This window comes from Sorex araneus, chromosome 3, assembly GCF_027595985.1.
Source record: "Sorex araneus isolate mSorAra2 chromosome 3, mSorAra2.pri, whole genome shotgun sequence".
In the NCBI taxonomy this organism is placed as follows: Eukaryota; Metazoa; Chordata; class Mammalia; order Eulipotyphla; family Soricidae; genus Sorex; species Sorex araneus.
The window spans coordinates 24,515,572-24,576,519 of record NC_073304.1 but is presented as its reverse complement, the minus strand read 5'-3'; the positions used below and the strand labels follow the sequence as shown (position 1 = coordinate 24,576,519).

General features: G+C 54.7%; 1 protein-coding gene and 1 non-coding gene across 2 annotated transcripts; one reads left to right on the top strand and one right to left on the bottom strand.

Moving 5' to 3' along the window:
* Nucleotides 1-5,810: 5,810 nt before the first annotated feature.
* Nucleotides 5,811-38,310, top strand: LRRC74A (leucine rich repeat containing 74A). The gene is made up of 14 exons (XM_055130464.1): nt 5,811-5,817; nt 7,833-7,964; nt 12,121-12,293; nt 15,693-15,800; nt 17,397-17,493; nt 23,188-23,237; nt 23,570-23,651; nt 26,693-26,778; nt 27,431-27,625; nt 30,292-30,387; nt 33,909-34,055; nt 35,031-35,138; nt 35,891-35,973; nt 38,193-38,310. The coding sequence occupies exons 1-14, from the start codon at nt 5,811-5,813 to the stop codon at nt 38,308-38,310; spliced, it is 1,482 nt and encodes a 493-aa protein (XP_054986439.1).
* Nucleotides 18,132-18,235, bottom strand: LOC129403908 (U6 spliceosomal RNA). Its single transcript, XR_008629550.1, has one exon. It is a non-coding gene; the product is annotated as a U6 spliceosomal RNA (small nuclear RNA).
* Nucleotides 38,311-60,948: the final 22,638 nt, after the last annotated feature.

The following is a 60,948-nucleotide window of genomic DNA, read 5'->3' as shown; positions in this document are numbered from 1 at the left end:
TTTTTGAACTGATGACTCCCTTTCCACTGGAGAAATGTCTTCAAAAGATAGTCCTGCACCCTCTTCCCAGAGTTCTGACTTAAGAGTCTGAGATGGGGCTCTTGGATATTCACCAGGCCTTTCTGGGGTCCAGCTCAGAACTCTGCTGAAGGTCAGCCTCAGTTTGGGCTGTTTGGGTCACAAAGGTTGGGCAAAATATGGCAGCCACTAATGTCTTGTCCTTTCAGATACCTGAGACAAGTTCACCAAGATTGCCTGGTCACCCTCTTTTCTGTTTCCTCATCAACCAGGTTGGGAAGTAATGAGCAACACTGAGGGTGAGCTGAGTTCCTGGCTCTGCAATCTCCTTACCACTGGATCTATCAAGATAACCTGGTCTTGGTTTCCTCAGAGTGCCTGACCCAAGCTTCACCGTTTACTCTTATTTTTTTTTAGAACCAAGACTACTCTGGGAGGGGCTAGAGTTATAGCACAGTGGGTAGGGCATTTGTCTTGCACGCGGCCAACCCAGGTTCGATTCCCAGCATCCTATATGGTCCCCTGAGTACCGCTAGGGGTAATTCCTGAGTGCAGAGCCAGGAGTAAGCCCTGTGCATCGCCGGGTGTGACCTGAAAAGCAAAAAAAAAAAAAAAACCTACTCTGGGATGTTCCTAATGGATGGTCTTCCTCCACCATCCCTGGCTGAAAGGGTCTTCTCCAAGCTTACTACTGTGTGCTAAAGAAGTCGTAGCTACAGAATCCAAGGGGTTGGGGGGAGAGTTGGCCAGAAGTAGTACACCTCAGACTTCCCCAAAGGAAAATTACAAGTATCATCTGCAACCTCCTCACGCCAGAACTCTTCCAAGAAGAGACTGTATAGGTGTCTCAATTTATCCCAGCTGTTGATAACAAACACAGGCAATGGGAAACATGTGGGTCTACTATCCGGGAGAACAGGCAGAAGGTTTTTCAATACTTTGAGAAGCTCAAAATGCTCTCTCGATCTCTTTTTATATATACATAAATTTATTTATTGAATCACCGTGACAGCAGTTACAAAACTTTTGGGTTTAAGTCTCGGTCATACAATGTTGAAACACCCATCCCTTCACCAGTGCACATTTTCCACCACCAAAAACCCCAGTATACCCCCCCCATCCCACACCTTCCCCCTACCTGTGTGGCAAATGATGTCCACATTACTCTCTCTCTACTTTGATTACATTCAATATTTCGACACCAGACCCACCATTATTATTTGAGATTCCAAATGCTCTCTTAAGGAAAATTTCCTGTGTGTAGAAAATGTGATCCCTTGAAGATTCAGATTTGATTTATACCAACAGATATGTATGGAAGTTTGACAGTGTGTCTTCGTCCTGTTGGCTGAACACATCAGTTTCCAGGCTATTGGCATGCCTCCTGCAGGACTGAAGAGGCAACTGACCAAGGCTAGAACAGCGCTGCCCAAGGGAAATAAATTGTGAACTACTTAAGTCATTTCCTTGTTTTCTAGTAGCCACACACCAAAAAGTATTTAAAAGGAGGTTAAATTTAATAATGCTTTGGCCCCACAGAAACAAGAATTTTTATATGTTAACATGTCACTAATGTTTAGAAGGTCATCTGTGTGTCTATCTCTGAAATCCTGTGTGTGTGTTACACAGAAAATACATCTCAATTCAAAGCTTCAGGGACTCAAGAGCTACGAGGGGTTGGTGGCTCTTGTACTGAATGCGTATGTCTGGAAAACACAGTCTCTCCGATGGGATACGCTGAGAGAGTTTCTGTCTTCAACCTTCATGATCACCTGAGCTGCCTGCACATCTTATAACTTGGTTCTTTTAAGTTTAATCTTTCCTATGGGATGTTCAGGGTTCCTGATTGAATAGTGTCAATACATGTCCACTGGTCTGAGTTGATTCTTTTCATTTGTTCACTGATTCACACTTTGTTTTCTTTTTTTTCTTTTTTTTTCTTTTTGGGTCACACCCAACGATGCTCAGGGGTCACTCCTGGCTCTGCACTCAGGAATTACCCCTGGCCGTGCTCAGGGGACCATATGGGATGCTGGGAATCGCCAGGTCGGCCATGTGCAAGGCAAACGCCCTACCCGCTGTGCTATCACTCCAGCCCAATTCACACTTTCATGTGTGAGGTTTATCATGCTTTCATCAGTGTTTACCTGTCCTCACCCTTTTTTTTTTTTGGCCCCCTGTGATTGTGGAAGACTGTGGCCCTGGACTTACAGACTTCCCCTCTTCAAGTTCCCTCTGCTCTTACTATGTGCCAAAGCCCACCACACCCTCATTGTCACCACCTATTGATTCCATTTCACCATACTTCACACACACACACATTTACACACTTTCATTAGAGTCATTACTAGGTACCTCCCTGGCATCTCATATAGTCTTCTGTACATGGTCAAGAGTAACTCCTGAGTTCAGAGTCAGGAGTAACCCCTGAGCATCACCAGGTATAATCCGAAAAGTCAAAAATAAATAGATAAATAAATAAATAATAAAAACTATAGCCTCTGTCTTCTTTCTTTGGTTGTTCTTCCTAAATCTCTCTTCATGATGTGGTTTCTGCCAACTTTCCTTGATTCTTTTTCTCACTGTTCTTTTCTATGGAGACCTTAGACCTTCGGTAGCCATTTAATGGCTAATAAATACAACGACAAACTGACAAACTTTTTCTTCAAGGAGGGAATACTTTTTACTTTATCATGAGTCTAGCAATGGCTCAAATTTATCATTGTAGGGGCTAGAGCAATAGCACAGCGGGTAGGGCATTTGCCTTAACGAGGCCAACCCGGGTTCGATTCCCAACATCCCATATGTTCCCCTGAACACCACCAGAAGTAATTCCTGAGTGTGTGAGCCAGGAGTAATCCCTGTGCATCACCTGGTGTGACCCAAATTTTTTTTTAAATATTTTTAAAAATATGGGGCTGGAGTGATAGCATAGCAGGTGGGGCGTTTGCCTTGCACGCGGCCAACCCGGGTTCAAATCCCAGCATCCCATATGGTCCCCTGAGCACCGCCAGTAATAATTCCTGAGTGCAGAGCCAGGAGTAACCCCTGTGCATTGCTGAGTGTGGCCCAAAAACCAAAAAAAAAAAAAAAAAAGAAAGAAAGGTGCCTCCAAAACCTGGCCTCCCAGGACAGAGTATCAGACGACCCCCAAATCAGGGACAATTTCCAAAATACCTGACCAGCACTTTTTATGAAGATGGAAGACAAAGATGGACTTAGGAAATGACACCAGTTAGGAGAAAGCAAGAGGCAGAAAAGCAAGGCCATGTGGGTGCTGCGGGGACCTAAGAGCAAACCCCGTTCAACACAAGCATACAGCAGCCCCAGCGCAGTTCACAGCTTCCTGCTGCTGATCACATCTTAGCTCTGAGCAGTTTTCTAAGACAGTGCAAGGCGTCAGCATAGGAGGGGAAGCAGAGCAATGAGCATACAGGAAATGTTACTGTTTGGGCAACTCTTCTGTCTGCATAAACTTATTTCAATATTAAAATGTTAGGGACAGGGATGAAACTCAGCAGTAAGGTACACACATCGCATGTCTGAGACCTAGGGTTTGATAGACAGCACACAAAGAAAAAAATTTACTTAAAAAAAATAGGGCCGGAGTGATAGTACAGTGGATAGGGTGTTTGCTATGCATGTGGCCGACCTGAGTTCATTCCCTGGCATCCCATATGGTCCCCCCAAGCACCACCAGAAGTAATTCCTGAGTGGAAAACCAGGAGTAACCCATGAACATCGCTGGGTGTGACCCAAAAAGAAAAAAATTAAAAGATAGGTACTGGCCAGATTAATAACACAGGGGCAAGTGTTCACCTTGCACATGGCTGACCCCAATTCTATCCCTGGTACCCCAAGGGGCTCCCAGAACAGTGCCAGGAGTAATCCCTGAGCACAGAACCAGGGGGTAAGTCCTGAATACTGATGGGTGTGGCCCCCAAACAGCACTGTCTGTCTGTCGCACTGTTGTCCCACGTTGCTCATCGATTTGCTCGAGCAGGCACCAGTAACGTCTCCATTGTGAGACTTGTTGTTACTGTTTTTGGCATATCGAATACACCACAGGTAAATTGCCAGGCTCTGCCGTGCGGGCGGGATACTCTCGGTAGCTTGCCAGGCTCTCTGAGAGGGGAGGAGGAATCGAACCTGGGTCAGCCACGTGCAAGGCAAGCGCCCTACCCGCTGTGCTATCACTCCAGTCCAAACAGAGTGGACTGTTTGGTGGCCCCCAAACAGAGCTAAACAAAATAGATAACCTTAAGTGATAGAGTTTTCAAATAAAAATATAGAGGGCATGGGGTCATAGAGATAGTACAATGGGTTAGGAGCTTGCCTTGCACATGGTCACTGGGTTTGATCCTGGCACTGCATGTGGTCCCGAGCCCTGCCAGTAGTGTTTCCTGAGCACAGAGCCAGACAGGAATAATCTCTGAGCACTGCCTGGTGGAGCTAAAATAATGATTTAGAGGGACTCAATTGTTTATATGCTTAGGAGTTCTGCCAAAAGTATTTTCCCAGGATCTCCCTAAACCTAAGGACGGCCTGGTTTATGAACCAGACTTATATTAACCAGCTAATATTGCACATTCCTTGAAAGGGATATCTGACTCCTGTTTTACTCCTGGCTACATTCCCAACCCATCTTAGTGTCTTATGAGTTGTAGAGGCTGTGTTTGTCAACACGAGTGCTGAAAGGGACGAGCAGCATTTCTGACTTACATTATTTCCTTTGAATCAAGATTCTAACTATGTTCTCCCTATATACATTCCTAGATCCCCATCCTTCTTCTGTGGGCCACAGAATGTTCATGTCCCAAAGCCCTTCAGACACTGACCTGACAGTTGATGTGCCGAAAGCTTATCAAGAAGGAATAAACACGCCTCCAGATTCCCTTGACAGTAAATTGCAAGTGAACTTCAACTTCGAGACATGTGAAAATAGCCCAGCGGGGGAACGGTGGTTGAGTGGTTCCAAGTTAGGCCGCGCGGTAGTTTGAAACGAACAATGCTTTGGCCGCAACAAGTTGTAGAGATAGAGCATATGTTTGTCGTGCTTTGCTTTTGATCTTCTGCTCCAAGGTTGAGGATATTCTCCCAAAAGGACAAGAAAAAAGAAAGAAGAACTGGGTAGGGGGAAAATGAGTTCACCCATCACTGACATACTTTGTACCCGAAGCACAAACACCTTGAGAGAAGAACATGGTGATGGTTCTTCACAATCACCTGATTAGAGGGCTTGGGTGTGGTCCGGCCTCCGAGGGAAATACAACAAGCACTGAGAGGCCCCCCCACAACACCTGAGCACTCACAGCCAAGCCTGGGCTTGGCCTCAGTGAACATAGGAGAAAAGATGACTGCCAGAGCCACCAAGAGGGTGTTGCCAAGTCCGCTCAGGTGGATCACAATGACTGCATGAGGTCATGGAATGTTGAAGATGAAATGAAAGTGACTCCTAAGTCACAAAGTCGCGGGCTGGTGGGCATCCTTTTGACAGGGCTCCCAAGAATACACCTCTGTGTCACGGCCCTCCATGAGCCCGGGAAGTAGCGACCTCTCCCAGGCACAGTTGGGGTCAAATCCACGCTCGCCCAGTTCCCACCAAAGCCTACTCTCTCCAGGGCTTGCTGGAATGTAAGGCTAGCTACAGCCTGCCCACCCCGGGATTTGTCTGTGTGAGGGCAGGGTGCGCCAAACATAAGACGGGTGAATAGGCAAGTGTACTTCTTAAGGAAACAGCAAAAAAAAGGTGGCAAGAAGCTGGCATCAACCCCTGAGAAGGCCCTGGCACCATGGACAGTAACGAATCTCTTGAGTCTGTTACAAAAGGTGAAAAGGCATCTCATTTCTCACCACTCAGGCCCTCTGCCTCAGTCTGACACCCAGCAGTCACATCACTCCCAAAGCCCCCTGGCCTCCTTACCTCGGACCCTCTAGAAGTAGGAGGCTGTGTTACACTGACCCAACCTCAGAGCTGGCCTGCACAACCAAAGTGGAGATGGTTCAGTGCAAAACTGGTGCAGAACTGGCCTATGCTAGCTCTAGATGTCTTTAATTTCTATTTTGTGAGCTGGTTGATACCATGTTAGTGGTTTGAAACCAGCTGGGTTGAGAATATTTACAACCCAGAAATTGGCTAGCATTACAATTCAGGTTTGGCTAGGTTTCTGGAGAGCCTATTCCATGTTTCCCAGCATCCCACCGCTTGGGTGGAATTGTAAAATATTTTGGTGAAATGTAAACTCAACGTCTTCATGCTTTGATCAGGCTCAGCTGCTGGAAGTCCTCTGAGTGCCTGTCTACTGCTACTTTCACCCCTGCTCATATGGACCTTGTCTTCCAGACTGGGAAATAAATGTGGGGAGGAGGATCTAGGACGAGACTAAGAAAGAAGCAGACTCATGTGGACACAGTGGGAATTCTACTATCTTAGGAGCTGGGAGGTAAAAACTCGGGACCTGTAGCCAAAGGCTCAGCCCACCCAAAGAGCAAGTTGGCTGTGTTCTAACCGGGCGCCAGGTGGTGGGGTGAGTCTACCCCAAACCAGGATGTCCTGCTGATATGGGCAGACTAGCTCTGGACCTTTGGATGAGGTTCTGGGGAGCACGGGACTGAACTCAGATCAACCCAGCACTGGACCCAGAGGCAGAAAAATTATGTCTAGCATGTGCAGGGACTGGTTCGGGAAGGAAGCTAAGAACATGGATATTTATTCATAGCCATTCGTTCTGATCCAAGGGAAATTTTTGTGGGGCTGAAGAGACGTTCAATGGGTAGGGGTCTTGCTTTGCATGCAGCTGACTGGGGTTTGACCACCGGCACTCAGTATGTTCCCCCCAGTCCTACCAGGAGTGATTCCTGAGCACAGAGCCACGAGTAAGCCCTCAGTACTGCCATGTGCAGCTTAAAAACAACACCCAATGCCCCCCCTCAAAAAAAATAAGGTAAATGTTCACAAGTCCTTCCTTTTCATGCTTATTGACAAATATTGGATTGGGAAGAAGAGGAGCTAGAGCCAATTCTCAGCAGCAGGGCTCTCCCTCCAGTACCAGAGTCTGCTCTGACTGGCCATCTGCCCATGTCATCCGCCTTGCTCCTGGACACACCTTCCCCACCCCAACATCCTCTGTGCCAGCCAATAAGGAAATCGGAGTATCTGCACACATCCTGTCTCCAGAAGAACAGTAGAACCTGAATTCCTTTAAGCCAGTAGAAAGGAAAAGGGTAGTAAGCAGGGGCAGGGTGGGGGAGGGGGCTGGAGAGATAGGACATCAGGTAAGCCGCCTCATCCGGGCTTCCATCCCCAGCATCCCATATAGACCTCTGAGCACTGCCAGGAGTAATTCCTGAATGCAAGGCCAGGAGTAACTCCTGAACATCTCTGGTGTGGTCCAAAAAGCAAAAAGCAAAAAGCAAAAAGGAAGGGTGGAGTAAGCAAGACTCTCTCTCTCTCTCTCTCTCTCTCTCTCTCTCTCTCTCTCTCTCTCTCTCTCTCTCTCTCAGACAGGCTCCAAATACAGTACAGGGAGTATTGGGTGGGGGAAAAGGGGAACGAAGGGTCCAGCACTAGATCCCAGTGCCTATTCACCAGGGAGAGGGCCTTGGAGAACAGAGTACACACACACACACACACACACACACACACACACAGAGTCTGGACACAGCAGCAGATCTCTCCTTGAGAGATGGAGGCTGCAGCCAGGATTCGGGGTGCAGAAGAAAAGAGCAGGGACAGAAAGCATGGGGGGAGGGAGCGGCCTCCCTGGGAGGGGCCAGCGGGGTCAGCCGTCAGAAAGATGACTCCTTGCTTGCAGAGGACACCGAATCCTTGCCGAGGCCACCGAGCAGCGATGAGACCCTGTACTGCGAGGCCGACGCCTCCACGGTGGTCGTGGAGAAGGACAAGACGGCTCAGGAGAATCCAGAAACAGACCTGGAGGTGGAAGGTGGGCAGGGCAGCCGGGGCGTGGGCACCCTCTGCAGAGAAGGGAGCAGAAGCCCCGTGTGCCGCGGGGGCCCCCTCGGGCCCGGCCTGCTGGCCAGCCCAGCTGTGCTCCCCGAGCCTGCCCGCTTCCTCATGGGCCGAGGAAAAACTATAGGGAGGATATTATGGCAGGTGAGGCGCCTGCCTTGCCTGGGATCGACCTGGGTTCCGTCCCTGCCACCCCTTCTGTCCCACCGGGGGAGCGCCAGTGGGTGTGGCCCGAAAGGGAAAGAAGAGGGAATTGTAGGGGGAAACAGGGGTGTTTGCTTCTCTGAGTGCGGCCCCAGGCGGCTTCTCGGGTGGACTTTGTGTAGGCCCTGGGGCGTCTGCTTTATTACACCATGTCTTCCAGAGGAGAAAGGCAGGCTTTGGGGTGGGGGCTGTTGAGCTGCCACAGCCGACAGGGAACTAGCGGGCATGCTGATCCCCCGCCCGACCCCCTGCCCTCTGCCCCGCCTTCTGTATTCTATATTCCAGGGGCCCATCTCGAACCCTGAGTACTTTCCCTGCTCAGGCAACTGTTCTTGCAACCCCATTTTTCAGGTTTTCCAGGTGTTCCCAGGACTGGAGGAAGCGGCTGAGGGGGACGGGGAGGTGGGGGGGGGGCGAGTATCTGGTTATTGTAAGCAGCAGGTGCCCCTCCCTCCCACATCCCCCCAGGAGGGAAGGACCCAGAAGAACAAAGGAAGGGCCCAGGGGCTGGCTCAGTGGCTATAGCATGTCTTGCGAGCGTGAGACCCTGAGTTTGGTCTTCGGTGGCCCCCCATGTGCAAAGACTGTGGTCCAGGGGCGGCCATGGAGCGTGTAGGTCCCGGCACACAGCAGACGTGTGCAAGCACCACCAGTAGAGAAGCGTGCAGGCCGTGGTGAGCGTTGGCACGAGAGACAGCCGCACGCTAGCTGAGAGGAAGGTCCGGGTGAGCTCCACGGCGACGCCAGGAGAGCACTGCAGCGGGATGTGAGAGCACTGCACGAAGCCCGTAACCGCAACGAAAGGGAAGGCGGGAGGAGGAGGGGGCTGATCCCACCTGACGGCCAGGCCTGCTGCCCAAGTGGACACCAGCCCAGTGGCGATTTCACGTGGTGCCTGCGGCTGGGAGGCAGAGAGGCAGGAAGCTGTACTGTCCACTGGGCTCCTCTGCGCCCTCGGTGCATAAACGCTCCCAGCAAGGTCAGCACCCAACTTCCCTCTCCACACGGAGACATGACTCTCTCTGTCTCTGTCTCTGTGTGTGTGTGTGTGTGTCTCTCTCTCTCTCTCTCTCTCTCTCTCTCTCTCTCTCTCTCTCTCTCTCACACACACACACACACACACACACACACACCAGCTCCATCAAGTCAGCAGCCAACTTCCCTTTCCACACAGAGACATGACTCTCTCTCTCTCTCTGTCTCTCTGTCTCTGTCCCTCTGTCTCTCTCTCTCTGTCTCTGTCTCTCTCACATGAACACACTAGCTCCAATCAAGGTCAGCATCCAACTTCCCTCTCCACATGGACACATGACTCTCTCTCTGTCTCTGTCTCTGTCTCTCTGTGTGTGTCTCTCTCTTTCTTTCTCGCTCTCTCTCTCTTTCATACACACACACACACACACACACATACCCCAGCTCCCATCAACATCCAATGCTACTCTCCACATGAATGCCCTGCCTCTATATCTGTCTGTCTGTCTGTCTGTCTCTCTGTTTCTATTTCTCTGTTCCGCCCACCTTCCCCGAAACCACACACACACACACACATACACACACACACACACACACCACGCACGCATGCACGCACGCACGCACGTACTCACAGATTCGAGCTCTCTTTCTAACTTCACCCCCAGGTCACCGCTCACGTTGATTTCACCGGTGAATTTTTTCCCCCCAAGAGGGCCTGGAGACAGAGAACAGTCTCCCCCGTTGCTCCCTGCCCCCCGCCTCCCAGTGCTGATGCGGCTTTGGCAAGCTGTGTTGCGATGAAAAACTCAGTGTATAGGGCCAGAAAACGTCCTCAGCAGAGCTGGAGCCGGAGTCCAAGCATGGCAGAGCCTGGGCGACCGTGAGCCCCGCCTGACTGGCTCTGGCTCTGGCCGGCCGGTGCTGGGGCAGGATCGCAGGTCTGGGTTCCTGCTCCTGGCACTGGGACTGAGAGGCCGGAAGGGGGCTGGCGGGGCTCCGGGAGGGACTAGGAAACCAGCCCCATGGGAACTGCCAGCTGCTGGGGAGAGGAGGGAGGTCATCGTGTGCCAGCCGGTGCCTCAGTTTCTGCCCACACAGGCTGCGGTCTAGGCGTACGAGCTGTGGACCTGGGGAAACCGGTTCACCCCCTCCACTACCCGCAGTGCCCTCCCCCACGGAGCTGCCACGGTCTGCCCCCCGGCGCGGGCTGGCTCCAGGGCCTGGCAGCGGAAGAGAGACAAACGCAGGCACAGAGCTCAGGCAGCCTCAGGAATCCCTGCCATGCCGTGCCCAGAGTGGATAGAGAGACAGCCCAGCCAGACAGCACCGGGCCCTCTACCCACGGCCAGCCAGCCAGGACAGTCGAGAGTCTGGGCATTAAGGCCCCAAGGCAGGGCTGGAGGGATAGTATAGTGGTTAGGGTGTTTGCCTTGCACACAGACACCCTGGGTTTGATCCCCATATGGTCTCCTGAGCACTGCAGGGAGTGGCCCCTGAGAGCAGAGCGCAGAGTAAGCCCTGAGCGCCACCAAGTGTGGCTCCCAAAGCCAAAACTAAGCAAATAAAAGGCCGCAAAAGGTGGGCCTGGGGAGACGAATGCCCCCACCCTAGCTGGCGCCCCTGAGAGCCGCTGTGTGGGGCAGGGCGGCTTTGTGGTTGACAGAGTAGGGGCCAGTCTTTGCTGCCAGTGGTGTGCAGATTGCGGGAGGGAGGCCCAGCAAATGCGGGTCTCTGCTGCTCGCCGAGACTCGGGGGCCAGCCCTGGGAGCAGCCAGCTTCCTTCCCCTTAGTGCTCCTCTCACTCCTTCAAGTAAGGATCTCGGGCCCAACACTTGGGGGTGGGGGCCGCCCTTGGGGAACACTGGAGCCCCGTAAACCACTGCCATGATGCTCAGTCTGGTGGTTCGGGGCACCGGGGACGCTCCTGGTAGTGTTGGCGGGGAGTGGGGGGGTGGGAGGAGACTGTGCAGCGCTAAGGATCGAGCTTGGGGCCTTGCACACACCAGGCAGAGCCCTGTTCCCAGTCCTGCCAACGTTTCGGGAACAGGATCTGCAACAAAGACGCGCACCCCCATGAGTGGGCCTGTCCGTTGTGTGGCCGACCTCTCCGAGCCGCACTGGGCGGGCTTTTCAGGTTTTGTTTGCTTGTTTGTGGGGTCACACCCAGCTATGCTCAGGACTTAACTCCTGGCCCTGCACTCAGGGATGACTCCTGGGGGTACTCGGGGGAACCGTATGGAATGCGAGAATTGAACCCAGGTTGGCTGCATGCATGCAAGGCAAGCACCCTCCCTACGGTACTATTGACCCAGTCCCGTGGGCCTTTCATTCCTGATGGCCAGGGGCGGGATGCAGCCAAGCGGGGGCCTTCTTGCTGCTTCTCCCTGGAAAAGTCCCAACCTAAAATCATCTCAAGAGAGAGTTAGGGGGGCTGGAGCGATAGCACAGTGGGTAGGGCATTTGCCTTGCACGCGGCCGACCCGGGTTCGAATCCCAGCATCCCATATGGTCCCCTGAGCACCGCCAGGAGTAATTCCTGAGTGTAGAACCGGAGTAACCCCTGTGCATCGCCAGGTGTGACCCAAAAAGCAAAAAAAAAGAGAGTTAGGGGGGCTGGAGCGATAGCACACCAGGTAGGGCATTTGCCTTGCACGTTTGATTCCCAGCATCCCATATGGTCCCCTGAGCACCACCACCAGGATCAATTACTGAGTACAGAACCAAAAGTGACCTCTGAGCATCACTGGCTGTGACCAAAAGAAAAAGAAACAAAAAAAGAGATAGTGTTAGGGTCCCCCTTCCCACCACTGGCTGACTTCCTGCCCTCTCTACAGCACACACTCCCAAAAGACAGATTCTGAGGTGGGGGGGAGGGAGGCTCACCAGTCAGAGGGCGGAGGGGAGGAGGGCCAGGGTAGGACCCCCACATCTTCCCATCGCGTCTTTCCCCACAGACACGGAGAAATTCTTCACCACTGGGCAGAAGGAGCTGTACCTGGAGGCCTGCAAGCTGGTGGGCGTCGTGCCCGTCTCCCGCTTCCTTCGCACCATGGACGAGACCGTGGTGAACCTCAACCACCATGGGCTGGGGCCCAAGGGGATCAAGGCCATCGCCATCACCCTGGTGGTGAGCATGGGGCTGGGGTGGAGGGTAGGAGAGCTCTCCGCACTCCAGAGAATCTTGAGCTGCAACTGGATGCTCACCCCACTCACCCTGTCCTCGGTTCTGGTTGGCCGCTCCATGGGGTTCCCCAGCAGCCAGGGGACCCCAACCAGCTCCTGGGAAGGAGGTTGCTGGGGCCCAGGCCTCGGGCGTCTGAGCACTTTTCCCGTGGGCAGGTCTGGGCACTCATGTGAGGACCAGGTCAGCATGGCAACTGGGTTCCACTGCCAAGCTGACCTCTGCCTTGAATGGGGGAGGGGGGTCCTGCTGGACTGTTCTGCTCAGGGTCTGCTTTTGCAGGGTGGGCCGTGTTTTCTTACAGAAGAATGCACTGTCATTCTGTCTCCCTGTCTATTTCTCCTCTCTCTTTCTTCCTTTCGGTTCTGGGGACCAGATGCGGTAGTGCTCGGGATCACTTTTGGCAGAGCTTGAGGGGACCATATATGGTGCCAGGGATTGAACTAGGGTCTGCCACGTGCAAGGCGAGCCTTATACTATCTCTGTCTGTCTGTCTGTCTGTCTGTCTGTCTCTCTCTCTCTCTCTCTCTCTCTCTCTCTCTCTCTCTCTCTCTCTCTCTCACACACACACACCACACACACACACACCACACATGCACACACAGCTTGGCATAAGTGAACCCTGGACTTCACCTTTGAGTTCATCACCACTTCACATAACTACAATCAATTAATTGCATATGAAACAAACTTCCTTCATAGGAAAAAAAAAAAAGCCCACACTATTCCAAACCCAACCAGGCCTGCCCCACACCACAGCCCATTCACTTGGGGACTGTCACAAACCAGTTCAGCATCAAAGGGGAAAAACACTCACTGATTCATGGATGCAGGACAACCTTTGCATTGAGCCCGGGCCCATTCCAAAGTCACCTGCTGGCCAGGTGAGGCTTTGCTGCCTTCGGGGGTGTAGGGGAAGGAGGGACCAAGCCGTCTCGACGAGTGTGGACAGCAGGAAGGCTGATTCATGAGGTGTTAGGACTGGAGCGATAGCACAGCGGGGGTAGGGCATTTGACCCGGGTTCGATTCTTCCATCCCTCTCGGAGAGCCCAGTAAGCTACCGGAGAGTATCCTGCCCGCATGGCAGAGCCTGGCAAGCTACCTGTGGCGTATTCAATATGCCAAAAACAGTAACAACAAACCTCACAATGGAGACGTTACTGGTGCCCCGCTCCAGCAAATCAATGAACAATAGGACCGGAAGACAGTGCTACAGTGCTACGGGACAGTGCTACAGTGTTACGGGAGTGCACGTTACCTCAGGAGTGTGGTGGGGAAAAGGTGGATCATGATGAGGCTCTCTCAGGGCTGGCCCCCTCGATCCTTAGCAGCAGCGGTGGCTGGGCTGGGGGGCTCTGTCCCGGGTTTCTCCGGAGCTCCCTCTCCCTGCACGCTGAGCTGACGTGCCTCTAGGCTGGGCATGCGCGTCTCCGCTCTGCTCTTTCGCTTTGCACGTGTGGCGGTTCCCTGGCGGCTCAGGTGCTCCCTGACAGGAGGGATCATATTTCATGCCTGGGGAGTCTCTCCACACCGCCTAGCCCACGCCCTGTTCTGGCAGGGCGCAGCCCCCTGGGAGCTGGGCTGTTCTCTGCTCACCCCGTTTTGCCAACGGTCCACACAGAAGGGGACACAGACCCTTGCCCCTGAGAGTGAGCGTGGGTGGAATTGGTCATGGGGCTCTTAAGGAGTCCCCAGGAAGGCGGGGGGGGGGGGGGGGGGCGGGGTATGTCACTCCCTGTTGCCGGCTCTGCTGATGTAACAGCAGGGAGACCAACTGGGCCACGTCACCAGCCTCTGAGCATGACTGAAAGGTGCCCACTTTTGGGTCATGTCATGAACAGCGGGGTGGGGAGGTGGCTAGGGGGGGACCACACAGCACTGGCTTGAGCCAATGCTCATTCTCCCTCGTTCCTGTCCTACCAACGGCTTCCCTGTCTGTCTGACATGCATTGAAAGTGCTCAGAGTGGGGTGGAGAGATATTACAGCAGGTAGGGTGCTTGCCTTGCACGCGGCCGACCCAGGTTCGATCCCAGGCATCCCATAAGTTCCTCCCAAGCCTTCCAGGAGTGATTCCTGAGTGCAGAGCAATAATAAACCCTGAACACTGGTGGGTGTGGCCCAAAACATGAAAGAAAGAAAGAAAGAAAGAAAGAAAGAAAGAAAGAAAGAAAGAAAGAAAGAAGAAAGAAAGAAAGAGAGAAAGAGAGAAAGAAAGAGAAAGAAAGAAAGAGAGAGAGAGAAAGAAAGAAAGAAAGAAAGAAAGAAAGAAAGAAAGAAAGAAAGAAAGAAAGAAAGAAAGAAAGAGAGAAAGAGAGAAAGGAGAAAGAAAGAAAGAAGAAAGAAAAAGAAAGAAAGAAAGAAAGAAAGAAAGAAAGAAAGAAAGAAAGAAAGAAAAGAAAGAAAGAAAGAAAGAAAGAAGAGGAGGGAGGGAGGGAGGGAGGGAGGAAGGAAGGAAGGAAGGAAGGAAGGAAGGAAGGAAGGAAGGAAGGAAGAAGGAAGGAAGGAAGGAAGGAAGGAAGGAAGGAAGGAAGAGAGAGAGTGAGAGAGAGAAAGAGAGAACAGGGGGAATTGTTTCAGTGAGAGCTACCCCACCCCCTAGATCCCAAGTCATTTCCTTGGCCTTCCTCCGGGAGGATACACCCAGGAAGTAGCAGTTTGTCCTACAGGGTCCTTGAGGAGTTAAGTCCAGCCCCTTGCAGCCCTTGAGGAGAAGTCTGGCCAGGAGCTTTCTTCCAAGCCTGGGCTGGGTGACAGACGGCACAGCCAAAGTTTCTTAAAGCCTTGCTTCAATGTCCTCCTTAATTGGGCTAATCTTTGTGTCCTCTTAAAATAATTCAAGTCAACTCAATACCTCCCTGGGCCTCTTACTTTCCTGACTTTAATGTTTTCACATCCCTCTTATAAATCCCGCCCCCAATCCTTTTGGGTAAAGATGCTCACGAGGGGGCCAGAGAGACGGTCCAAGGGTTAGAGTGCTTACCCTGCACACAACCTACCCCAGTGGGAGCCCAGCACTGCGAGCCCTCTGGAACACCGCCAGAGGGCACTCCTGAGCACAGAACCAGGTAGAGCCCTCGAGCACCGCCAAGTGGGACCCCCAACCACCCACCCCACCCCCAACGCACAGACACACAAAGAGCCAGATAAGTGCCAGGTCCGGGTACCTCGGGGTGGGCTGGCTTCTCCCACGCCCACTTCTAGAAGGGCTGTTCTCGGCCATGGGGGGCGGGATGTCCAGGAAAATGCACAGCTTCCGGAAAGGGGCCAGGAGACCAGGAACTGAGGTCACCCACCAGCTGTCTTTCTCCACCCACTCCCCACCACCCCCGCATGGCGGCTGAAGTCGAACACAACTGTGACCACGCTGGAGGTGGCAGACAATTTCATCACGGAGAAGGGCACGAAGTACCTGATGGAGATGCTCCAGGAGAACTACTACCTGCAGGAGCTGGTACCTCCCCCCCCCCACTGCCCTCCCCCACAGCCCCCCCCCATCTCACAGCCCAGCCCACACTAGCCCTCGCAAGCTCCCTGTGGCCCTCAGGGGAACCTGGGAAACCGAGTCTGGCTGGACCTGAGCCGTCCCCTCAGCAGGGCTGAAACTCCCTTCCACAGAGTTGCCTCGAACTGTGTTTATTCAACAAAACAAAGACAGGAGATCATTTCCTGGAGGACGGTGTCTGTGGTAGAGAAAGGTGATAGTTCTACAACCATGCGAATATATTTCTGTACACTTAAAAATGGTAAAGGAAAAGGGAAAGAAAGAGAAAAAAAAAGAAATAAAATAAAAATGGTAAAGGAAGGACCAAAATCATAGAACAGTGGGGAGAGACGCTTGCCTTGCTTGCAGCCGACCTGGGCTCAACGCCTCAGCACCAAATATGGTCACGGAGCACCGCCAGGGGTGATTTCTGAGTGCAGAGCCAGGAGTAACCCCTGAGCATTGCTGGGTGTGTCCCCCCACCAAAAAAAAAAAAAAAAGAAGGAGAAAAGAAAAAAGACCAGGTGAAAGTGGCAAATGCCGTATGTCTATTTTACCACAATTTAAACAATTGAAAGGGGTGCAGGAGAGACAGTGCAGCAGGTAAGGCGCCTTCACACCTGCATGGCCAATCCCCGTTCCATCTCTGCCACCGTATCTGGTCCCCCTGGGCTCCAGGAGGAGTCAGCCCCGAGCAGAGTCAGCAATCAGCCCGAGAACTGCGGGTGTGGCCCTGCAACAAACAAAGGCTGTTGGTATACAGTCTCTCTCCTTGTTGGTATACAGTCTCTCTCCCTACATGAAGGGACTATGTCCGTGTTTTTTTCCCATTTCTTCCTTCCTTCCTTCCATGAGGATTCGTCCATTGGTGAAGAGAACTGGCAGTGACTTTGTCCAAAACTCATTTCAATAGTTTGGTGACAGAGTACCCAAAGAACGCTGTGTTGGGCTAACTCCAATCCCTCTCCTCAGTGCTCCCTGACCCTCCTCCCTGCCTCCCTCAGGGCAGGCCTCAGGGCGTGTCACTCCCCCCTCCCACATCAGCGGTTCCTTTTGCAGTTGACCTGTGAGATCTTGCCAAACTCAAGTGCTCGTTCTCTCTCTGTCTCTCTCTCCTCGCTCTCTCTCTCTGCCTCTCTCTCCTCTCTCTCTGTCTCTCTCCTCTCTCTCTCCCTCCTCTCTCTCTCCTCTCTCTCCCTTTCTCTTCCTCTCTCTGTTTCTCTCTCCTCTCTCTCTCCCTCTCTCTGTTTCTCTCTCCTCTCTCTCTCCCTCTCTCTCTCTCCCTCTCTCTCCTCTCTCTCCCTCTTTCTCTTCCTCTCTCTGTCTCTCCTCTCTCTCTATCTCTATCTCTATCTCTCTCTCTCTCCCATTCTCTCTCTCTCTCTCTCTGGCTGCACCCAGTGATGCTCAGGGGTTACTCCAGGCTCTGCACTCAGGAATTACTCCTAGCGTGCTCAGAGGACCATGTGGGATGCCCGGGACCGAACCTGGGTCAGCCTCTTGCAAGGCAAGCGCCCTCCCCGCTGTACTATCACTCCGACCCTCAAGCGCTTTCTTGCCTCTTAGAATATTTCCGAAAACCAACTGGGATTCGAGGGAGCCAGAATCATCTCAGACTTCCTTCAGAAAAATTCCTCTTCCGTCTCCAAGCTCCAGCTCTCAGGTGGGCTGGTGGGCAGAGGGAGCGGCTGTGGGGAAGGAGGAGAGGCGGGGTCAGGAGCCTGGAGAACAGGCCGGGCAGCGGCAGGCCTGAGGGCTGTGGAACCCTGAGGTGGCAGGGAGTGAAGCGGGGGCAGGCCCTGCACTATCGCCCCGCCCTTGGGTATCTTTTATTTTCTTTTTCTGAAATTTGATTAATTTTTTTTAATGAAACACTGTGAGATAGAATTGCAGACTTACACATTTTCCTAATTATGTTTCAGTCATACAATGGTCAAATACCCCTCCCTCCACCAGTGCCCATTCTCCACCACCAATGTTCCCGGCATCCCTCCCGCCACCCCACCTCTGTGGCAGGTACATTCCCTTTTACTCTCTCTCTCCTTTTGGGTGTTATGACTTGCAATTCAGGTAATACGTGGCCACCATGTCCGGCCTATAGTCTACTTTCAGCACACATCTCCCATCCCGAGTGAGGCCTCCAAGCATCCTTGGCTTGGTGTTCCCTTCTCTCTCTTTTCATTTTCTTTCTTTTGAACTTAGATTTCTATTGCTTTTATGCCTAGTGTATTCCTGGGCCATACATTTTGCTTCTTCAGTTTCTTCTGTGATATCTTCTTCTGTGCTACTTTTTCTCCAGGTAAAACTACAGAATGATTTACAAATTTGCGTGTCATCCTTGCTCAGGAGCCAGGCTACTCTCTGTAGCGGTCTAGTTCTAGAACATGTGATGCTAAAGCGAGCACTGTGTCTCTACTCTTTAATTCATGTTTTGTTTGTTTGGGGGCCACACCCGGCGATGCTCAGGGCTCACTGCTGACTTTGTACTCAGGAATCACTCCTGGCGGTGCTCAAGGGATCACATGAAATGTCAGGGATCGAACCCAGGTCAGCCGTGTGCAAGGCAAATGCCCTCCCCACTGTTGTACTATCTTTCCAGTCCCCCCCCTTTAATTAATTTTTTAATCTCTCTCACAGAAAGGGGGGGGAAGGGAATTTGAGTATCCCTAGATCTGCCCTCTCTGGGGCTTGGGGTTTGAATTTGTATTAAGCTCCAGGTCTGCTAGTTCCATTCAAATTCAAAGTCCCAAGTGTTCGTTCGTGGGCTTAGGGAACTAACACTTTCATCATTTTCCTGTTAGTTGCCCAAATGCAGGAACTAATCTGAGAGTATACAGGGCTGGGAATGCCCAGGGAAGGGGCGGGGTGGGGGGAGAGGTAGGGGAGGGGGGGAGATCAGGTGGCACTACAATAATAGAACACGCATCTCTGAAGCGCCCCTCACTTGGCTCTGAGCTGCTTGGACACCCAGAGCTAAAGCTCCACCAAAGCTGGGCTCCCAGTTCAAACCGGCCACACAAGAGACAGAAGCGTTAAGAAAGCTGTTGGCACTGGCCTCAGGAACTTAAGAAAACAGACCTGTCCATTGGGGGCTGACCTGAGCAGCTCTGGGTTCCCCAAACCTCCTCAGACCTCCATGAATTGACTGGAACATAAGCAGCAGAGTTTCTTGTGCCCATGTATAATCTAAGCTCAATATGATGACATTTAAAAAAAAAAAAAAAACAGAACAAAGCCCTGCTTTAAAAAACAAACTTCATGTTGATCTACTTATATGCAAAGTTCATGACTTTATCTTTTCTAACAGCAGCATAGTATTCCATTGTGTAGGTGTACCCAAGTTTCCTTAGCCAGTCCTCTGTTCTCGGGCACTCGGGTTGTTTCCAGATTCTGACTATTGTAAACATGCTGCGATGAACATATAAGTGCAGATGTCATTTCGACTATACTTTTCTTTTTTTTTTTTTTAATTGAATCACCAAGTGGAGGGTTACAAAGTTCTCAGGATTATGTCAGTTATACAATATTCAAACACCCTTCCCTTCACCAGTGCCCATCTTCCACCCCCAACCCCCCCAGTATATCTGCCGCCCCCTCCCACCTCCCTAGTCCCCACCCTTGTACGTGATAAGTTTCACTTCATTTGCGCTTATCTCGATTACATTCCATGTTTCAACACACAACTCACTACCGTTGCTGGGGTTTCCCCCCAAATAGAAAAAGACAGTCCTATTGCCAATGAGGCATTTGATAATTCTCCATTACTAAGCATATAGAGATATTAAGTCCTGCTGTTTGTTACATAACTTTTCTTTTTCCCCCTTGCCCCGAGCCACCGAGTTCACGCCTGTTTAGTAATCGCCACGCTGTCTGACAAAGGGAAAAAAACCGAAGAGGATGGTTATTTCCCGTCATCAGCCGGCGTGGGGCTCTGGCTTAGTTGATAGTCTAGTAGAGTGTCTGCAAGCCGTTTCTGGAACCAAAGCTCCGGCTCCGGCTCGAGATACCACCAGCGTCCCGCTGGTCCATGCACCTAATTTTTCCCCTTATTTCCCATTCTCACGCCACCAGGTCTGTTTGCTTAATGGACATCACACTATGTTTGACACCACGCCACGTTTCTTCCCGAGAAAGAAGGATATTTCTTCTCAGCCGGCGTGGGGATATAGCTTAGTTCAGTCTAGAGAGATGGCTACCATTTTGATTGCCTTCAATATTTCAACAAAATACTTACTATTCTTGTTAGGATCACCCACAAAAGTCTGACCCATTAAGAAGGAACCATTACATACTGCTGATAATAAGATGACATTAGGTTCTGGGTTCTGGGTTCTGGGTTTCTGTCTAAAGTCCAGGGAAAAAGTTGAAGGAGAGAGAGAGAGATTTCCGCACGGGGGACCTGGCGGAAACTCTCAAGTCACATACTGCAGGTTGCTGGTGGGCTGCCGGTGTCCCAAGCAGCTCCATCCTCTTCGTCAGTCATTCTGGGGGTGCGGGCGCGGAGAAATGGGAAAGCCCACGTGGCTGCACTCTCTTTAAGTGTCCGATGTGGGCGGAGACCGGTACTTCCCCGCCCTCGATCCCCCGCCAGCCGCGCCGCGCACTTGGGTGCGTCTCTCCATTTTGTGCTCAGAAGTGGGGTAGATGCTGTGCTGTGCCCAGAGGTTGAGGGGAAGAGAGATAGATTAAAGAAAAAAAAAAAAGAGAAACGCCAGGCCCCCGCTCGGGGGGCCTGGCGGAAACTCTCAAGTCACATACTGCAGGTTGCTGGTGGGCTGCCGGTGTCCCAAGCAGCTCCATCCTCTTCGTCAGTCATTCTGGGGGTGCGGGCGCGGAGAAATGGCGAGACTTCATTTTTTCTTTACCTTGATTACATTCCATAATTCAACACAAAATTCACTATAGTTGACATAACTCTCTCTCTCTCTCTCTTTTTTTTTTCTCTTTTTCCTTTTCCCTTTTTTTTTTTCTTTTTCCCCCTCATCCCCCTTCCTGCGCCTCATAGTATGGTGTACGCCACGCCACGTCGGCCAGCGTGGGGCGTTTGCTTAGTTCACAGTCCAGAGGTGGCTGCTACATTAAAAACCTTCAATATTTTCAACAAAAACTTACTGTTATTATTTGGAGTTTCCCCCCCAAGTCAGACCTGTTCAAATGGAACCAATTCACATTGCTGAACAATTATAAATGTTAAGTCGCGCGGACGCGGCGTCCGCGCGGTTTTGGATTTCTGTATAAAGTCCAGGGAGAATTCTGCCAGAAATTACATAGCCCAGCTCACAGTCCCAGTGCATTGCTGTAAGAAGTCTCTGAATTCAAAGTCTTTAGGCGCAGAGGGTCCGATTCGCGCTCAGCGGCTCCGGGTTTATCTGGGCCGAGGGCGTGCCGGTTACGCCCCCTTCCCATGAGTTCCTGGGAGCCCCCAAAGTAAAATCCGAATACCTGTGGGTCTGGAATCAGAAGATGGCGCCTGCCACATGGTGCCGCCAGCCCGCCGCTTTCCATGCAGGAAGACAGGGTGGGGGGGAAAAAAATCCACCCCCAGCAGCACCGAGTTGTAGCCCAGTTTGGTGTCCCAATGCATTGCTCTCGGGTGCTGCGCTGGATGCCCGAATGTGTTACATCTTTGGAGTCAAAGTCTTTAAGCGCCGCAGAGGGTCCGATTCGAGCTCAGCGGCTCCGGGTTTATCTCTCGACTATACTTTTCATGCTAAGTGAAATGAGTCAGAAAAAGAGGGACAGACATAGAAAGATTGCACTCATCTGGTGGAATATAAGATAACAGAGTAGGAGACTAACACCCAAGAATAGTAGAAATAAGTGCCAGGAGGTTGGCTCCATGGCTTGGAAGCTGGCCTCCCATGCTGTGGGAAACGGCAGCTCAGATAGAGAAGGGAACACCAAGTAAAATGTGATTGAAGATCCCACGCAGGAAGGGAGATGCGTGCTGAAAGTAGACTAGAGATTGAACACGATGGCCACTCAATACCCCTATTGCAAACCACAACACCCAAAAGGAAAAAGAGAACAAAATAGAATACCCTGCCACAGCGGCAGGGTGGAGTGGAGGGGGATGGGATTGGGGGGTGGGAGGGATACTGGGTTCATTGGTGGTGGAGAATGGACACTGGTGGAGGGATGGGTTCTCGAACATTGTATGTGGGAAACACAAGCATGAAAATGTGTAAATCTGTAACTGTACCCTCACGGTGATTCACTAATTAAAAAATAAATAAATAAATAATTTTTTTTTAAAAACCCAAACTTCATGGGGCTGAAGCAATAGCACATTGGGTAGGGCATTAGCCTTACATGCGAATGACCTGGGTTCGAATCCCAGCATCCCATATGGTCCCCCGAGCACCTTCAGGAGTAATTCCTGAGTGCATGAGCCAGGAGTGACCCCTGTGCATTGCTGGGTGTGACCCAAATAGCAAAAAAATAAATAAATAAATAATGAAAAACAAACTTCCTCCATGTAAAACTTCTAGAAATGAAAAGGCAGACAAACAATGAAAGACTCAGCAGAGAAATTCAGCAGCAAATCAAAGACATGTTGGGGCTGGAGCAACAGCACAGCGGGGAGGGCATTTGCCTTGCATGCAGCCGACCTGGGTTCGATCCCCAGCATCCCATATGGTCCCCTGAGCACCGCCAGGAGTAATTCCTGAGTGCAGAGCCAGGAGCAACCCCTGTGCCTCTCCAGGTGTGACCCAAAAAGAAAAAAAAAAGAAGACATGCTAAGAAAATTAGTAGCTAGGAAAATAGGTACTTTCTCTCTCTTTGCAGTACTACAAGATAGAGTTACAGAGAATAGAAAAACTAAAAGAGGGCCAGAGCAATAGGACAGTGGGTAGGTGCTTGCCTGACTCACAGTCGACCCAAACCCCAGCGCCACCTACGTTCCCCTGAGCCCACCAGGAGTAATCTCTGAGCACAGAGCCAGGAGTAAGCCCTGAGCACTGTCAGCTGGAGCCTTTGGGTACCTGTTAGATTTTTGCCTGTGTAGCAGACTTCTTTCACCTCACCTCCAGCCCCAGCCTGGCTGCGTAGATGTGACTTTGCAGTGTTCGTAATAACTGCAGGCTCTGGGTGCGAGGCTACAGAGGGGTGCTGCTGGACGCACGGGCACCGACTCCTGCCACTCCCTGGCCACTGTGGAGCAGAGCAAGGGGGATGGGGGTGGCATGGGGGCGCCTCTTTTCACCTGTTTCCTTCTGCAGCTGTCTATTTGCTGAAAGAACCCGCCGCCTTTTCCATGCCTGTCACCCCAAAGGACAGACACCGGCGCGAGTGGGCTGTGGGAGGGCAGAGGCAGCCCTGCTCGGAGGACCAGCTAACGCCTCCTTCCCCGCAGGAAACTGCCTCGGGGACAGCGCCGCGGAGCTGCTCTGCCAAGCCCTGTCGGTAAGAAGTGAGGGCTGGTGCAGACTAGCAGCACGAAGAGGTAGGGGAGGAGCGTGGGGGCTAGCAGAGCCGGGAACACAGACTCCTTCCGTGGCCGGGAAGCAGAGAGGCTGCGGCTCTGAGAAGAGTCGAAGCAAATGGCCGGGGGTTCACATAGGTGCGTGCCGGTGAGGCAGGCTGACTGCACAGCTGCCGGGGTGGAGGAAACCCAGCCCTCCTCGGGTGGGGTGACTGGGAGGCCTGGAGGCTGGGGTTCCTGACTGAGGAGAGAGAGGCATTCGCTACCCCCCAGGAGACCTCAGTGACCTCTTTCCAACTGTTGCTTTCTCTAGTACAACTACCAGATTAAGGTGTTGGATCTCAGCCACAACGAATTCGCTGATAAGGCAGGGGAGGAGCTGGGACTGATGCTGAGTAAGTCTCTCCTGGGGCGCGGAGGACTCCCGGGGGAGGGACAGGGACCTTTGCTCTGTAGAGTCACCTCTCCCCGTCTTGACTAAACACTCGGGTTGTCAACGTGCCTTAGACATCCCATGAAAGGGAGTTGATCAGACGCCAGCACCTGACGGGTGGGCACGAAAGACAGCAAGTGACGGATCCAACAGAGAAACCGACTGCCGACTTCCTGGGGTGACGGGTGCACGGTACACGGTGTTTGCATGGTGGGCATAAATTGCCACAAAAGGGATTCCGCTATCTGACCCCTAAGTTTGGAACTCTCCTGTAAGAAAAGGCATCGTGGCGGGGCTGGAGCAATAGCACGGCGGTCAGGGCGTTTGCTTTGCATGCGGCCAACCCGGGTTCAAATCCCTGCATCCCATATCGTTCCCCCCGCCCCAGCACCGCCAGGAGTAATTCCTGAGTGCAGAGCCAGGAGTAACCGCTGTGCATCACTGGGACTGGGTGTGACCCAAAAAGCAAAAAAAAAAAAAGGAAGGAAGGAAGGAAAGAAAGAAAGAAAGAAAGAAAGAAAGAAAGAAAGAAAGAAAGAAAGAAAGAAAGAAAGAAAGAAAGAAAGAAAGAAAGAAAGAAAGAAAGAAAGAAAAAGAAAAAGCATTGTGGACCCCGTTGGAAGACAATCCATAGACAGGAATAGCTATTTGCAGCATGTGTAGAATACAGAAGAGGCTGTTCAGAGTGATTCAACGGCAGAGGAATCCATTAAGCCAGGACGGCTCCTCCCAGAGGACGCTGCTGCAGTTACGTGGACAAAGGAAACCAAATCCCCAAAACGCTTTAGTCACTGGGGGGAAAAATGCAAAGCGAAACAACACAAACATCCCCCTTGTCATCTACCCAAGCTGCAACATTTTCAGCTCAGAGAACATAGAGGACAGTGAATGCCGGGGGGAGAGATGAGAGCGCTCAGAAGCTGCTAGGCAGAGGCACGTTGGAGAGCAATATGATGCGATTTAGTGCAAGCGAGAAAGCACATCCCCCACGATCTGTCTCCACCGACAATCGATCGGGGAGATCGGGGAGATCGTCAGGAGCTTCATTGCCAAACTGTTATGACAGAGAAAGCAAGCGAGAAACGCAAATGCTCCTCCCGGGAATGAATGAATAGAGGGGAGGACTCCCTCTCGGAGGGGCGCTGGGAGCGCCTTTGGCCGGGACGATGAGAGAAAGCCCCTCCGGATAGATGATTTTCCCCTGGAGCCTGAGGGTCAGAGGAGAAACAGCCTTGGGAGTTCTGCGATCACAGCCCCACCGGGACAGCAAGAACGGGGCTCGCCCTCCCTGGACCTCCCTTCCCAGTCCTCGTTCCGTGTGGGGTCTCTGTGCCTGCTGCAGAGGGCCCCCCCCAGCCCCACACAGAGGGAGGTTCCTGGTGACTGGGGGCCACCGTGGGCTTATTTGGGTTTCTGATTCTGGGGGCCGGGCTCCGTGTCACGCCCCAGGAGAAGGTCGACTGGCAGCTTTAGAAACATTGTTGTTGTTTGTACTCAGATGTGGAAAGTGGGCTGGAGGGAGGGAGACCAGCCTGGGGCAGTCGGAGCCAGTGGGGACGGGAGCTGGGGACCAAAGTGAGGAGGGAGATGTGTGCAGGGGGCTCTGGGCACACACGTTGGAGGGAAAGACACAAGGACTAGTTGATGGAAAGAGTCGGGGCAGGAGAGTGCAGTGGGTAGGGCACTCGCCTTGCATCCAATGGACATGGAATCAATCCTCAATGTTGCCTATGGTCCCCCATGACCCGCTAGGAGTGATCCCTGAGCACAGAGCCGGGACCAAGCCCTGAGCACAGCTGGGTGCGACCCGGGACAAACAAACGAAAGCACAAGAAGACACACACACTCGTGATAGCCTCATTTAGCTTCTGGTTGGAGGTGGTGACTTTTACTAAGGTGGGAAAATTCAGGGGGTCACTGGGATCAGGAACAGGGAACTCAGGGTCATGATTTCCACCTGGGGGGCGTGGAGCCATAACACAGTGGGTAGGATGATTGCCTCATAAGCAGTCCACCTGGGTTCAATCTCTGGCACCCCGTAGGGTCCCCCAAGCCCACCAGGAATGATCCCTGAATCAAGAGCCAGGAAGAAGCACTGAGCACTGCCAGGTGTGATCGCTCCCAAAAGGGACTATAAGACTTGACAGGGCCGGAGAGATAGTGCAGCGGGTAGGGTGTTTGCCTTGCACGCGGCTGACCCGAGTTCGATTCCCAACATCCCATATGGTCCCCCGAGCACCACCAGGAGTGATTCCTGAGTGCAGAGCCAGGAGTAACCCCTGAGCATAGCCGGGTGTGACCCAAAAAGAAAAAAATAAAATAAAGACATGAGACGTCCACCCCTCCGGGTAGGACAGAAGGTAGACCCAGGCATCTGGAGAAATCGTACAGGAGGGAGCAGAGGCAGAGCTGAGTGACCGTCCTCGTGCCAACCCCTGTGTTCCGCAGCAGTTACAGGTGTAGTTGAAGAGAAAGAAGAGTACAAAAGATCAGTGAGCTGGAAAATTCTTTTACAAAAACATTCTAGCAAGAACAAAATACTTCATCTATTACTCGTTTAAAGCTACTCAACACGATGTGACTGGTCTGTGACGGGCGTCATGCGAGGCAGTTGACATCCCCAGAAAACCCTTGCATGGGCTTATCTCTCCCTTTCAAAGGCAAGAAGAAGAAAGTGTGTGGTGTGTGTGGGGGGGTGGGCGGGAGATACCCAGGCAGCCCTGAGCGTCAGCGAGTGGCGCGAGGCGGTTCCAGCCCTTTGAGCACTGTGGGGTGTGAGGAGAGCAGAGCAGTCCGGAGGCTGGGCAGCTGCCTGCAGCTGGACTCACCTGCAGCCTGGGCGGGCGGGCACTGCATGAATAACAGGGAAAATGAGCCGGGTAAGTGCTGGGCTCTGCCTGTCCACTGAGGGCTCTTCTTCCCCAGACCCTCGGCCTTCCGCTGGCCCCAGGGGACCGGCTCTCTGGGCTCGGGGGCTGCTGAGCCGCCCCCTCCCTTCCCCAGGCCTCAACATCGGACTCAAGTCTCTGGACCTGAGCTGGAATCACATCCACACCCGCGGAGCCGTGGCCCTGTGCAGTGGCCTCCGGGTAAGGGGCTCTCTGGGGCCGTGCGTGCAGCCCGCGTGAGGCCGGCCCCCACCTCCCGACCCCCGTCTGGAACCTCTTTCTCATGGTCTGGGGTGAGGGCACCTGGGGTCCCTTCAGTGCTCTTCACAGGGTAGGTCGGTCTCTCCCGACAGTTTCTTTCCTGGAAATCCTGCCCAGGTAAGTTCATCCTGCAGGGCCCAGGCGGCGCCCCTGAGGGTGCTTCGAGAGGGCAGTTGAGGTAGGAGCTGGTGGATGGCCTGAGCCCCAAAGGAAGGCATCTCAAGGGAGTGAGGGGGGCTGGAGAGATAGCACAGTGGGTAGGGCATTTGCCTTGCACGCGGCCGACCTGGGTTCGATTCCCAGCATCCCATATGGTCCCCTGAGCACAGCCAGGGGTAATTTCTGAGTGCAGAGCCAGGAGTAACCCCTGTGCATCGCCAGGTGTGACCCAAAAAGCAAAAAAAAAAAAAAATCAAGAGAGTGAGGCCTCGGACCCAGTGAAATCCAGGGAGGTCTGGGGGTCCAGGGAGGTGTAGCCCGTCTCTCCTCTCACAGCCTCCCAGAACCCAGCAGGGTCCAGGAAGGGGCTGGGAGTGGCGGCCCTGGGCAGGCACTCCTCTCTGACGCTGCTCTCTTCTCCTTTCTCCCGGAGACGAACGTGACCCTGGAGAAGCTGTATCTCTCCATGAATGGCTTTAGGAATGAGGGGGCTTCGACCCTTGGGGACATCCTCAAAGTCAACAGCTGCCTCACCCATCTGGATATCAGCAGCAACGACATCAGCAATGAAGGAGTGAACAAAATCAGCCGAGGACTGGAGGTCAACGAGAGCCTCAAAATTCTGAATGTAAGGGCGGGGGGGGGGGAGCGGGGGTGGCCGGAGAAATAGTCCAGTGGGTTGGCGTTTGCCTTGCACTTGGCCAACCCAGGTTTGATCCCTTGCATCCCATATAGTCCCCCAGCACTGTCAGGAGTGATTCCTGAGTGTAGAGGCAGGAGTAAGCCCTGAGCATTGCCTGGTGTGACCCAAAAAGCCAAAAAAAAAAGAATGTAAGTGTGTTCCTTCTGGTGGAAATGGGCCAGTGTGTATGTGTGCATGTGTGTGTATGTGTGTGTGTGTGAGAGAGAGTGAGAGAGACAGAGACAGAGACACAGAAAGAGAAGTGTGTGTGTGTCTCCCTGCATGTGTCTGTGTATCTGTACATATCTCTGTGTCCACATATGTGTGCATATGTGTGTGTATCTGGGGATCCTACATGTCTATGCACCTGTGTATAGCCAAGCATGTGCATGCATGTTCCCTGCATCCAGGTGGGAATGCCTGTGAGTGACCCGTGTATCTATGTCCGCACACACCCTGTGTGCATGCATACATGCGTCACATCTGTCAAGGCAGAAGCAGCAGGGTGACGGACTGGATAGCGCTGGAGAAAGTCTCTGGGAATCTTCTCATGCTCTACAGGCACCTACCTCCCCCACTACCCCTCCGCAGCAAGCCCCACCCCACCCTCAGCTCCCCTGGGCTCTGGTAGTTGTCTCCTACCCACCTTCCCTCCTCCCATGGCTGGCGTCTTTCCCAAGCTCTCCTGCCCGCTGCAGCCCATTGCTCTCTGAACAAAACCCTGAGTCCTGCTCTCTGCCTCCTCCCCTGCTGCTAAGATCCCGCCCCTCTCCTCCGCCTGGGCTTCCCCACCCTCTGTCCGCAGGGTGCCCTCCCTTGCTCCGGGCTCCTCTCCTCCACCCCTTTGTTTAAACACCTCGGTTTACAGTCATTCAATATCCCAACACCAATCCCTCCACCCCTGTCTCCATTTTCCCAACCACCCCTCAAGCCTCAAGCCCCCGTAGCAGGCCCACAATAACTCGTTTTATATTGCCAGTTCCCACTAAGTAGCGAACAGGATGATCAACAGACATTTCTGTAGAAGACAATTTGCGAAAGTTATTCTATCTCACCCTGGGGACATTAAGTCCCTTTCTTAAGAGAGTTTACTGAGCTGTCGTTGCAAGTTAAGTCTTCGGTGTTCATGTTTTTGTTAGTCGAGCTTGGTTGGCTTCTGTTGCATTCCCATCCAAGCTGGTGTGCTGCTACCGGGAGGTCAGTGTTGCCGAGTTTGGAGATGTCACAGCCACGTGCTCCAGAAAGTCCAGAAGATTCAGCTGGGCAGTCTGGCCGGAGGCATGGTGGCTGCTTTGGGGGTGTGGGGGCCACTGCCACAGGCTTTGTTTGGGAGAGAGCTGACCGGCCCCGCTCCAAGACTGCACCAGGAGTCTCAGCTGGGAACACGTGTCTGAGAGATTTTTGTGGCTAGTTGATATCTTTTTTTTTTTCTTTTTGGGTCACACCCGGCGATGCTCAGGATTACTCCTGGAAGTGCCTGGGGGACCATATGGGATGCTGGGAATCGAACCCAGGTTAGCCGCATGCGAGGCAAACACCCTACCCACTATGCTATCACTCCAGTCCCACTAGTTGATATCTTTTGAGATTTATTTACAAGTCTCTGGAACAAGGCCGGGGGATGAGCTTACGTGATGGTGGCAGTGGGACATGGGCCCCAGGCCCATCTTTCTTCTCAGCAGTGTCTTTCTCTGCTGTCCTGGCCCCCTGTTCCCTTCCACCTTGATGGGCCCTGCCTCAGGGCTATGGCTCAAAAGCAAAGCTGCAGGGATCCCCAGAGTTTTGGCACCCCTTGTGAGGAAAGGTCAAAGTTTCTGTGGATGGATGGATGGACAGATGGATAGGTAGATGGATGGATGGATAGATGGATGAATGGATGGATGGATGGATGGATGGATGGATGGATGGATGGACGGACGGACGGACGGACGGACGGATGGATGGATGGATGGATGGATGGATGGACGGATGGATGGATGGACGGATGGATGGACAGGTGGATGGATAGATGGATGGATGGATGGATGGATGGATGGATGGATGGATGGATGGATGGATGAGAAGTGAGATGGACATATGGTTGGGCAAATGGATGGATGGATGGATGGTTGAGCAGTAAGATGAAAAGACATTGGGTGGATGAATAGTTCAATAGCTGGCTAGGCAGTTCATTGGTGGATGTATGCATGGAACCTTGAGAGATGACAGGTGATTGAATGGGCTGATGGGTAGATGGATGAATAGTGAGTTAGGCAGAGATTGGACAGTGAGACTGGTAGATAGTTTGATGAATGGATGTACGGATGCATGGATGGATGAGTGGATGGATGAACAGGAGGGTCAGTATTCAGGCAGTGAGAGAACATGAATGGGTTGATAGATGGATAGATGGAAGGATGGTTGAGAAGCCATATGTACAGGTGATTTGGTGGGTGGGTAGGTGGATGAGAAGAAAGGTGGGCAGTTGGGTGGGTGATGGGATTAACAGACAGGTGCATATAGAGACAGGTACAGAGAAGTCTGGGAAGAAGACGGATGGGGATTTTGTGGAAAGAAACACCAGCTGTGCTCTGAGCCGACCTCCCCATGCCCATCTCCTCCTCCTCCCTCAGCTTTTCCTGAACCCCATAAATGTGGAAGGGGCTCTTTTACTCATCATGGCCATCAGGAGGAACACCAAGTCCGTGATGGAAGAGCTCGACATTTCTGTGAGTGATTAAGTGACAATGGCTTGTACTGGCTTGTACCCTTGTGGGAGCCAGTCACCACGGGCCTCTGTGTGGGCCAGTAGCTGTGCTCGCTCGGGCCCTCCTGCATGTGCCCCTTGAAAATCACTCCTTTGCGAGTATGGCTTTGCCCTCTCCAGGGGTCCTTTTGTTCCGGGCAACACTGAGCCCTCAGTGTGGGGTCAGGAACCATGTCCCCAGCAGCCCCAACTCTGAGCACCCTAGTCTGAGCCTGGGAGCAGAGTGGGAAACCAAGGCAGGCAGTCCCCCCTGCCCCTCCACAGCCCCAAATAATTCCCAGGCTCTGCTGGTGGCGCTGCTCCCAGAATGATGCCAGAACCACAGGTGGGTCGGGGAATTAAGTACGTGCAAATTTGAATTTCCCTCTCCCCATTTTTTTGTTCGTTTGTTTTTGTTTCTTCGGGGCTACCCACGGCAGTGCTGGGGCTTAGTCCTGGCTCTGTGCTCAGGGGTCACTCCTCAAAGTGCTGGGGAACGGACAAGGTGCTGGGGATCAAACCTGGGTCAGCCTTGTGCAAAGCAAGCGCCCTACTTACTCCCCGGGCTAACCTCCCCCGCCCGAAAGCTGGGCTAGTTCTCAGGTGCCCTGATCTCTCTGCTCCGAGCAGGGCCTGACGGCCAAAGCCTCCTGCTGCCGTTTGCTGGGCTCAGGTGGAGGCGGCACCCCTGATCCCACGCTTCTCTCCCCTGTCCCTACTTTGCCTTTCACCCAAGGGATCCTCCTGGGACAGTGGGGAGAGGAGAGTTTGTGTCCCAGCGGGTGTCAGAGCAAAGTACCATCAACCAGGTGTTTTCGACGAGAGGAATAGCTGGCAGCTGCGAAGACCCTGTTTGCAAATATGGTTGCATTCACAGGGATGCACAGGGGTCACTCCTGGCTCTGCACTCAGGAATTCCTCCTGGCAATGCTCAGGGGACCATATGGGATGCTGGGATTCGAACCTGGGTCGGCTGCGTGCAAGGCAAACGCCCTACCCACTGTGCTATCGCTCCAGCCCCACTTCAGCAGCTTTTTTGGTGGAGACATCCTTCAACCCCAAACAAGAGCTTTCTTCCTTCTTTTTTTTTTTTCCTATTTACATAGAAGGAGACTAAACAGAGAGGTTAGGTCAGCTGTCTGGGACCACAGAGTAAGTGAGAAGCACAGCAAAGCCAAGACTTCCACCCCACCCCAGTGTGCCCGGAGGCAGCAACGACCCAGTCCTTTTATTTATATTTTATTTCTGTGCTTTATTTTAGACATTGTGGCTTACAATACTGTTAATGGTAAGATACAAGGTAACATAGGAAGGGAATAGCAAAAGAAAACATCCTCTTTAATACTTCCCCTTGGTTTGGGGGTCACATCCGGTGATGCTCAGGGGTTCCTCCTGGCTCTGCACTCAGGAATCACTCCTGGCAGTGCTCGGGGGCACTGTATGGGATGCGGGGGGGGGGGGGGGGCGGGGGGGATTGAACCCAGGTCGGCTGCATGCAAGGCAGAAGCCCTGCCCCCTGGACTATCGCTCCAAACCCTTTTCCCCAAACCCGACAGGATCCACGGTTGCGCTCTCTCTGCCTTTGCAGCCTTAGCAGGGATGAAACAAGACACTCAAAACAAGGCACTCCGGTACTTAAGCTGGAAGTACCCATAGACCTCAGGCATCGGGAAGCAGGACAGCACACCTGAGCCTCTCCTCACTCTGCCCGGCCCCTCTCTGTCATGAACTGCTCTTTCTCTTTTCTATTCTTTTTTTTTGGGGGGGGGGGACACATCCAGCAATGCTCAGGGGCTCCTTCCAACTGTGCCCTGGAGGCCTGTGTGGTGCCTGGGGCAGAACTGGACCTCAAGCAGGCAAAACATGCTCTCCTTCAGTTGGGCGCTCTCCCCAGCCCAGCCCCCCGCCCCGTGCCCCTGGTGCACGCTCACTGGCTCTCTCTACCTCTCTCTCTCTCTGTCTCTCTGTCTCCCTCTGTCTCTCTGTCTCTCTCTCACTCACTCTCTCTTGCTCTCTCACTCACTCTCTTTTGCTCTCTCTCTCCCTCTCTCTCCCTCAACCTCTCTCCCTCTCTCTCCCTCGCCCTCTCTCCCTCCTTCCCTCTCTCTCCCTCTCCTTCTCCCTCCCTCTCTATTTGTCTCTCTGTCTCTCTTGCTCACTCTCTTTCCCTCTCTCTCCCTCTCTCCCTCTCTCTCTCCCACTCCCTCTCTTCCTCCTTCCCTCTATCTCTGTCTCTCTCTCTCTGTGTCTCACTCTCTCCCTCTCCTTCCCTCTCTCTCTGTCTCTCTGTCTCTGTCTCTGTCTCTCAGAGGCTGTGTCCTCACCCCCGCCCTACAACTCTCTCTCTCCTTGATCCCCGGGTGCTGCCTTAACCTCACATCACTCAACCTCAGTGAGTCATAGGTTCCGACGGGGGCGCTATTGGGTTTGGCCCCTGCAGGATGGACTAGAAGGCATGAGTCCTAGCAAGTCTGGGTGTATCTGAGGGACACTAGCAAGGGTGCTGTTGGTTGGGGATGTAGCTCAGGAGATCACATGTCTCACACGCATGAGGTCCTGGGTTCGATCCCTAACACCACACACACAAAAAGAAAGCATGATGTTGTTGTTATTATTATTATTATTATTATTTTGTTTTTTGGGTCATACCTGACAGTGCTCAGAGATTACTCCTGGCCCTGCACGTAGGAATTACTCTTGGGGGTGCTTGGGAGGCGGGGGATCAAACCCCTTTCAGCCACATACCAGGCAAACGCCCTATCCCCTGTGTCACTGCTCCGGCCCCAGCATGCTGTTACTGACTCCCTAGAAGGCATAGAGTCCCCGGGAGACCAGTGCCACTTAACAGGCCTACTGGGGGGCGGAGGGGTAAGACTCTGTCCTTGTGGGCAGCTGACCTGGGTCTGAAGCCCCACACCCCCTAAGGTCCCCACAGACCCTTAGGAGTGATCCATGAACAGAGCCAGGAGTCAGCCCTGAGCAGTTACACTCTTCCTCCATGGTGCCCACAGTGCTCCCATAACTCTCAATGACATTGGCTTTTCTTGGTTGGCAGATGTTTCTAGAACTTTCTCTAGAAGGCGAGCGCTAAGAGCTTAGTTCCTCAAGTGTGAGTTTTAGTCTTTGAGAAGGTGAGAGACGTTCCGGGCCTCCCCTGAGGATGGGATAGAATGGATCAGAGCCCTGTTCACAGGACACAGGACCCCGCAGGCCTCAGCCTGGCTCCGAGGAGGCTTCCGAAGAGGGTCCCCGTGTGCTCTGTGACAGGATGGGGGGAAGGACATGAGGATCCCCTGCCTGAGCAGCTGCTCGGAACCCAGCACCAGTGTAAGACCCGGGCCCTTCACCCTTGCCCCTTGCTAGCCTCCTCGGCACCGCAGACGTCTACCAGGCTGAGAAAATCGTGACTTTCCCGCCCCGCCAGTGGGTGGTGCTGCAGAGGCACCGGGAGAGCCTATGGGCTCTCGGGTCGGCCCCTGATGGGCCCCTCTCCTCCTGACGCAGAACGTGCTGGTGTCCGAGCAGTTCATCAAGATCCTGGAAGGTGTGTACGCCATGCACCCGCAGCTGGACGTGTGCTACAAGAGCGTGCAAGGCCAGAGCGCCAAGAAGAAGGCGTCCAAATGGAAAAACTGCCTCAAGATGATACAGGTGAAGGGGCCGGAACGATAGCACAGCGGGTAGGGCGTTTGCCTTGCACGCGGTCGACCCGGGTTCGATCCCCGGCATCCCATATGGTCCCCCAAGCACTGCCAGGAGTAATTCCTGAGTGCAAAGCCAGGAGTAACCCCTGAGCATTGCTGGGTGTGACCCAAAAAGCAAAAAAAAAAAAAAAAAAAAAAAGATGATCCAGGTGAAGAGGATCCCAAAACCCCCCAAAAATGGTTTTGGCCCCAAATCAGCTTCCCAGTTTCCCCTTCCCACAGCGTCTGCACAACCCTCTAACAGGGATATCACAGACTACAAATGTTCTAGATTTCTAGAACGTTCTAGACAGTGCTACTGACGAGCAGAGGAGGGAAGGGGAAGGCAGAGATGAAGTGGGAAGCATTTTCCCAGCTGGCTCTTCCAAGCATGGCTGTCACACCACAGGGTGGCCACCGAAGGGCCCTGTGCCTCAGTCTTGCTGCCTGTAAAATGGCCATAAGTCAGCACCTGCCCCAGGAGGGCTGTCATGAAGAGGTTTATTTTGTTTTTGTTCTGGAGGCTCTTAAAGACTACTTTAGCATGCCCAGGAGTTGACTCCCCACGGACCTCTCAGTGGCTTCCCAAAGGCACTCAGCAAACCCCATTTGGGGGTGCCATGTCTAGATTTCCCCTTCTGCATTATGGAGAGGGGTGGGTGGGGTGAGGGCCCCCCAGGGTTCCGGCCATGGCACCCCTGTTGCAGCCCCAAGCTGAGAGTCACTTTGGATGCGTTGGTTAAGGGTCAGGTGGGCCTGTGCGCACACAGAGCTCGCTGGCACCACCTCTGTCCTGCCCAGGTGGGCCCGGCTAGTGACCGTCAGCCCGCTGGCCCTCAGCCTGCAGCTCTGGAACAGGTCTCCCTTTGCTGGGTCCTGGGGCCACGGAGTTCTCACAGACAATACAAAGTCTGACGTTTCCTCGGTGTCTCCGCTTCTGCAGAAATATGCGGATCAAAACAAAATCTCCATCACAGATTTTTTCGTGCGCCTGAACCCCAAGGGAACCCTCAAGATGCCCATAGGCGAGTTCCGGAAAGTTCTGGTGCAGGTATGCTGTGTGTAGGTGCGTGTACCTGTGTACGTGAGCACATGACAGGGAGGGGGGTTGCATGGGGGCCTGTGTGCATTAGTGTGTACATTTATGTGAGCACGTGTGATGTTTGTATAAGTGTGTTCTTGTGACTGTATGAGTATGTGCATGTATGTATGTGAGCACATGACAGTGTATGTATAAGTATCTGTGCTTATGGGTACACATGTGTGTAGCATGCACACACCTAAATGTGACTATAGACACAAACTTGTGTATACATGTGAGCACAAGAGTGTGCATGAGTGTGCACGCATGTGAGCATAGAGTGTGTTGGGTGTGCACCAGTGTGTATGCACGTGAGCAGAATGTGCACAAGTATGTATGTACATGAGCATAGTGTGTGTGAATACATGTGTATGCACATGAGCAGTGTGTGAGTACATGCGAACACACAAACGTGCATCAGTGTTATCACCTGAGCACACCAGTGTGTGTGCACATGCATGTGAGCATAGTGTGCATAAATGCACGTGAGCACACAAGTGTGCATGAGTGTTATCACGAGAGCACACGAGTGTGTGTAAGTGCCATCACACGAGCACATGAGTGTGCATGAGAGTGTGTGCGCGTGAGGGTGTATGCACAGGAGCATGCATAGGCATACGTGTGAGGGCGTGAGCACGCATGTGTGCGTGCACACGTGTCTGGAGCAGGAGAGGGACTGAGCCCAGTGCTCCCTCACCCCGACTCCCACTCGGCCTCTGCAGCAGCACGACGTCCCTCTCACCCGGTACCACATCAGGGAGCTCATCAAGGAACTCGAGGACCAGACGGGCATGGTGGACTTCAGGTAGGCTGGGCCCACGACCTCACGCAGGCCCCTGGTCTACACTAGAGCACCTGGACTAACCAGGCCCCGGCCGGCTGCTGCCAAGCCCAGCCCCCAGCTGAGAGAAGACAGGAAGCGCCCTTAGGTCCCGGCACGCGTGGGGCTGCGTGCAGGTGCCACGGGGGGCTGGAGGGAAGGTCTCAACCGGGGGTCAGGCACACAGACTCGATGAGAGGCCGAGGGACCCAAAGGGGGCCCGTGGGGTGTTGGCGAAAGTGAGGCACTGCCTCTGCGTGACCTTGGCCGGACTCCCGGGCTCAGGGCCATGAAGGCAGCCGGCACCCCTGCAGCCCGCTCTGGGCCCCGGCTCTGCCCAGCAGGCACAGGGTCCGAGTGGGCCTGACGGCAGAGCCACGGGCACGCCAGGCTGTCGTCAGGACGGTGAGCCTTAGGAGGCGTCCCAGGAGATAAGTGCTCGGAGCCAGTCGGGCCCCGCAGGTGGTTCTGGGATCACCCCCCTGCGCCCCCCCATTCTGTGCAGTTCAGTCGGCCCCTTTGGTCCCGCCACAGCTCCACATTCTCCCCAAGGGGAGGAGGAACACGACGTGCCACTCCCGTGCCCCTGGCCTGGCCTCCTGCCGTGGGCGGGCGGGTCCATCTGGCGCTGCAGGGAAGGCTGCCCAGGCCCCAAGGCGGGGAGCCGGGTGGGCACCGGAGGGTTACTCTCCCTGCAGCGCTGGGAGGGCCCACTGAGCAGCACCGTGGCACGTGGCTCCTTCTCGCCACCCCACCCCCGCTGTGAGCACCAGTTCCTGGTATGCTCTGAGCCCACCCACGTCAGCGGGGAGTCTGAGAGCAACCAAGCATGAACAGCTGGGGGCCTGGTCCAGAGCTTTCCCGAGCCCCTGAGATCAGTCTGTGCGTGGGCCGAGAGGGGCGGCTTGGCTGTCGTCCTGAGCTCGGGGCTAGTGGAGTTCTGGTACCAGCTCTGCTCCTGCAGATCCCTGGGCAAGCTAGCCAAAAAAAAAAAATCCCTCCGTGCCTCAGTTTCCCCTTCTGGATCATAGGGATAATAAAATAGTAATGATAGTGCCCCTAGCACAGGTTTCTGAAGATGAAATAAGTCCGCTCCGGTAAAGTGCTCCAAACACCGCCTGGCAGGCAGCGGGCTCAGAAGACGCTGTTTGTCAGCTGTGCTATCTGTGCAGGGCCCAAGTCCAGACGGTTTCCGACTGACCCCGCTGCCCCGTCCTCCGTGCTCATCTTCAGTCCTTTGCTGGCTTTTGTTTGGGGGCTGGTCCCATCTGCCAGTGGGCTGACTCCTGGCTCTGCATTCAGGAGAATGCCCTACCTGCTGTACCTACCTGCTGTACCATCCCACCAGTCCATCTTCAGTCTGTTTTATTTGGGGGCCACACCTGGCAGTGCTCAGGGGTGACTCCTGGCTCTGCACTCAGGAATGACTCCTGGCGGGCTTGGGGGACCATAAGGGATGCCGGGCATTGAATCCAGGTTGGCCACAGGCAAAGCAAACGTCCTACCCGCTGTGCTATCGCTCCAGCCTCCACCTTCAGTCTTTTTTAACTCAGCCTTTTGACCGTGCGTGGTACTGGATGCCCTGTTTCTGTATGCCCCCAAAGCAGGGGACACGCCAGCTTCTGACACATCCTAAAACTTTGGGGCTGGAGCAATAGCACGACGGGTAGGGCGTTTGTTTTGCACGTGGCCAACCTGGGTTCAATTCCCAGCATCCCATAGGGTCCCCTGAGCACCGCCAGGGATAATTCCTGAGTGCAGAGCCAAGAGTAACCCCTGTGCATCGCTGGGTGTGACCCAAAAAGCATAAAAATAAAATTGAAAAGAAAAAAATACAAACTTCAATGAAAGGGCTAGAGAGTCCAGCAGGCAGGCAGGCAGGGTGCTTCCCTTGGCCAACCCAGGTTCAATCCCTGGCTCCCCGTATGATTCTCCTGGCTGTGAGACCTGAGTGCAGAGCCAGAGTAAGCCCTGAGCACTGCTGGCTGTGCTCTGTTCAAAAAAAAAAAAGGGGGGGGTCACTTTAATCAACTGCCGGTTCCTGACTGATGATGTCCAGTGCTGGGCTATCCCCAGGCCTGACCAGGGTGGAGGAAGGGCTCGTACTTGGGGTCTGGGTTGTTGGGGGAGAGCCTGCCCTTAATCCTGACAAGTAGCCATCAGGCTGCCTGGACATTCACCCTTGTCCCTTACCTCGTGGACAGTGTCATCGCAAGGGAGAAGTTGTGGCAGCCGCCTGCTTCGGAAGAACGCATGCAGACCCGAGGGGCTCCTGTGGGCCCAGTGGCCCCGGGAGTGGGCGAAGCACCTGCTGGACACTGATGGACAGACACCACGGCCAAAGCAGCAGCACCGAATAAAGTCAGGCTTGGACTGCCGCGAGCTGCTGGTGCCAGAGCCGGGGCTGTGTGTGGAGCGGCTTCGGGTTCTGGTGACGGCGGGGGCGGGGGTGTTCTCAGCAGCCTCACCCAGCGCCCCCCCCCCTACACACACACAAAGCTGAGGGCCAGGAATCCGGGGGGACACTGGAGAAGGTAAGAGGGCTGCTAGGTGAGGTCTGTGTTCGAAAAACCATAGTGGGTGGTTCTAAGCTGAGTCCAGGAGAGGCGCGGCCGGCTTCGGGAATGGGCGGGCGGCGGGGGAAGGGATGCTCAGGGAAAGAGGGGACCGAAGTCTTTAGAACCAACGTCTGCGAGGTCAGGGCACAGAGCGAGCCCGAGACTCTGGGCCTTGGCGTGGCCCGTCACTGCCTGAACCTTCTCAGCACCCGGCCTTGGGGCCTCTGTGCTGTGTTGTTCTGCGTTTCGGTGGACAGTCCTGGGAAGGAGGGACCCGTGCTCGGGGCAGGGGGCCGGGAAGGACCACCTGCTCCTCAGTCGGTGCTCAGTAAGCCCTGTGGCCAGGACAAACACGGGAGCCTGGCGGTTGCTTGCGGGGAGGACACTGGGAATTTGAGGGGGGCCTGCAGGAACCCTGGCCCTGGAACACCCCCTGGGCACGCCAGCCCTGGGGCTTCCCCTGGCTTCTCCACCAGAGGCAGCGGGGGGGAGGGGGGGCTCAGCCTCCGCACCTCTGGTCCCAACCACCCTGGGTAGGCAGGCCCACCCCGCCATGCCCTGCCTCTCCCCCTTTCCCTCCCTGACCAAGGCCTCAGACCCACTGAGGCACTCGGTCAAACTCGGGGTGATGGGAAGGAAGAAATGCAGCAAGTGGCTGGTGGGGAGGGGGGCAGGGGGGTGTTTGGGCCATACCGGGTGGTGCTGGCGGATCATTCTCGAGGAGCATATACGGTGCCTGGGATTGAACCCCAGTCGGCTGCATACAAGTCTCACCCTCTGTGTTCTCTCGCTGGCCTAACCCGGCCTTCCTTTGGGTTTTATTTTCGTTTGGTCTGGGGGTCACACTAAGTGGTCCGCAGGGCCCACCCCCAGCCCTGTGCTCAGGGGACTTTGTGGTGCTGGGGGGATCCAGCCCCTGCCTCCTGCAAACAAAGCGTGAGCTCCAGCCTGTCGGTCTTCCTCCCTGGCCCCTTTCGGGGAGTGGCAAGGGAACGATGTCTCCTGAGCCTATTTGAAACTGTCAAGTTCTCTGTCAAGCCCCCAGCCTTGATGCTCCTGAGCACCCTAGACACACAGGTGTCTCCGTCTAACCAGAGGGGCCTGGGACCGCCCAGTGTCAGGATGTGCATGGGCGGGTGGTTTTGTTTATTTTCTTTTGTTTGTTTTTCGGACCACACCTGGCAGTGCTGCAGTGCTCAGGAATCCTCTCCTGCCTCTGCACTCGGCAATCACTCCTGGCCGGGCTCGGGGGGACCCTGTGGGATGCAGGAGATCAAGCCTGGGCCGGCTGCGTGCAAGGCAAGTGACCTGCCTGCTGTGCTACTGCTTTGCCCCTGGGCTGATGGTTTTGGATCTTTCAAAACAGCAACACTTTGGGGACCAGAGCGATAGTACAGCAGGGAGGGCGTTTGCCTTGCACGTGGCCTACCCGGGTTCAATCCCCGGCATCCCATAGGGTCCCCCAAGCACTGCCAGGAGTAATTCCTGAGTGCAGAGCCAGGAGAAATCCTGAGCATCACTGGATGTGATAACCCCTCCCAAAAAAAATGCAATGTTTTCTCAAGATTCTTTCATTCTTTACTCAGCATTTGCTTCAATTGAACTTTTTTTTTCTTTTGGTCTAAGCAGATTTAGAGAAAATGATGATGATGATGACGACGACGACGACGACGATGATGACGACGACGACGACGATGATGATGATGATGATGACGATGATGATGGTGATGATGATGATGGGAAATTTAAAGCCAAAACCCCTCACCACCATCCCCGTTCACACACGCACACGTATATACGCCCTCTCGGACCTGCCAAGCCACCCCTGGACCCCGCCGGCTCTCCGACGTGGAGCAATTCCTCCCTGTGGCCACTAGGTGTCAGGCCTGCCCCAGAAGTGCGCGCCTAGACCGCGCGCCCAGGCTTAGGGTTTCCCAAACTCGCCCGCGCAGCGCCCGTCACGCCCCCTCGCACCTCCCCGGGCCGCCTGTGGGTGCAGCGATCTGGCACCGCGGGCGATAGACCTCTCCGAGGCTCAGTGTCCTTGGTGGCAGTCAAGGTTTCTGCTGACCACGAGCCCACTTGGTAAGAGGCAGAAAAGCAGAGTAGCCAGCCCCTGCCCCAGTCCGTGCCCCCCCGCGCTGAGTGAGATCCCCAAGGAGAGGGTCGCACAGCCCGCCGTGGCAAGTCAGCGCCAGGGAGAAAATACCAGCTCAGAGAGGGCGCAGAGGGGCCCTAAGAGTCCAGCACAGGGGCTGGAGTGATAGCACAGAGGGTAGGGCCTTGCACACGGCCGACTCGAGTTGGATTCCCAGCATCCCACATGGTCCCCTGAGCATTGCTAGGAGTAATTCCTGAGTGCAGAGTCAGGAGTAACCCCTGTGCATTGCCAAGTGTGACCCAAAAAGCAAAAAAATAAAATAAAATAAAGAATCCAGCACAGGGGCTGGAGTGATAGCATAGCGGGTAGGGCGTTTGCCTTGCACGCGGCCGACCTGGGTTCAATTCCCAGCAACCCATATAGTCCCCTGAGCACCGCCAGGGGTAATTCCTTAGTGCAGAGCCAGGAGTAACCCCTGTGCATCGTTGGGTGTGACCCAAAAAGAAAAAAAAAAATAGTCCAGCACAAGGTACGTGGGTTCAATGACCAAAAACTTCAGGCCTCAAGGGATAGGAGATGTGCTGATCCCTCCCATCCCCTGTCCCCATGGGACCCTGGAGGTCAGACCCACAAAGTGCCCCTAGCTGCTCCTTAACCTCCTGAACAGCCATGATCCAGAGACACACAAAAGAATCTCCAAACAAAGCAAACTTGCTGCAGAGATTTCCCAGACCCTAGTTATCTAGAATTTTAGAATTCCAGGAACACACAGCTGCTCTTATCCTATTCACAACAATCTAAATGAGAGTATGGAGGAGATTGTCTGCCATAAGGGCAGGGGGAGGGGTGGGTGGGTGTGGGGCACTGGGGACCTTGGTGGTGGAAGATGTGCACTGGTGGAGGGTTGGGTGATCGATCCGATCATCGTACAACTGAAACTCACACAGGAAAGCTTTGTAACTGTATCTCAGTGACTCAATAAAATAAAAATATTTTTTAAAAATAAATTAAAAATTGTCATCCCATTGCTCATCGATTTGCTCAAGCGGGCACCAGTAATGTCTCCATTGCGAGACTTATTACTGTTTTTGGCATATCGAATAAGCCACGAGTAGCTTGCCAGGCTCTGCCGTGCAGGCTCCATACTCTCAGTAGCTTGCTGGGCTCTCCGAGAGGGACAGAGGAATCAAACCCAGGTCGACTGCATGCAAGGCGTCCGCTCTACCCACTGCACTATCGCTACTGAATTTTAACAAAAGTAATTTTGAGTTCATGCCAAATTCAATCAGCTTAATCAATAGTAAAAGAGTCCAGCCCAGCCAGGGAGAGGCACCCTCAACTAACACCTTCTTCCAGGCCAGCCCCATCTGAATTGAGAATTTATGCTTGCTTGTTTATTTGTCAGTTTGGGGCCACACCCTGTGGTACTCAGGGCTGACTCCTGGCTCTGTGCTCAGGAATCACTCCTGGCAGTGCTCAAGGGATAGTATGTGGGGCCAGAAATTGAATCTGGATTGGCCATGTGCACGGCAAGTAGCTTAAGCTCTGTACTATCGATCCAGCCCTGGTTTCCTTTTTCTTGGATTGGTAATTTTGGTTTTGGTTTTTGGGCCACACATGGCAGCATTCAGGGCTCACACCTGGCTCTGGCTCAGAGATCATTCCTGGCAGGGCTCAGACCACGGGTCCAGGGATCCAACCAGGTAAGGGCTGTGCAAAGTGAGTGCTACAGCCCTGTATGAGCTTTCCATGGCCCTGTTGTTCTGTTTGGACCACATCCAGCAAAGCTCAGGAGTCACTCCCAGCTCAGTGCTCAGGGGAGCAGTAGTTGCTGGGATCAAACCTGGGCCTCAAAGCTATGCAGATACGAGGTCTGCACTCAGCCCTGGGACCATCTCTCTGGCCTGGAAAGTAATTCTTTGCATCTTCGCCCAGATCCAGTGTGACATGGCTTCATGTTATCCCCATTTTATTATTTTTTTTATTTTTTTAATTTTATTTATTTTTTATTGAATCACCATGTGGAAAAGTTACAAAGTTCTCAGGTTTATGTCTCAGTTATACAATGCTCAAACACCCATCCCTTCATCTGTGCCCATATTCCACCACCAAAGACCCCAGCATAGCTCCCACCCCCCGCCCACCACCCCCCATCCCTGCCTGCTTAGTTGATAAATTTCACTTCATTTTCACTTTACCTTGATTACATTCCATATTTCAACACAACATTCACTATTGTTGGAGTTTTCCCCCAAGAAAGACAGCACTACTCCCAATGCAGCATTTGATAATTAGTTTTCCATTGCTGAAACTAGAGAGATATGAAGTCCCGTTGTTTCAAGTACATAGAGTTTTTTCCCCCCTCCTTCCCGCGCCACCTAGTTCGTGCCTGCTTAATGAATAGTCCTCATATTATGGCTGACACCACGCCGCCCTACGAGAAAAAAGGATATTTCCAGTGCTCGGCCGGCATGGGGCTATGGCTTAGTTCAGTCTAGAGACATGATTGCAAGTAGTTTCTAGAACCGGAAGTAGTCTAGTTAGGCTCCGGATTCTGGTTGATCAGCAACATCGCAGCCACTCAAAAGTGTGGGTCGAGTCTCGGCGGAGCATGCGCTGGTATCGGCCTGAGACTTCCCAAGTGTCCCGCTGTTCCAAGTATGCAGTTTTTTTCCCCCTTCCATTCCCGCGCCTTTAAGTTCGTGCCTGCTTAATAGACTTCATAATATGGTGGACACCACACCGCGTTTCTCCCAGAAAAGGGAAAAGAACCGAGAAAGAAGGATATTTCCTCACCCACCTCGATCAGTGTGGGGCTTTGGCTTAGTTCACAGTCTAAAGAAATAGCTGCTACTTTGATTACCTTCAATATTTCAACAAAAAACTCGGTACTATTATTTGGAGTTTTCCCCCACACTAAGACCTGCTAAAAAGGAACCTTTTCACGTTGCTGACAATCAGGAGATATTAGGTCGCACGGCTGCGGTTTGGGATTTCCATATGAAGTCCAGGGAAAATTCTTTTGGCAATTGCATCCCTGCAATCTTTTACTTCCCTTTTGTGGTGCTCATATGATGGAGAAGCCTGGAGAGAAGAACCATGTCTCGCTGGAGGCCCATGGGCCAGTAGCTCCGATCACACAGTTTGGAGGCATTTTGGGGGCGCTGCTCGTGTCCAAAGGAGTTCAGTTGCCTCCAGGGTTGAGCTCGTGCGGCGGCAGAAAAGAACGTACCCACATGGCGCTGTGCTTAAATATCGGCGCAGGAAGGATCTGGAAATCCCGCCCCCTCAGCTTTCCCGGACTTCCGCGGGTACCTGCATACTCTAAAAACCGGCAATCACCTCGCTGCGGTCAATAAGAGAGAGTTGAGAGAGAAAAGACTGTGCCCCGCTGGAGGCCCAGGGGCCAGTAGCTCCGATCTCACAGTTTGGAGGCATTTTTGGGGCGCTGCTCGTGTCCAAAGGAGTTCAGTTGCCTCTGGGGTCGAGCTCACGCGGCGGCAGAAAAAAGCATCCCCATTTTATTTTTTTATTACCCCATTTTATTTCCCCAGCGTGCATGTGCTGCTTGCACCCACATGGCCGAGCACAGCGGTGCGTGAGCACATGTGCCACCCGCATTTCCCCTCTTGAGATGTGTACTTTTATGCTTTCCTATCTAATGCTGTGCAGAATCTCCTGCCACCGCGCCAGGCTGTCTTCACCAGGGACCCTTCAGAGGGGGGCGGGTTGAGTTTCCCTCCCTGTCCCAAGCAGAGCCCCGGCAGCCGAAGACCTCCAGAACCCAGCCGCAGCCATGCTCAAGGCCACTCTCCACACACTCGGAGGAGCCTCACCCATGAAGGAACCGACAGAGGAACCCAGGTATGAGGGACCCGTGTCTGAGTTCTCCAAGCCTGCTCCGATCAGGACTGGGCCTCCTCCACCCAGATCCCCAGTTTTCCAGTAGCTTGGCAGCCACACCCACAAACTGCCCCTGGCGCCGTGTAATCTCATCAACAGCCAAGATCCAGAGATTATAAAATAAAGCTCCAGGAAGAGAGCGACGCAGAATCTCACACAGCAGAGCCTGGCAAGCTACCTGTGGCGTATTTGATCTGCCAAAAACAGTTAACAATAACAGGCCTCATTCTCCTGACCCTGAACGCGACAGGGACGAATGGAGACATTACTGGCACCCGCTCGAGCAAATCATTGAACAACAGGACAACAGTGATACCGTGATTACCCCATTTTTAGAGCTGAGAAATTAGAGTCAACAGACACTGAGCACCTCCCCGTCCACCCCCTTCCCTTTGCTGCTATGGCCGTTGCAGTGACCTGGGGTCACACTCGCTTGGTTGTGATGCTCACCAGGGTCTGTTGAGTGGTCTGTGTCCACTGCCTCTTTTAATTATGGTGATCCCTGAAGGTCACGCTCTTTCCTTTTGTTTTTGTTTATTTGTTTTGCTTGGGGGGGGGGTCATAGCAGGTGGTGCTGAGGGCTTACTCCTGGCTCTGCACCCACGAATTACTCTTGGTGGTGCTCAGGAAACCATATGGGATGCCAGGGATTGAACCTGGGTCGGCGGCATGCAAGGTGAGCACCCTCCCCGCTGTACTACCCCTCCCGGAGGTCATGCTTTTTCACTGCAGTACTTGAACTTCCCTTGCCGCTGTGCACCAGATGTCCCAGACAGCACACGTATTTTCGAGACTCACCAGAACTGTCCTAGCACATGTGCGTGGCCCTGGGGCTCGGACTCACGGCCGCATGCTTGCAAGGCAGCCCGAGCTTTAAGTCTGACCATGTTCACCTGCTAGTATGTGGTCACATGACTCTGGCTCCCCCGGGCCTTCCCCACTGTCCCGCCTCTCTCTGTTGCCACCCAGCCATGGTTCTATCAACGGGACGAAGTGTCTGCTTCTGTCCTCTCTCTCGCTGCCATCTTGCTTCACAGCAGGCCAGGCTGGGCGGGCAGTGGGCAGGAGACAAAGGGGAAGAGCAGGTAATGCAGTAGGGGGGCTGAACTCTCAAAGCTGGGGTGGGCCAAGCCCTCCCTAGCCTCTGCCCTGCTCAAAAGTCACACTGTGTGAAGCAAGCATGGGAGGCGAGGAACGTGGGATTTCTCTGTGGCCAGAACCATAACGTGGTGAATCATGGGAATCCCGGCCTCACTGGTGCTCCCAAGCTTGGTGACCTTGTGCGTGTCCTTGGCCCTCCTGGAATCTCCATTCCCTGCCCATAGAGACGATCGATCGCGGCACCTCCTGCCCCACGTGGCTGTGTGAAGATGTTAAGTCAGACGTGACCGTGCTGCTGGACCCCACGCCAGACTGTTTCACTCGGGGTGCCCCAGAGGGGGGCGGGTGAGACCCCACCCCGCCCCAAGGGACCCAGCCCCGGCAGCCGAAAACCTCCAGAATCCAACTGCCGCCCTGCTCACGGCTGCTCTCCACATGCTCGGGCCGAGCCTCATCCAGAAGTGAATATTTCTGGACTGCGCGGCCACAAATGCAACCGCATGACCACATACCCCACACCACCCATATTCCAAGAGTACCACACCACATTTGATGGAGTTTTAAGTAGGAGGTAGATACACACACACACACACACACACACATAAGCACACAAGGCTCAACCTTTAACAACACGTTAGTGACCTCTTATAGAAGGGCTTAATGGCCCCTGGGTGAAATACAACAATTTTCGCACTCTTTCCTCTGAGAAAACTTTTTTGGATCATTTTCAGCGGTTTATTCATAACAAACAATACAAAATAAATTATTTCAGTTCTGGGCAGGAGTTGAGGTTCAAGATGGAAACACCCAAAATATGGTGGTGTGGGGCTGGAGCGATAGCACAGCGGGTAGGGCATTTGCCTTGCATGCAGTTGAGCCAGGTTCAATTCCCAGCATCCCATATGGTCAGCAATTACTCAGCAATTACTCCTGAGAACCCCCCAGGAGTAATTCCTGAGTGCAGAGCCAGGAGTAACCACTGTGCATCGCCAGGTGTGACCCAAACAGAAAAAAAAAATGGTGGTGGGAAGGTGTAATGGGGGTGGAGTTGGTGTTTGAATATTAAATGGAATCAAATATTGTGAACTGTCACTGTCATCCCGTTGCTCATCAATTTGTTCGAGCGGGCACCAGTAATGTCTCTCATTGAGAGACTTATTGTTACTGTTTTTGGCATATCCAATATGCACGGGTAGCTTGTCAGGCTCTGCTGCGTGGGCTGATACTCTCGGTATCTTGCCGGGCTCTCCAAGGGGCGGAGGAATCGAACTTGGGTCGGCTGCGTGAAAGGCGAATGCCCAACCACTGTGATATCGCTCCAGCCCCATTGTGAACTACTTTATAAAATAAAAAAGTAAAAAATAAATTAAAAACAAAAGAAAGAAGTCAGACTGAGAAACAACCCCACCCCACCCTGAAGTGGTATACACTAAGTGCTTAATAGAGGACTCTTGGTAAGAAAGAATTCGGGGCCAGCGAGGCACATGACGGACCCACGGAGCAGGTGGGGACTTTAAAACGCCCCTATGTGTTTGCAGAGATAGTGCAGCGGGTCAAGCATACAGCCAACCCCAGCTGCCCTGCATGGAATGCAATGCCAGGACTGATCCCCAAGGCCAGAACCACGGGTGGCCCCTGAGCACAGCCAGGTATGGCCCCTAAACCAAAAGTAGATAGTCAGGGGCCATAGTAATAGTACAGCAGGTATGGTGCTTCCCCTGCACACGGCTCACCTGGGTTCCATCACTGGCATCCCATATGGTCCCCCAAGCACCGCCAAGAATGGTTTCTGAATGCATGAGCCAGGAGTAAGCCCTGTGCCTCACCAGGCATGACCCCCCCCAAAAAAAAATGGGATGATGGGTAGGGCATTTGCCTTGCACATGGCGGCCGATCCGGGTTCGATCCCTGACATCCCCTATGGTCCCCTGAGCAGCACCAGGAGTGATTCCTGAGTCCAGAGCCAGGAGCAACCCCTGAGCATCGCCGGGCGTGACCCTAAAACAGTAGGATGGTGGGGACACCTTTGCGCCTTCCTTGCCACACTTCCAGGCTTGGCCACTACCTGAGGACTCTGTAGGTGAACTGGAGGGGGGCTTAGGGGGGCCGCCCACTGCTGTGTCCAGGATGAATGAGACACAAAGCTAGAACATAAACAGGATTTCCCCCCAGTTCAGAGCTTCAAAACCCACCGTGGCATTTCCTGAGTCCCAGGAGGGTCTTGGTTATGCCAATGAGGCAGCTGGGGAGGGGAGGGGGTGGACACCACCCAGGGGACAGTGCGCTTCCTGGTGCCTGGTGCCTAGGGGGGTGCGGGGATCCTGGTTCTCCTCCCGCCCACGCCCCCACATCTCCGTCTGGCTGCCCCTGAACCCTTGCTAACAAGCAGGGGTGAGAAGCTTGGTGCTCCCAGGGCCCGAGCCCGTACTCTGGCTGCGAGAGTCCCGTGTTCCGTCCCCGGCAGAGAGGAGCTGGCTCGTATGCACAGGGCCCCAAACTGGGGACCTGGCATGTTCTGGTGGTCCCAGCACCCCTGGGGAAGAGCCTGAACAAGCAAAAACAAAAATATATATATGCTTATATATATGCTTCCAGAGCATCCTGGATTATTCGAAAGACTCCTCAAACTACATGAGGGAACCCCAGATGGTGAGAAGGGCAAGGGCCAGAGCGATAGTACAGCAGGTAGGACACTTGCCTTATGTGTGGCTGACCCGGGGTCTATTTCGGACATCTCAAATGGTCCCCTAGTGCAGAGCCAGGAGTGACCCCTGAGCACTGACAGCTGTGGCCCAAAACCAAAAAGCAAAGCAAAAAAATTAAATTTAAAATTATTTTGTTTTGTGGGGCTGGAGCAATAGCACAGCGGGTAGGGAGTTTGCCTTGCACTCGGCCAACCCGGGTTCGATTCCCAGCATCCCATATGGTCCCCTGAGCACCACCAGGAATTAATTCCTGAGTGCAGAGTCAGGAGTAACTCCTGTGCATCGCCAGGTGTGACCCAAAAAGAAAATAAATAAATAAATATAAAAATATCTTTGTTTTGCTTTTTGGGTCACACTGGCGATGCTCAGGGATTACTCCTGGCTCTGCACTCAGGGATTACTCCTGGCATGCTCGAGGGACCATATGGGATGCTGGGAATCGAACCCGGGTTGGTCATGTGCAAGGCAAATGCCCTACCCGCTGTGCTATCACCCTGGCCCCTAAATTTTAAATAAATACTTGTGGTTGGAAATAGCACAGCGGGTGGGGCATTTGCTTTGCACACGGTCGACCCAGGTTCGATCCCAGCATCCCATATACTCCCCCGAGCACCACCAGGAGTAATTCCTGAGTGCAGAACCAGGAATGACCCCTGAACGCAACCGGGTTTTACCAAAAGAGAAAAAAAAAATTAAAGTAGCCTGAGGACCCCATCTCAGTGGGCAACTTGAGTGGGGGTACTCTGAAGGGGGTGGGGGTGAGCCCTGAACATCAGGCGCTAAAGCCTGCAGTCAATGTCCAGGCTGTTACCCCAGGACAAGACACACAAAAGCCTGCTCAGGTCAGAACTGCAGAGACACTTGTGTGCGTTGGAATATGTCCGTGCCCGAGGGGGAGGTCGGCGGGAGGGGGGGTGCGGCCCCAACCCCCACCTACCTGCCTCTTTCCAGATACTTCCTCCCTCCCTCTCGCCTCTCCCCCAGCGCTTGCTCTTTCTTACCAGCAGAGGGCGCTCCGGCCCCACGCGTCCTCCAGCTGTCAAATTTGGGGAATGCGGAAGAACAGGACCCCAGCTGGCTCTGGGACATCCAATTCCTATCAAGTGCCTGAAGCGGCCCTCAAAGACCCAGGTCAGGGGGAACCTGAGGAAGAAAGCAGGGAGCCTGGGAATGATTCCGGCTCTGTGGGACCTGAGCTGGGTGCCTGCATTTGGGAATACTCAAGTGCTGAACAGTTCTTGATTTTAGTTGTTTGGCCATACCAGTAGTGACCAGAAATTATTCTAGGTTCAGTGTTCCAGAGACCATGCAGTACTGCCTCAAACCTGGGGCTCCTGGGGGCCAGAGTGATTGTCCACTGGGTGGGGCACTTGCCTTGCATGCGGCCAACCCAGGTTCAATCCCCGGCTTCTCTGACTGCACAGAGCCAGCAGTCAGCCCTGAACACTGCCAGGTGTGACCCCAACTAAAGCAAAAACCTGGGGCTCCCGGGGGCAAAGAGCGTGCTCCTGCCCTGTGAGCCGTCTCCCTGGCCCCAGGACACTGGTGATCAAACCAGATCCTCACCGGAGGCGTGAGCTCTGCCACCCTGCCACTTCTCCAGCCCAGAACCCTCCTGTTTTTAACAGGCATACGTGTACCAAAGCCGCGAGACGCTTAGGGGCACAACGTCTGTTTGGAACGAGGAGGAAACCCAGCCAAGGGCTTCCCTGAGCACATCCTTGCTTGCTTGTCTCTGTGTCTCCCTGCTGGCGTTTTGTTCTCTGGAGGAGCCGTTTTTCTCTTAATCATTTACTACCCCCTCCCCTTACATCTTTCTAAGATAGTTTCAATCAAAACTATCTTGCTCGAGACCGGAGAGATAGTACAGCAGGTAGCGCTCACGCCTTGCGTGTGGCCCACCCAGTTTTGATCCCCGGCATCCCATGTGCTTCCTCAAGTCCTGCCAGGCGTAATTCCTGAGCACAGAGCCTGGAGTAACCCCCTGAGTATTGCTAGGCGGGGCCCCAAAATAAAACAAAAAAACTACCTTGTGGGGCTGGAGCGATAGCACAGCGGGTAGGGCGTTTGCCTTGCACGAGGCTGACCCGGGTTTGATTCCCAGCATCTCATATGGTCCCCCGAGTACTGCCAGGAGTAATTCCTGTGCATTGCCGGGTATGACCCAAAAAAAGCAAACAAAACAAAATGAAATAAAAAAACGAATGAAGGTATAAACACTAAATCCCTCTCCCCTCCCAAGGCCTTAGAGAGGGCAGCTCCGCCCACCCCCCTGCCTGCCTCCCCTCCAGAGCCCCCAACACCCCTCTCCCACCCCCCAGACGTCAGCACCTTTCTCACGCACAGAGCACTTTGCGTCCTGAGCCCACCCTGCCACAGACCTGTGGTGACGACCCCAAGTTCCTGGTGCTGGTTCTGTCTTCAGCACCGCCTTGGAGCCACCCCTGTCCTCTCACTCTGAGCTGACGGGTCTTGGGGAGTGGCCCCGGAGCACTGCTTTCAGGAGCCACCCCTGAGCGCTGCAGCGTGGGGCCCCAAAACAAACATGAACAAGAACGGGAAAGGCACTCGGCATGTGCAGGGAAGTCACGCCCCTTGGCGTGAGGAGCAGGTGCAGCAGGCACGCGCCCACTCTGAGAGTGAAGACCTGGTGATGTGAGGGTGTGATGCTCGGTGCTGTGGCATCCATTGTGGGACTGGAGGCAGCGCCCCAGAAACACTGCCAACAGGGTAGGGCCCTCGGCGCTGGTGGCCCAGGGGCTCCCGGTGAGGAGTGCCTGTGAGGGGCCCGCCCCGCCAGGCCTCTGCAAGCTCATCCTTCCCTGTCTTGCAGCCACGCCTTCCTAGGGGACAAAGGCCTCTTCCCATCACTGTGCCCCAGCCTGTCCTGCGAGCTCCCCCTGGCCTGGGACGGAGTCGGGCTGAGTGAGGGGCAGCAGGACCGGAGGGACAGGGGAGAGGCTGGGGCTCGGCTCTCTCGGCACCCCTGCAGGGCCCCTGCTGAGTGAGGAGCACTGGGACAGGAGGAAAGCAGGGGTTGGGGGGTTGTATCTGCTCTCAGCTCCCCACTCTGGGCTCGCTGCCAGGTGTTCTCATGGCCCACAGCTCCGGGGGGCGCTGGAAGAGCGCCCAGCTGCCGGACACCAGGGGCGCTGGCCCGAGAGGAGGCTAAAGCTGGGAAAGGAGCTGGGCGAGGAGGCCGCCCCAGTCAAAGGCAGCTGTGGGCGGAAGCAAGAGGGCAGCCAAGGCTCCTCCTGCGGGGAAGGGGCCGCGGGAGGGTGGGCCCTTTCAAAGCTAGTCTCAGCTCCCTCCCCACCATGGCCGGGCAGGGCAGAGAGCGACCCAGGGCAGAAGCTGCTCGCCTATGGCTGACGACGGGGTTGATGCCCTGGCATCCCATATGGACCCAGACCACCACCAGGAACGACCCCAGAGCACAGAGCCAGGAGGAAGCCCTGAGCACCACCCCCAAAATAAATAAATAAATAAAAGAAGGAAAGCAGGACAGGGTGATGGAAACAGAGGTGGGGGTGAGGCACTCTGAAGGTGAGGCACAAGTTAAGGCATGCAGGTACGTCCATGCCGACAGGCACACACAGGCATAGAGGCACACACAGGCGTACAGGTGCATACAGGTGTACAGGCATACACAGGCATATATGTACATACAGTCATACAGGCACACACAGGCATACAGGTTCATACAGGCATACAAGTGCATACAGGCATATAGGCACACACAGGCATACATGTACATATAGTCATACAGGCACACATAGGCATACAGGTTCATACAGGCATATAGGCACACATACTTACACAGGCACACACAGGTATACAAGTGCATACACTTATACAGGCACACATAGGCATAAGGTGCATACAGGCATATAGACGCATACAGGCATACAGGCTCATACAGTCATATAGGTACATAAAGGCACACAGGCATGCAGGCATACAGGCACATACAGGCATACAGGTTTCTACAGTCAAACAGACACATGCAGGCTCATACAGGCACACAAGCGCACACAGGAGTACAGGCACACACAGGCATCTTGGTGCATACAGGCATAACAACACACGGGCGTTCCCAGGCATACGGGTGCGCACAGGCATACAGCTCTTCGGGCACATACGGGCACACACAGCACACCAGCGCTGGGCACAGACAGCCGCACACAGCAGGTTTCCCTGGCCCACGCATGCTCTGTCTTGGTCCCAGCCCCACTCGGAGCCCGGTCCCCTGGGCTGGTGGTTGTTCGCTATAGCAGCAACAAGCAAGTTGGGGGGCCAGAAAGGGGGGGAGCGTGTGAAAGAACAGGAGGGAGGCTCCGGGGACAGGCGGGCTCAGCACTTCCGAGAGCTTAGGGGGATGGTCCCCTCCTTCAAGTCTGGACTTCGACCCTGCCTCTCCCCAGAGCTTACCTCCCTCTAAGCAACCAGCAGGGGCCGCCCCGGGGCCCTGCCTCAGCCTCTGGGCCCCCTTCTGTCTCTGTGTGTGTGCCCCCTCACCTGGGCTTCCTCGGGCGCTCCTAGGACCCTTCCACCAGCTGCGGGCAGCAGAGGCCTCTTCATGTCAGGTGTGGCCTCGGCCTTTCCTTCTCGTGGGGCCGGTCAGGGAGGGTCTGGCCGGAACAAGGCTCCCTCCCGCCGGGGGCAAGGCAGCTGGTGTGGGAGCTGCCAGGGGGCTGAGAGGAGGGGACCATTTCCTGGCCAGGACGGTCCACTCTCTGGACACAAAGGTGGGGACACACAGCCCAGCGTGTGCTGGGACCTGAGCAGACTGTCACAGGCATCTCAGGAAGTCCCTAAGGCACGGCCTTCATCTGACCCCAAACCCACACCCACGGTGGCAATGGTGGCAGTAGGGGGTCGGGTCTTTAGTCCGTGCCCCCCTGCTTGACTGGGGGGGAGGGGGGCAGGAGCTTCTTGCAGCCAGATCCCAGAGCCCCGAGCCAGGGCCGGCTCCTGGTGACCTGGTGAGCTTCCGGGGTGGCCAAGAGGAACCGGAGCTCCAGGACAAGCGGAAGAAGGTGGAGAAAGGGACGAAGGTGGGTTCTGAGGAACCAGCCTTGGGGGCTTGTCCCAAGCAGCCAAACAGTGTGACAGGGCGACTGGCACCTCTGGGGACAGGAGAGGCTGCCACCCACTGAGGCTCAGAAAGAGGAGGGGAGGGGACGCGGCTCTCTCCCAGCCCAGGAGGGGAGGGGACGCCGGCTCTCAGACACGGCAGGTCTGGGTTCGGGGAAGGTTGAGCACTGAGCACTGAGAGTCCGGCAATCAAACGGCTGGTCACATAAATGATGTTTATTTACAGAATACTGGGCGCGCGCTGGCATTTCCTGGTGGAGGAATATTTAATTATCTGGAACGATACGGAGCTGGTGGGGGCTGTTAGAGGGCCTGTGGAAATGAATGGTGAAAAATACACACGTGAAATGGAACACAGAGGGGGACCGTCCTGGCCAGGGAATGGTCCACTAGCCTCACCTGCAGTCCCCGGCTGCTCCCATCTCCACAGAGCGGGGAGGGTGGGAAATAGATGGGAAAAGCCGCAGGGGCTTCTCCAGACACTGGGAGGAGGCGTGACCCGGCCGCCTCACGTCCTTTTCTCCAGACGAGGTTCCCTGCATCCCAAGGACAAGCTGCTGGCAAAAGCAAGCAAGTATGGCCTCTTGGTTTTCCGAGGGGTCACCAAGGGGTCACCAAGGGGTCCTGGGGGAGGCGGGGGTTGGGACCATGGCCCCGAAGGGTGTGTTGGGGGGGAAGCAGCCCTTTTTAAAAGGGGCAGCGGGCAGCAGGGAGGCTCTGCCTGTTCCCGAAACTCAGTGGCCTCCTGCACACGGTGAAGGAGGGGCTGTGGCCAGCGGCCGGGGGCGGCGGGTAGGGGTGGGGAGAACAGGGCTGTACCGGGTCGGTCCTGGGGGTGCGCGGAGCAGCTGGAGGCAAATGCCTCGACGTTGGCATTTGTGCCAAGTCTTTGTTTGGGGGAGAAGGTGTTCTTGCTTCAAAATCACAAGCGTGGCATTCTGCGACCAGCCATCCAGAACTGTTATTCTCACCCCCCGGGAGACCCAGCAATGCTCCTCGGCAGGCTTGTTTTTAAGTAGAGTGTGATCACTTAGCAATCTGAGAGGAAATCGGTGGCGGGTGGAACCTACCAGCAGACGTCAAGTTTTTAAATCTGTTTAGTACCCTACGTATTATCAAGAACTGGTGTGTATGGAAAAGAACATCTATTTCCATGCCTAAAGGTTCAGCCTAGAGGACATTTAAAAGAAAACAACCGAGGGGCTGGAGCGATAGCACAGCGGGTAGGGCATTTGCCTAGCATGCAGTCAACCTGGGTTCGATTCCCAGCATCCCATATGGTCCCCTGAGCACCGCCAGGAATTGATTCCTGAGTGCATGAGCCAGGAGTAAGCCCTGTCTGTGCATTGCCGGGTGTGACCCAAAAAGCAAAAAAAAAAAAAAAAAAAGCCAGACTAGTACAGCCGGGAGGGCGTTGGCCTTGCATGTAGCCAACCCGAGTTCGATCCTCAGCATCCCCTATGGACCCTGAGCACCGCCAAGAGAAGTTTCTGAGTGCAGAGCCAGAGTAACCCCTGAGCACCTTCAGGTGTGGCCCCAATAGGAAAAATAAATAAATAAAAACCTCCCCCCAGGTTCCCCTAGGCACACACAGTCCCCTGGGACCCGAGAACACCAGCTTCACTCCTACTTTCTGGGCTGGGATTCCGAGCTTTCTGTGAGCACACACTGTTCTGAACCCAAATGCACCAAAACCCTCCACCCTGCAGTGCTTTCAGGTAAGTTATCTCCTTAGCCCCATTTTACAGATGCGAACCAGAGGCCCAGAGAGGTTGAGTTACTCACCTCATGTTGCACAGCCTAGGGTACAGGAGAGGTGCCCCTCAGACTCTGGGTGGGCAATGGGCTTCCCTTTGGGGAGGGGGCTTGGCCTGAGTGCACCTCCTGGGGGTATGAGCTAGTGGTCTTTCTCAGCCTCAGAATGGGAGGGTGACGGAGTGTCAGCTCTTAGCCATGGGGTTATCCTGGGGTTACCCCTGCATCCCGATTCCTAGACTCTGGGACCCAGGGGCACCCCCTGTTCCCCACCCCCATTTGTGACAAGGTGTCTCCACATGGGCCGGAGAGACAGTCCAGGGATGAAGGCCTTGCATGTGGCTTACACGGCTGCATCCATGACCCCACACATGTCCTCCTGAGCACCACCAGGGGGGAGCCCTGAGCACCTCTAGGTGTGTGGTCCAATCCCCAGAACAAAAAAAAAACCAAGCCGTGTCTACACCCCGTCTCTACACCCCGTCAGATGAAGGGATTGAGTCTGAGGCCCAAGGCAAGATGTTGTTGGAACCAGGCCCACCGTGCAGGGCAGGTAGAGCTGGAGGGGCCGGACAGCTGGTACAAGCGGGCAGGGCTGGTCCCCCACCCCCCATGTGGTCCCTGAGCCCTGCCGGGAGTGATCCCTGAGCACCCAGCCGGGAGGAGGCCCTGAGCACCGACCGGGTGTGGCCCAAGCACAAACAAACAGAAAGCAGAATTCCTGGAGCTAAGAGAGGCGAGCAGTGCGGGTGAAGGGCAGGGCTGTGGCAGGAAGTGGGCCGAGACGCCCTGGCCCAGTGCCCTGGAGGGGAGAACCGCGCTCTGGCGCCCAGGGAGACGCTTTCTCCTTCAGCTGCTCTCCAGGGAGTGTCCAATCCGGGCAAACCGCCCCCGCCCAACACTTCAGCGGGCTCCATGCCCCCGGGGTGTCAAGGTGGCTTCCAGACCCTCAGGGGAGTCACCCGGGCGGCCCCCAGAGGCCCGTCTTTGGCTCTGAGGTGGCTCCTCACGCAGTCCTGGCTAGCCCCAGCCATGGGGCACACAGCTTTGGGGCCTCTCCTGGGCCTCAAGAGCAACGGGGGAGGCAGCCCCCTGCCCCAGGACCCCGCCCCACACCTCCCAGCTCTCCTCCGCGCCTCTCTGGGGAGGCCAGTTCCCAGGGCGGCCGCCCGCCGCGGTGCAGCTCTTGGCTGCAGCAAGAGGCGCCCAGCCAGGAGTGATGTCACACCTCTGCGGAGCAGAGTGAGGGCGACTTTGAACGACGGCCTTACCTTGGCCGCGCACTCGAATCGGCCAGGGGGGGGAGGTGGCGCGGTGCACTTGATGAGCTGGAACATTCCTGTGCAGGTTTTCTGGTTTGCAGAGGACAGGGCCTCCTGGACACGGTCGTGTTCCCCTCCCCCACTCTGGAGACCGTGGCTGTGGCTGGGGGCTTTGCTGCCCCCCGGCTACTCCAGCCCCGACCCCTTGCTTCCGCTGGGGACCAGTGTCCAAGGCCTCCACACACACACACACACACACACACACACACACACACACACCCCTATGTTGACTGGCTCATTAACGGACATTCTCCTGAATGTACCACTTACACGGGACCAACGTCTCCAGGAGCGTGGCAGGCTAGGAAAATAAGACTGAGCACACGGCAAAACCCAGCACGAGGCGGGGGAGACAGAGCCGCAGCCCCGGCGCAGCTGGGAGACGGTAGGAAGCTCCACCCTGGAACCACACAGCTTCCCCAGCAGCCGAGGGTGTGACCCCAAAAGAACCCAGACACAAAGCAGAGCTGATACTTTGTATCAGAGCAACGTGCAGCTGAAAGCTCAGGCATTAAGGGCCTGATGCTGTGGAACGCTGAGGGCCACAGAGATACAGTCTAGCAGTCGGGAGCTTGCCTTGAGCACAGCCCACCCAGGTCAGGTCCCAGCACCCCAGATATTCCCCCAAGAGCTATCGGGAACGATCTCTGAGCACAGAGCCAAGAGGAAGCCCCAAGCACAGCAGGCTGTGACCCTCCCTAGCACCCCACCCCCGCCCCGCCCCGCCCCGGCCAAAAAAAACTGCAGGAAGGTGGTAGGTATCCTTTTGCAGGATAATTCTAATTCTCTCTTTCCAGAGGCTGCTTTAGTCTGAGTGCCTATAACTTTCCACTGAACCCCCGACAGAGCCCTAGAAGCAGCAGAGCCCGAGAGGGGGCCAGGCTCCTACAGGCTGAGCCCCAGGCCACAGACGCTGGATTCTCCTCAGACACCTACCTGGTGCTTTACCTGTCTCAGAGCTTCCAGCTGCGGGCGGGGCTTTCCGTAACTGACCCAGGACCCGAGTCCATTCTGTGAGCTCAGATCCCGCGGCAGTCTGAAAAGGGACAACCTAGCCCCCCAGCACCCTAAGGGAAAGGCAGCCGGGGGTCACCTGACCTGACCGCCCACAAGCACGCACAGCCCCCTGCTCACTCCTCGTCCCACTGCTTGCCCACGCGTGCCGGGCAGCGCTCGGCTCTGCTGTACACTGAACAGCCTCCTCCCAGCCTCACCTGAGTGCAGACGCCCAGAGCCCACGTGTCCATGACCGAATTCAGGGGGGATTGAGGCTAAATGAGGACGTAGGGGAGGGGTTGCTGGGGTTCAAATGAATCGGCTTGGTTTTCTTGCAGAGGAGGAAAAGAGAGATTTCTGTCTCTGTCTCTCCCCCCCCACACACACACACACACATGCCCCCTGCAAGAACATACATGAAGGCAGGCCCCGGAGGCAGTGGCAGGAAACCGCCAGGCGCACCCCAGGAAGAGGGCCTTTGGGGCTGGAGCAATGGCACAGCAAGTAGGGTGTCTGCCTTGCACTGCACCAGCTGGTCAATCCCCAGCACCCCACCTGGTCCCCTGAGCACCGCCGGCCTGGTTTGGGTCGGACACAGTGAGGAGCGCAGATGCGTGTAAGGTCCCCAGGAAGGCCAGTGGCCGGGGCTGCAGGGCAGTGCCCTGGGCCTCTCCGTGAGCTGTGAGTGGTGGACGACAAAACTGCTCGGCCCCTCCACTTCGCTCTCAGGGTCTAGCTCTGGTGGGCATGTATTGCCCCCCCGTACAAATTGTGTGACTGGCCCCCAGTGGACCCCCCTCCGTGGTCCTCATGGTCAGGGCCTGTCACCCAGGCTCACTGCCTCACTGATTCACAATCTGCTGGGTCTCCGGTGTGTCCGAGGGGGCTGAACTTGAGGCCTCCTGCAGGCCCCCTAGAGCTCTGTGGAAGCCCCATAGAACCCACTGTCCAGGGGGCCGGCTGATACACCCCAGCGGGGCCTCCTCTCTCCTCTCCTCTTTTGATGGCACCCAGAATGCTCCCCTTCAGAGACTCACCTGGTACTGGGGGACGCTAGGGAGGGGGAGGCGAGGCTTTTAGGAAGGGACTGAGACAGAAGCCCAAAATCTTGCCCTTACCCTGTCTCACACACACACACAGAGACACACACGCGTGCACGCGCATGCACACACACATACATGTAGGCGTGCACACACATGTGCACACACATGCATGTGTGCAGGCACACGCACAGACACGCAGACACACGCACATGCGTGAGTCCACACACAGACACACATACGCACACACACAGACATATACCACACATATACGTACACACACACAGGCACACACATATGCACACAGACACATACCACACATATGCATACACACACACACACACACTCAACTGTTGGGGAGGGTTCTCTCTCGCTTCCTTGTGTTGGTGCCTAAGTCCCGCCAGATGGCGCTGTGGAGCTGGCAGGATGAAGGTGCAGGTGGAAGGGTTTTCCCGGGTACCTGGGCGCGGGACAGGGACGCAAAGGCAGAGGGAAGATGCTGGGGAGCAGGGAGACAGCCAGCAGCACCGTGACAAGTGTCAGGTCAGGATCTGTGCGCCGGAATGCCAGCGGTCCCCAAAGGCCAGGAAACGGTGAGGGCAGGGTAGAAGGCCCTGCTCTTGGCTTCACATCCCAGCAAGTCACTGGGTGGGGCTGGGGGCTCCCACACACCTCCCTCCCCGCATCCCGCTTCAGGAGCTCAGTTCTGCGTCCTGGGTCGCAGAAGGGGGCCTGTGGGCCGTGCTGGCAGTGCTCGCAGGGACAGGGGTGTCCAGCCAAGCCGGTCGTACAGCACTGAGAGTCTCAGAGGAGTCATTTCCCACCAAAGCCTAGTGCCCCAGGTCCCTCACACGGCCTTCCTCCCCATCCTCCAGGGGCGACGGCCACTCACCCCTGCTAGGTGTCCACGCTGCACGCCTGGGAGGGCCTGGCAGGGAGACACAGCAGGCACTCCTCCCCACCCCACCCCACCCCCACGGAGCCTGGCACGGCTGGTCCTCATTGCCTCGGGAGAGACGGTCCAAGCAGGAGGAAGTGAGGGCCCCTCCAGGCCTGGGTCCCGCCTGCCAGCTCCAAGGCTTCCTGGCTCCAGCAGCCACCCTGAGGCCTCCAACCAGCGCTTCCCTGGAGAGGAAGGGCAGCAGCGAATGACTCAAAGCCCCATGTGAGATGAGATGGAAAGGGAGGATGTGGGCGGGCCGGCCTCTGAGCACCCGGGTGAGGAGCCGGCTTGGACAAGACCCTGTGGGGTCTGGTCTGGGAGAAGCAGCTCCCAGAGGGAATCACAGGGATTCCAGCCGACACGCAGGCCCGGCCCGACCGGATCCCTGAGGTCAGGAAAGGTCATCGGAAGAACACCAGCCTTGCAAGCCTGAGACCCTGAAGGCCCCACCCCCAGCACCCTCCCACGCCAGAGCCCAACCCCAGGGACTCTGTTTGGGGTCCCCAGTGCCAAAGCAAAGTGCAATTTCCACTGGGCTAGAGTGACAGGACAGCCAGTAGGGCATTTGCCTGGCCCGCGGCTGACCCAGGTTCAATCCCCGGCACCCCATACGGTCCCCCGAGGACCACCAGGAGAGATTCCTGAGTGCAGAGCCAGAAGTAATCCCTGGTGGCACCCAAAAACAAACCAAAAAAGCATGAGATTTCCAGCCCACAGTAAGAAAGTGTGCAAGCCCTGCTCGTTACACGAACAGCCACAATAAAAGGGGGGAGAATCCAGGAGTATTCGTTATCCAGTAGTTTTTTTCATTAGTTTGCGCTCAGGAGCTACTCAGGAGTGACCCCTGGTGGTGCTCGGGGTACCCTACCTGGTGCCAGAGTTCAAATGAGGGTAGACTGGCATGCAGGGCAAGGGCCTTACCCACTGCACTATCTCTCTGGCCCCCCGCGTCATTCCTCTAGCCATCAATGCATGATCCAAACCCGTTTCCCCTGGGCCAGACCCGGAAGGGAACCACGGGCACACAGCCAGGCCTCTAAGGGCTCCCAGGCACATGAGCAGCGTGACACACGCATGTGCAAGCCAGACCCCAAAAGCCTATTGACCAGTACACGTGTGGGCGAGGCCTGATGGCCACGTGGTTCACAGAGGGTCCAGATCTAGGCCAACCTCAAACCACCACCCAGGCATAGAACTCGGCTGCCTGGGGGCATCTGGGATTCTGTGCCAGGCTTTGTGCCCCTGGCGTGTGGGGGTATGCACGGATGTGCATGTGTGTGGCCAGGCCAGCACGTCACATATCACAGTCAATACAGCCTTGTATGTGGGGACCCTGGAGAAAGGTGTGGCTGGAGACTAGGGGTGAGACAGCAGCAGAGAACTGAGGGCTTCCAAAGGCTGCTCCCTGTCCAGAAGGAAGGAGTGAGGACAAGGAAGGA

Bases quoted from the DNA above. Each gene is read 5' to 3' on its own strand.
- LRRC74A (XM_055130464.1), top strand. The intron at 23,238-23,569 runs GTAAGAAGTGAG...TGCTTTCTCTAG, and splicing joins TGCTCTGCCAAGCCCTGTCG to TACAACTACCAGATTAAGGT. The intron at 27,626-30,291 runs GTAAGGGCGGGG...CTCCTCCCTCAG, and splicing joins AGAGCCTCAAAATTCTGAAT to CTTTTCCTGAACCCCATAAA.